We start from the raw sequence: 69565 nt of genomic DNA, 5'->3' as shown, positions 1-69565 counted from the left end.
ACAAAATCTAACGTTTTCATAAACCAATAATTCCAAAGTTTTTCCCTACGTGGCAAAATGTTACACGCAAGCTTCCTGCTCCCAGTGTGTCCAAAGCTTTCCTCTTTACGGCCCCAAATGTCTAGATCTTGTGGTGCTTCCCCACACTCCCTACCCACCTTTTACAATGGCCTTTTTGCTGACTGAGCTGGGCCTGTCTCCACCTGCCTACACTGTCAGTGCCTGGAAGAGACGAACAGACTTCTTGCCACACCCACCCCAGCCCAGCCCAGGCCAGGGCAAGCCTGAGAGGAACAGCTTGGACACATGAGCAGGTGTTGCCACGGGAGGCCCGTGCCCCTCAGAGCTGACCTACCCCTGCCCTTCAAGTGGGGAAGGCTAGACCAGAGACAGAGGTCGTCAGGCATCCCGGGTCACTGCACCCACTCTAGGGGGATGGCCACAAAGGGGAGAATCACTAGGTCCATTCAAGGTGTTCCTAGAGGGAGGAGGACTCCAGGGTCCCATCAATGGGCATGCTCCAGGTCCCCTGCGTGCCTTTTGCTGGCTCTGCTCCCGGTTCCCTGCAGGCTGCTGACAGGCCTGTCTCCCCAGTCTCTAGATGTGGGTGCCAGGGCAGCAGCTGAGGGGATGTGGCCAGGAACTCCTCCTCTTCTGCAAAGGCAGCTGAGGGAAGAGGTGCCAGGAGGCGCCATGAATGCCCACCTGGCAGAGGGTACTGTGGGCCATCCCACCCCGCAGCCTTGACCTGGGGTGAAGTTGCTTCTCTTCCTGGTGTCAGGGCTGGGCTACAATCCTGGCTGCCGATGGGCAGAACAGGTGGGGACCTGAAGGAAGGCGCGGACTATTCCCTGGGAAGCTTCCACATCGACAGCACCCTTGTTTCAGGGAGCTTGGGCGGTGTGAGGACACAGTTATAAGCACAGACCCAGGGCTCAGGCAGCAGGAGCACACTGTCTTCTATGATCTTCCCTTCCGGCCCACATTTCAGTCACAGTGCTGTGGGGGGGATGAGTGAGGGATCCTGAGTCAGAATGTCACAGGTCAGGAGTGACCTTGCTAAGGGACTCTCCTCCAGAGGAGCTTTTGCTTGGAACAGGACTTTTCAAGGAGGTAAATAGAGGATGGGGTTCTTTGGAACTGCAAAACAGACAGCTTCATGAGACAGAGGCTGCACAGAGAAAGCCCCCACTGGGGGACACCTCACAGTCAGGCATGCTAAGGCGAGGCTCTCTCTGCCTTTATTTCTGTGCCGACTCCTCAAAGCACCCCAAGGCGAGTGCAAGTGCCCTAGATGGTAGAGAGAAGCCCATAGCTCAGTGTCTGAAGAGCCTGTCCCAGTCAGAGAGGGACTGCTAGGCTCAGGATCTGGGGTCTGTGTCTGGCTTTCACAGGGGCAATTCAGGGCACAGGCAAGACTTACTGAGGAGGTTTACATTTCTGTTTTAGATGACACAGCACAGTGGTGGGTCACTTGTAAGGAACTGCCTCCCTCTGTGGCTGGAGGACTCCCGCCCGTGGGACAGGAAAGCCAGGAGCTCAGGCGTCAGGTGGGAGTGGCTTTGAGTCCTCCGTTGTTCCCCGGCTGGCAGCAGGCCCAGCAGCAGCCTGGCTTATTGATGGCTAAAGTGTTTCATCCCTTACAGAGGAACCTATGCGGGGAGCAGTGCCCCCAGGAGGGCCTGCCCACTGCTGTCAGAGCAGGGAGGGGGAAAAGAACTGGCTGGCATTTCAGTAGGAAAAGGATGAAAAAGAAAAGCCTTTTGTCAGTGATGGGCACCCATCCAGATCCCGGCTAGGTGGCCTTGGAAGTGAGTGAGGCTGGTCCAAGAGGGGCGGGGTTAACTCTGAGGGGTTAAGGGCAGTGTAGAGAGCTGCTCAGAAGCCAGTCAGAGGACAGACAGTTACAAACTGAAGTGCCAAGGAGGGCCTGGCTGGAAGCCAGGGGGCCAGAGATACTGACGAGCAGGGCCCCCCACCAGTGTAGGAAGTGATGGGCCTTTGTGGTTCAGCACCACCCACCGATGCAGACCCTTCTGAAAATGTAGGGCCCCAGCTTCGGGGAGAGCAGGGCAGCAGGAGGCCTGTGGAGGGTGGGGCAGCTCCTGAGGGCTTAGCTAAAGGGGATTTTCAGTTACTCAGTGTGCTGAGGCCTTATTAAACATTGACCCTTCTAAACCTCACAGCACCTCAGTGAATTGATCCACCCTTCCAACAAACACCTGACGCCTGCTAACTGCTGGAGATAACTCAGCCAACAAATGCCCATCTGCACTAAATTTGCAGCCTGGGCAAAAGCTATTATCCCATTTTAGAGGTGGGGGAACTGAGGCTTCCTAAGGCTAACTCACTTACTCAGGCCGTGACAGAGCATAACTGAGAAACGATCCTTTTTCCCCCGCCTTTTTCTACTTCCTAGCACTCTTCATGCAGCAGACATTGTTGATTGCCCTTCTAAACCAGTGTCATCCCCCTTCCTTGTGGATGAAGCCCATTTTTCTGTATGTACACCTTCTACCCATGTGCCCAGGGAGGAGTCCCTTCCCACCCTGGGGATGAACGTGGCTTAGACCAAACGTCTTAGTAACTTTTTTCTTCCCTTAGGCACGGATTGGCGTAGGCCCCAAATATGTGACATTCTGGCCAAGAGATACTTGGGGAGACTGGCTGGGAGGGTTTCTGCAAGGTTTTTTGTTTTGTTCTTTTTCTTTTTCCAGCTTCAAGTTGCCCAAACTGTGGTCGCCAACCGCTCTCACAAGGGGACCAGCCTGAGGCAAAAGCCAACATTTGATCACTTGTCTGCTGAGCCCCAGGCTTCGTTAAGTGAGGTAGCCATGCCCTTCTGGTTTTGTTGCTGTTGTGTGTCCCCCACCCCCTCCCCGCAACCCCCAGTTCCAGACTACTTAACTCAAGGCAGCTCCAACTGCTGCCCAGCTGTGGTGGCTCCTGGCTGCCCCCCCGCCCCCACCCCAGTGGTTTTCACTTTCTGGGTGTACTAACATAGGCTATGGGTTCTACATCCTTGGCTCCTGCTTCCTTGAGATGTCTCTCTATAAAGTCTCCCCACCTCCACCCCGCAGCTGAAGAGACGGCCCAGCAGTCAAGGGCTTTGCTGCTCTTGCAGAAGACTTGAGTTCGGTTCCCAGCACGCACACGGAGACTCACAATCACTCGTGACTCTAATTCCAGGGGATCCAACACCCTCTTTTGACCTCTGCTGGCTCCTGCATGCCCGTGGTGAACATACACTTATTGTGGCACATACACATAAGAATGCCCTTTACAGTTTTTCTTTATTATTACTGTGTGTGTGCATGATGTGCGGAGTGAGGAGCATGTATGCCATGGCTATCTGGAGATATCTGGAGGTCAGAGGACATCTCTGTGGGCCAGTTCTCTCCTACCACACGTAGGTTTAAGGACTGAACTAGGTTGCCAGGCTTGTGTGGCAAGCACCTTTACCCATGAGCCATCTTGCTGCCTACGATGACTCTGATTGCTCTCGTACTTTCTGTTGTTATATCCCATTAACTCTAAATTATAAACTCCTTCCAGGGAATAAGCAGGCCTTCTGTTTCTTTAAATTCTATCATAGATGAGGGGCCATGGTGGAGCCTAATAAATATTTATTGGCTTTTTTTTTTTTAAAAAAAAACCACATTCCAAGATCTCATTTGCTGCCCTGGAGGAAGTCTGTGAACTGGTTTCAACAAGCAGTGAAGCAGGAGTCAATGCCTGCAGCTGGAGGCCTCGGTGTGTGAGGAGGTATCTCGCTTGCTCATGGCCTGGATTCAGCGATGGGGCAGCTCTAGCCATGCTCTCTCAGAGCTGGACGCCGGGCAGGCAGATGAATCTGTGGCTTGTTGTGAGCCCAAGAAAGGTCCTGCTCCTCTCCCTCAGCCCTGAGGTAGGAAGCACGGGCCTGTGTAGAGGGAGAGCAATGGCAGACTGGCCTGCTCTGATCCGCAGCTGGTTACTGGCAGGGCTACTTTCCCAGTTCCTGAGTCAAGCTCAGGGAACATCCTATTTTCCCCTGATTTTTTTCTGTTAAGCCACTGACTGCCTTGCATTCAGAAAGGGACACAGCAGAGCACAAAATAGAAAAGGGTCAAAAGCCTGAGTGCAAACAGGAAGAGGCCAAGGGTTTTGCTTTGTATCGTGATGTCAGTGGGCCAGACCCCTAAGCTAGTCAGAGATTTCCCCTGGAGGGAAAGGAGGGGAGAGGAGGGAGGCATCATGTCTGTGGGAGGCTGCTGGGCAGTACTAGCCTGGTGTATCAGGGTAAATAGGGCCCGAGAAGATTCCTGCACTCTGCACAGAGCGCAGGAACCCCGCAGCGGCAAGCCAGTGACTTGGGGTCCAAAGAGCCTTATGAACCAAAACAGAGGAGCAGATATACCCTCCTGATTATATGGTTTTTGTTTCTTTTGATATTAGATTTAGATTTCTTTATCTAAAAATCCAACTTTTAGATTTCAGAACAATTTTATTATTTTTGTTTTCTCTAGACAGGGTTTCTTTGTATAGCCCTGGCTGTCCTGGAACTTGCTTTGTAGACCAGGCTGGCCTTGAACTCATAGAAATTTACCTGCTTCTGCCTCCTGAGTGCTGGGATTAAAGGTGTGTGCCACCACTGCCCGGCCCGAACAGTTTCTTGACCTGTCTTTATTATAGTCCAAGTTTAGGTACACGGAGTACTATGAATTAAGGAGTGGCCTAACTAAGGATGTGTCTAGGACACAGAAGGCCCTGGGTTCCATCCCCAGCACCTCAAAATGTACAGACTGACTGACCAGCATAAAGAGGACACTGACAACCCAGGTCACTTGGCCACAGGCTGCCTCTGGTGCTGAGAAGGAATATGACCCCCCAACAGAGACCGCCCATTCTGCCCGTCTACCCACAGAGACTTCTATCCCCTGGGGCTGACTCTACAAGCTGAAGGTAACGGGTATTGAGGTTACTGGCCCAGTGTTCCTACAGGGCAATAGAGCTTCTGCCAGTGCCAGGGAAACTGGCACAGTGGGCTAGGGAGCTTGGCATGTCTGGGAGAGACACTGCAGGGCTGTACCATGTGCTTCAATTGGTCACAGACCTCTTAGGCCCTCTATTATGGTTGGTTTTAATGTCAACTTGCCACAAATTAGAATCACTTGAGTAAGGAGCCTCACCTGAAGATTGTCCTTATTGCCTTGACTGATGTGGGGAGGTGCACCCTGATTGTGGGTGGGACCTTCCGGTAGCAGCCCATATGAAAAAGGGTTTTCATAAGGCATTTCAAAATGCCTTTCAGAAGGATGTCTCACTTTTTACACACACACACACACACACACACACACACACACACACACACACACACACACACAAAACGCCGACTTGATTCTCCCTGTTGCTGAATCCTTCACCAATGGCAGAAGTTTCCAAGCTTCCCTCATGGACTAGGAAGCAGGGGCTCTCTAGGATTCTTCTAGGCTCCAAGTAGACTACCGAGGCACCCTGTAACTGTTGATTGTTGCCTCCCCACCCCAGCAGTGAGAGACAGCCATCGTGGGACTTTCCAACTGTGGAGGCACCCACCTTCAAGGACTGAGTAACTGCCAGGTTCTCAGAACCTCAGGCATGATTTCAGTTGCTGTCACTATTTTACAGGTCACTTAACACATGTATTCATCTTGGTTCTGTCCCTGTAGAGCGCTGACTAAACCATCTTCCTTCAGGTGTGCTTCAAGGACATTGTCCACACCCGCACACTAAAACTGCCAATACCTGGACCCATCTGCAGGGTCTGTGGTGTTCCTCATTCTAGGGACCTTGACCATGCTCAGGCCACATCCTGCACAGCTCCTCTGCAAAAGGCAGTTTGGGGGATGTTTGGGGTGCAGTGCTCTGCCTCAGTTTCTCCTGGCTCTTTCATACCATCTATTCCCATTCAGTCTCTTGGGCTTTCTCTGGACTATATATGGGTGTTCTACTACCCACAGGGCACTTGTCCCCTGGCTCTTGCTGCCCCTGCTCCCCACAGCTCAGGCTGATCTATCCCTCATCTGTGTATGGGCATCTCTGCTTTCTCATGGCCCCTCTTTGCCATGCTGAAGGACTGGCTGACCAGGGCAGGTGCATTCCTGAGACCTGACTCTCACAGAGGGTTTTGTCCTCACAGCTGGGAGCTAAGGCTGGTGCTGGCCTTTGAGTACTTAAATTCCAGAGCACTTAGTTCTGGAAGATGTGCCACACAGTTCCAAGCCTCCCCTGGTTCTCCATATCTTGCTATCGGGCAACAGCCTTTGTTCTAACCCTGAGGAATCCCAGTGACCTGGAAGACGGCCGCCTTGATGACCCTCCTGCCACCACAGGGCTGGAGGAACAATTCCCCAAGCTGTTGTATTTTGCTTTTGTGCTGCCGGGTTTGAAATCAAAGCCTGACTCATGTGTGTAAAGCAAAGTGCTGTACTGCTGCGCCACGCCCTGGTCCCAACGTGCTTTTCATTAAAAATTAATCATTTATTTTCATGATGCTGGAGATGGATCCTAGGGCCTCGCAAGCTAGACTAACACTCCGCCACTGAGCTACACCTCCAGCTCCCAAATGCTTTTCAACATACTTCACTGAGGCGAAAGGAAGGGCTGGGGTCGTAGAATTTGTGCCAATCAAGCTCCAGCTCTCAAAGCACTGGGGACTGAACCTGTAACCTCCACTGCCCTGGAGTGGAGCCCCGAGCAGGCCTGAGAAAGGCCAGTGGGAGAGCTTACCGCCCTGCAACAAGTACTATCCATCACCTCTGTCCTTCCTTTGTAACCCACCTTACCACAAGCTGCTCACTTTTTACGACATGTTAACATGGTATATAGTATAGCTTCTTTAAATTGTGTTATTCTGCCAAGGAAAGAACCCAAGTTATTTGAAGCCTGGGTACAGCTAGGATACATAAAAGCTAGCGGTTTTCTTTTTCTTTTTCTTTTCTTTTCTTTCTTTTTTTTTGGTTTTTCGAGACAGGGTTTCTCTGTGTAGCTTTGCGCCTTTCCTGGAACTCACTTGGTAGCCCAGGCTGGCCTCGAACTCACAGAGATCCGCCTGCCTCTGCCTCCCGAGTGCTGGGATTAAAGGCGTGCGCCACCACCGCCCGGCTTGGTTTTCTTTTTCTATCTGTAATAGATTCTGTACCTAGGAACAAGCCCCGAGTTCAATGCTCAGCACCTCATGAAACAGGCTTGTGAAAAGTAAGATGTAAAAGAGGGTGGGCAAGGGTGTGGTGATTAATTGCAGTGTGTGCACACGCGCGCACGTGTGTGTGCGCGCGCGCACACGCACACACACACACACACACACACACACACACACACACAGAAACCTGCTGGCATTGTGGTGGATCTTGATGTAAAGGTTATATAGTAAAGTACAGAAGACCACTTGTATGCACATGTATGATAGCAAGGCTCCCATCAACTAGCCAGGATCTAGGTCTTCCCGGAACCTCAGACCGTTAAACATTAGAACTAAATCAACACAAACATATATGCTGAGATCATCAGTTTTTAACACTGTGAAGCGGGCTCTTGGAGTATCAGCATTTTAGAAAACGACATTGGCTCAGAGAAGATACGGTACACAGCTAAGATTCAAGTCCAATCATTCTGGCTTCAAAGGCAGCATGTCTAGGCCTGGTGTGGTGGAATGCACTTATAATTCCAGCCTTGGGAGGCAGAAGCAGGAGGACCACCATAAGGCCAGTCTGATCTTCACAGTGAGTTCTAGGCCACCAGCGCTATGTAGGGAGGCCATCTTAAAAACAACCAAAAAGACAGCTTTCTGACCACCACACTGTCTTGCCTGGCAGGGAATCACACTGAGGAACTTCTAAGCAGGTCCAGACTTGTACAGTTGACCCCTGTAACGTAAATCCTAACTGGGTAGACAAGAGAACCTACCCCCACTTCCACAAAGGGCTCACCTGAACTAGAAACGCAAATACAAGGCAAATGAACGCTCCAGCATACGAAGGGGCGAAAGCAGAGAGCTCTGGGTGGCCTATAGCTGTGGGCCTAACCATAGGCTCCTGGCCACCGGCCCATGCGCTGGGGGAGGGGACAGGCCTGTCTCGAATCCTGAGCAACGGCTTTCTTGTCCATGTAGTGATGGCATGCCCTTGATATGGAAGAACCACCGGACGGTTACCGTGTTCTCTCTGCCTCGCTCATCTTTCTGAGCCTGTACTTAACACCACTTCTCATTCACTGTACCACATTCACTCACCCTTAGCTTTTATTTCCTCTCAGCCAGCCTTGGTGAAAGTTCATATGTACATCTTTTCCATCTTTATAAGCACTTATTTTAACATTAACAGTTTTCAATTTTAAAATATAAAAGCTAACAAATACATATTCATCTCTTCTTTACAGATTTTAAGTGGTTTTATTTATTTATAGATGGGGTCTCACTATGTAGCCTTGGCTGGCCTGGAACTCACAGAGCTCCTCTTGCCTCTATCACCAGTGCTGGATTAAAGGTGTATGTCACCAAGCATGGCTCTATTTATCTTGTGACATTCATTCCTGGCTACAAACTCACTATGTGGCTGAGGAAAATTAGTGTCTGACTCTCCTGCCTCCACCTCCCAAGTGTTGGGAATCAAAGGAGGATGTGGAGCATGCCAGGGAAGGCACTCCACCAAGTGAGTCGCATCCCTACTCCAGTATTTGTTTTCATGAAGTCCAACCTCACTTTGCAAATCTTAAAACAGCAGCAATTAGACAATAAACATCACATGACCAGGTAAGTTGAAAGGGCTCGCTGGGCGGTGGAACTCGCCTTTAATCCCAGCACTCAGGAGGCAGAGCCATGCGGATCTCTGTGAGTTCGAGGACAGCCTGGGCTACAGAGTGAGATCCAAGAAAGGCTCAAAGCTACACAAAGAAACCCTGTCTCGAAAAAACAAACAAAACAAAACAAAACAAAACAAAAAAAAAAAAGAAAGAAAGGGGCAGCACACCGTGGCATCCCACTGTTTCAGCTGAGCCTGAACCCAAATTTAGTATTCACAGAAATAAAGAGTACACTTCTGAAACGCTTTCGGAGACAGTCTCTATATGTAGCCCAGGCTGACCTCAACCTCGAGGTCCTGCTCAGTCTCTGGATTACAGGCCTGCACACCACACCTGGCCTGACTTTAATCTGAAGGTATAACCTAGACAGTGAAATATATCTCAGTGTGAATTTAATAGTCAGTTAACATGTCAAAGCAGCATAATAAAATGGCACACTACAGTGAGATCAAGAGCTAAGGACAGACACCTCAGAACCAATTATGACCGGTCTCTGAATTTGTAGCCACTCCCCCCCAGTATTTTCACCTTTGAGAATTATAGATGTTGCTAGATACAGGGCAGCAGACACAAAGCCCCTTGCTCACAAGGGGTTTGCAATCTAGCCGTCTGGGCAACCTCAGTGTCGGGGAGAGGCTGACACGGGGCCTCCCAGGAGCAACGGCAGAAGCCGATGTTTCGGTGGGGAAACAGCCCATTTGCCGATGTTCACGCCTATCAACCATCCTTTCATTATTGACAGAATGAGCTTGTGACAACTCAAGATCTTATTCAGAAGCAGTCTTTTTAAATTAGTTTTATTTATTTGTGTATGTGTTGTCCATAGTTTTATTTATTTGTGTATGTGTTGTCCATAGTTTTATTTATTTGTGTATGTGTTGTTCATAGTTTTATTTATTTGTGTATGTGTTGTCCATAGTTTTATTTATTTGTGTATGTGTTGTCCACGAAGACAACTTGCAAGAGGTGGTTCTTCCTTCCACCACGGGGGCCAAGGATCTACCTCAATCATCAGGCTCAGTGGCCAGGCCTTGCACCTGCTGAACCACCTCTACGCACACACTCATGCACATGTGCACATGCCATTTGCACATGTGTGGAGGTCAGAGAACAACCTTCAGGAACTGGTCCTCTTCGTCCACCATGTGGGTCCCAGGGATCAAACTCGACTGTTAAGCTTGGAGTAAGCGCCTTCGCCCCACCTAAATATTTTATTTTTAAAAAGCCGGACTGTGTGTCGTTCAGTCCCTTGTTTACAGACAAAACAAAGCGTAATAGTGACAGAAGTGGTGGTTTTAGAAGCGTGTATCTAACAGATCACAAGGCATTTAGACTCAAATGAATTTTCAGCATACTACAAGTTCAGCTACATTCTCTTTAATGATTTTAAATGAAGAACCGAGGGCTGGCTCAGAGGTTAAGAGCACTTGATGCTCTTGCAGAGAACCTGAGTTTCCAGCACCCACCCATGTAGTGGCTCACACCATCCATAACTCCAGTTCCAGAGGATCCAAGACCCTCTTCTGACTTCCATGGGCACCAGGAATGCATGCAGTGCACAGACATGCAGGCAAAACACCCAAACACAGAAAATAAATAAATCTTAAAAAAAGTAAGTAAAAATGAGGACCTGGGTTTGATTCCTGGCACCCACATGGCAGCGAATGACTAGCGGGCAAAATGCCCATAAACATAAAAGAAACAAATCTTTAAGAATAAACAAACAAAAAAGATAAAACTTCCTAAATTTCTCAGGCCTTTATTTATTTCTGAGGCAGGATCCTGGCTGTCCCAGAACTGGCTCTGTAGACCAGGCTGGCCTTGAACTCAGAGATCCACCTGCCTCTGCCTCCGGAGTGCTGGACTAAAGGCGTGCGCTGCTGCCACCACCTGGCCAAACAAGTTTTTTTAAATCGTGGTTTTTATGTGGACTGGTGTTTTGCCATGGGTGTGAGCTGCCATGTGGGTGCTGGGACTTGAACCTGGGTCCTCTGGAAGAGCAGTCAGTGCTCTTAACCACTGAGCCATCTCTCCAGTCCCACCTTAACTGTTTTTAAAACACAAGCTAGAAGTGACTGCTTGCCTCAGGTCCTGTCATCTCTAAGATGTCTGGGTGTCACTTGGGTCACTCCACTGGGGACGACGAGTCTTGAAGCAAGGAAGGCAGTGTGAGCACACCATAGCAATGTCTGGGTAATATACATTCTTAAGAGAAGCTTCTCAGCTAGAGAACATTTAACTTTAGAAAAGACTGCCAAACTGGCTTCTAAGAATGAACCTGCTAGTGAGTGATTGCTTCCTGATCTCACCAGTGTGTTTTTCTTTAATATATAATCTACATGTTTAAAATATACATATCAGGCTTTATGAGTATTGTGCCTGCATGTATATATGCACACCACACGTGTGCCTGGTGCCCTCAGAGGTCAAAAGAGGGTGCTGGATCCCCTGGAACTGGAGTAACAGATGGTTGTAAGCCATCACGTGGACCCTGGGACCAAACCTAGTACTTCTGGAAGGGCAACAAGTACTCTTAACCTCTGAGTCATGTCTCCAGCCCCTCACCGACACAATTTTCATTCCTGTAAACGATGATATGGTTTCAATGTATTTCATTAGTGGACGTTGAAGTTCTCACTTATATGTCTTAATAAGATGTTCATTTCCGGTCTCTGTTCTGTTTTTCTTCCGTTTTTCAAACTTTGGTAAAAGGTTTTATTTATTTAGATACTATTCTAGGTATTGGAGTTGAGAACTAAAGTCAATTCCTGTCTTAAAGAGTTTAAATTATAGTAGTGGGATATGGAAAAAGGGGTTCGTATATACAAGCACACACGAGGATCACTTCTGTGTGCACAAGCTGGTGAAAGGTGCTATGAAAAATACATAAGGCCCAAGAGCAGGAAGTAACAGTGAACCTATGGGATGCTACGCTGCATAAGGAGGTCAGCGAGGACAGCGTAGTCCAGAGGAGATTTAGAAGGTGTCTGATGGAGGAAGTAAACAATCACCCACAGAGCTGGAAACGAATTACTTGTACTTTTGGAAACAAAGGTTCATCCATATAGCAGCTTGGCTGCCTAGCCTGCTGAAGAATTCCTAGTGGAAGTTTATGTCAAAGGCTCTAAATTTCCTGGGTCAATGTAGGAAACTGAGGACTAAGGAGAGCAGAGGAGAGGGGCTTGATTACAGAAAGACACAGTGTCATCATTTTATATCTTCAGGAACAGAAGCAAATTAACCATGTTTGAAGAGTTGTATTTTGGGTGAGAGAAAATATTTCTAAATTCTCATTCAGATCCAAATCATGTTTCACGGCTTTAACTGTACAGATTGCTTAGTTTTGAACTGAGACATTCACTTAGGATTTTCTGCTTTGTAGCATTCTTAGAGCAATAACAGTGACAACTATGGGGAAATCAGGTGCTAGATGGAGGAACAGTAGGTAACTCTGATGTTTTAATACGAAACAAACAACTAGATGATCTTCATTACCCTTACTAAAAGAACAAGCCCTCAAGGCCAAGGACAGCTTGTGCTCCTCTCTGGGGCCGGCTGGGGTCTCTTCAGACTTCCTCTCTTCCCATCAGTCCGCATTTCAGAGTCCTCTATGTTCTGACTCCTGCTTCCTCAAGTCAAGCCAAACCGTCTTCTAGCCCCTCAGCAGTCCTCACTTCCTTCTGCACGAAATGATAGAAAGGTGAGTAATCCATTCCAAAAGGTTGGTAAAGGCTTTCAGCAACTACAGAAGAAAACTGCAAATACTCAGATGTAAGCCATGTACAAAACACAACTTCGAAACTTAAGAAAAGTTGGTCTTATGCGTATCATTTGACCTGCTTTCCATCTGGACACCTGCTAAAGGTCAGAGACACCTGAAGAAATGGCCAGCCAGCTGGCTTGCTATAACCCAATGGCAGCTGTTCTAAATCTAGGACACATAAGTTTCCATGGTAAAACAATTCCTCTCCAAAATTAAACCATTCATCTTAGTATGCAAATGTAGATGAAATGCCAGAAGCATAAATTTAACAAAAACTATTTTATTATAAAATCTATGGTGAGTGCAAGAGTCCATGTTATAAAATCACAAGAGAGGAGCAGAGGGAAAGTAGAAACAAAGGGTTAAAAAGCACCCATTTGTATGGAATCCATTTTGACTAAAACAGGTGAGGCAGCGAGGCGCAGTGTTCTGCTAAGAACTGTGCCACTCAGAGTAAACCCTGGCAGAAAAGGACTGGTAGTGTGTCTAAGTGTGCCCTAATTAAATGACAGCATCTCCAGGCCAGCTTCCCACAGTACATGCAGCTTAGGCAGAGATCTGAGAGACGTGATTGCCTGTCTTGCTGAGGGAGCAAAGCTCCAGGACTAAATACCTTCCCCACCTTCCACAAGGCTTTGTCCAGGTGGCTGTGGAATGTGGTGTCAAAAACCCCGTTCACTTCTGCTGCAAGTTCCCTCAGAACCAACACTGTGGGCTCATTGCTGGCATTCAGAATCCGCACAAAGAATTTATTCCATAATTCACCATTCTTTAGCCTAATAAAATATAAAAATCATTTTTATCAAGATCAGGCATATGAAGATTAGAATTCTTTCTCAGTTGAACTCGGCAGTGCATTCCTGTGCCAAAGTGATGTAGGAAATACCTAGAAATCTAAGGCTGGAGATCATTCAAACACCCTTTTGAAAGCACAGGGAAGAACTACAAAGATAAGTCTACCATGGTGGTGGGGAACGCACATGACCGGAAAGCCGTTCTCTCACCCGAGTCTGCAGACCTCTTCTGCGTGCTAAGACACAGTAACTTTCCTCACTCCCACCTCAGGGTCTGTCATCCTCCCAGTTCTTAGAATCCTCAACTTGATTAAAGCAACGTCTTACGTACTTTCCTTGTCTTTTATCTGAAAACATCCATTGCTGTAGAGGGTAGGGGTGTGAGGAAAGGCCAACTCACCCCATTCATTTCTGCTTATGTTAGCTACGCCTAGCTGGTCCATAGCTAACTGGAGATGCCTATTAATCCTCCACAGCTCAACGTATGTGTCAAGCTATTTCATTAACTTATTTATTTTTACTGTTGTTTGAGACAAGGTCTCATTGCGTAGTCCTGGCTGGCCTTGAACCTCTTCCTCCTAAGTGCTGGGATTAAAGGCATGAGCCAGCATCTCAGGCTCAAACCCAAGAGACACATGTGATTGGCCAAGTTCTAAATCAAATGAAGAAGAAAATACAACTTAATGTTCTGGAGAGCAAAGTGGGAAAGGGGCATTAAATCTTCAACACTGATTTAAAGTGAAGACCAACTTAAGGTCGGGCACAAGTCATTCCTCGGTGAGCTCCTGCTGGGAAGCCACTGGCGGAGAGAACCTGAAGCAGCGTGTGCTGTCTACCGGGTGCACAAGCAGGCCTGAGGAGTCCTGGCTTCTGACAGATCCTTCATTTCTGCACCAGGAGACTCTCTCTGCTCTATGCCTTGGTTCTACCTACTCCTTAAGTAAATAATAGTCTGAAATCAGTAGATAATTTGGAAACTTAACTCTCTTCAAAAGACAATTAACTTTTGAGAAACACAGCTGTTAAAAAGACTAATACCAATCAGTTAGAAAATTATTCTTCTAAATGTTTCTAATATTTCTAAACCAAGAAACTTCCATACTCCTGTATGATATAGCAAGGTTCAGAATGCCCTAAAGTCGTTAGAGTCTATGTCTTGGTTTCAGTTGGCAATTCCTTCCCCCTGTACTCAGTGCTCAGCAGACAGTCTAGCAAACACAAAGAAAAATCACTTGGTTTAGGGAACTAAGGTTACCTCCACAGCAGAAACTGCTGGAGAGGGGGAACTATGGGAATGGACAGAACCCTGCAGGATCCAGTACTTACTCAGAAGTAGTTTGCCTGAGTCTCCAGAGGAGCCCATCCCAGAAGACATGCAGGTGTTCCTTGAACAACAATAAGTGTGCTAGGTCTGCTATACCCAACAGATCTACCTAAAATCACAAAACGTATCATGAGCTAAAGTTGTCTCTGCTTCTATTATGAACTTATTTATATAAGAGTTGAAAAGCACAACAGAGCTTAACTGTGTATTTTATGACATATTTTAGTAGATGTTCTTATCTTTACAGGAGGGGGGGAAGCCTCTCAAAGACATGATCAGATATAACCTAAGGAATTTATTATTATTATTATTATTATTATTATTATTAGTTTTTGCAAGACAGAGTTTCTCTGTGTAGCCTTGGCTGTCCTGAAACTCACTCTGCAGACCAGAATGGCCTTGAACTCACAGACATCCTCCTGCCTCTGCCTGCCAAGTACTGGGATTAAAGGCGTGTGTCACTACCACCTGCTAAGGGATTATTTTTAAGAGCCGAAGACAACAGATGACCTGGATTACCAAATCACATCAGCACACTTATTCCATTCTACGTGGACTCCAGCTGGGATCCCATGTGGCCCACATGACCACTTCAGGTACATGCTACATATCCAATCAGTGAATACCTTATGTCTAGAGCTAAGTCAGAAGCTATGTTTGCATCTAATACAATCATATAAGACACTTCACATTTGTTCTAGTGTTCTTTTCATATAAATCTGAATCTTCACCAGTCTGATGTATAAAGAACAGAGGTTTATTATCTTTACTGTAGAGTGAAAAGCAAAGAGAATGTCAACTCATAAGAGATGACATGGATGGTGAGCAACAGAAATGGCCCGAGCACTTAAGTTACTAAGTTATGTATTTGCACGTGTATGTTTATATTCTTGAGTGCTGGGACAGAAAGACCGTTCTCTCTGAGTTGCATGGTGACACAGTATTTGGAAATGAGGCCACCTTTCCTAGGCAAGTCAATGGCAGTCAATACCAGCTTTCACAGCTTATCTAGACAAGGAAGAGGCTACGAAATACTCTTCGTGTTTGCTCAGGCTTCTCTTCCACTTACCTGGTAGGGAGAAGAACAGTTCTCCAGGATCTTTTGTCCTTCCAGGGTCTGTACAGTCCGAAAGCCACTGAAGGAAAAAGCATCTAGCTGCACCCTCAGGTCAACACTGTAGGAGAAGTCCACGATCTTCACAGCATGATCCTCCTTATTGCAATCATAGGGGTCGTGGATTCTGAGGCCAGATTCAAGAGGGGATATAAAACAGGCTGTGAAAGCAGCTGAAGAGCTGGTCTGCCTTTTTTTTTTCTTTTAGGACTGCAGGTGTGTCTTAGCCTTGCCAACAGTACCCTCCAGTGGTTAGATATGAAAATGCACACGTTGGCAATGCCACCCCAAAGGGTTAAGTTTGGTTTGGCTTGGCTACACAGAATCTATCTAATGTAAACCACCGTGCATGGCCACCGGAGGACATTCTCAAGTTTTTATGGAATTAGAAGCTGGCTCTGTCCCAAGCAGGTGATATTGCCCTTGTTACTGGAATAGGTGGACTTTCCAAGTAGAAAAGGCTCTTCCTCTAAAGTGTAATGAAAAACAATTTAGAAGGTTCTTTTCTAGTGAGCTGCTGTCTGTACTGTAAAACTTCCTGTTTCAATTACACCAACACCATATTTCCCCTTACTTTTTTTGGTAATCCCATCTCCTACTTCCTAAGAAAGTACTTCAAAATACAAACTTCCTATCAAGTAAGTATATTTCATAGACTAGTGATTTTCTATGAGTATCCAGGAACAATCTGCCTGAGAGAAGACAACAATGATTCTTTTCACTTGTTCCTTTGTGTCCTTTCTCTCCCAGTTAGTTCCTGCAGTTCCTCCCTGGTACAAATGCAAGTCTTAAATCCAGGCTTTCCCCGACCTGAATCACATGCCTCTGCAGTGACAGGAGTTTCGAATTTACAGCAGCTCCCATTTTCCCTTAGCACAGATCCAACTTAATTTTGTTTTCTAAAACTATGATGATCACTTAAAACATTCTTCCTAAGCTTGAGAGGTTGTTTCCAGATTAATGAAGAGCATGACTGCTCTCTAGCTCTTTCTCTACTCAGCCACTCACATGGCCAAGGGCAAAATCTCTCTTCCTCCCCACATCCCTGGGAATCAAACCCAGCTTAGCAATCTCTTTACTGCTCACAATACTCCCACCCTTGGACCTCATCTTTCTCACAAGTTATGTAAGCAATAAACTGACTGATTTCCAAAGTCTCTTTCTCGGGGACTGGATATGGCTTATTGGTTAAAAGCACTTGTTGCTCTTGCAGAGAACCATGGCTCAATTTCTAGAATCTACATGGTGGTACACAACCATTCATAACTCCAGTTCCAGGGATATCCTATGCCCTCTCCTGACCCCCAGCAGCATCAAGCATGCATGTGGTGCACACCCACACAATCAAATACTCACATCTAAAAAAATAAAATAAAATATATAGTGGGGGTGGTGGCATAGGCCTTTAATCCTAGCACTTGGTAGGCAGAGGGAGGCAGATCCCTGTGAGTTCGAGGCCAGCCTGGTCTACAGAGTGAGTTCCAGGACAGCCGGGACTACACAGAGAAACCTTGTCTGGAAAAACAAAAAAACAAACAAAAATATATATACACATATATGTATATATATGTATAAAATAAAAAATAATAAAAAGGCTCTTTCTTGCTTTTAATATATTACGACTCTATAAAATATTTCCTGTTAAATTTGTTAAACAAGAGATAAAGTTGAAGCCCAGGGCCTTATGCATGCAAGGCAAGCACCCTACCACCTACATGTTCACAGACAGAGGGTCCATTCCCAGCACCCACATGGCGGCTTACAAACATCTGTAACTCCATTGGGCACCAGGCATGCAAGTGGTACACAGACAAACCAGCAGAGAAAACACGTACACACATTTTTTTAGGCATTACTATGACAATTATCCATGTTTTCAAAAAAAATGTAGCCAATGTAGGGAAATAAAAAGGACCCACCTGTTTCTTAGGATCAGACTCCTTGGACTCAGGTCTCCATGAACTATTTCAGCTTTGTGGAGCTTCTCCACTATTGTCAAGAGGTTATAAATAATCAAGACTATTACTTCATGAGACACAGATTCACTGTGTTGGAGAAGATCCTGGAAACAGAAGACAGAACTGTTTCTCCAGCTGGTGCATCTGCAGCACCGTCCCCTGCCGACCGCAGCATTTCCTTCCGCTCCCCACTAGAGTGCAGGCCAGACCCTGGTCCCACTTTAACTGGGGTCTCCTGAAGACTGGAAGGGTCAAAGGAGACTGGACGAAGAGCATGAAGAAAAGGGAAAGGTGCTTGCTGCCAGGCCAGAAGACCTTTTGATCCCTGGAATCTCCACCGTGGACAGAGGACCGACTCCTGCACGCGTTCTCTGACCACCACAAGCATGTGCATGCTCACCTACACGTGAACACACTAACACATAAAGTAAAGCATTGAAAACGATTTTTATTTTGGTAGCAAAACCTCAAGAACACAGGAAAGAGTAAAATGACATATTGTGTCTATATTTTAAAAAGGATGCAGGAGAGGCAGAACAGTCAAGACAAAAATTTTATTTTGCTTAAAATGAGTTGATAATTATTCTAGTTAGGTGACTCATTCATCTCCCCCGCCCCCCAGGATAAATGTTAAAAAATACCAAATAGGTACTGCACTGGAAAAGGAGGCTGGGGAGGCAGCTCAGTGGGAGTGATTGACCAGGATGTATGGACCCTGGTCAATGCCCAGCACCAAACACCAACCAGAACCCCTCAAAAGAAAAACAACAAAAAAAGCTAGACGTAGTGGCACACACCTTTAATCTCAGCACTTGGGAGACAGAGGCAGGTGGATCTCTGTGAGTTTGAGGCCAGCCTGGGCTACAGAGTGAGTTCAGAGAAACCTTGTCTTGAAAAACCAAAAACCAAACCAAACCAAATCAAACCCAAAACAACAACGACAAAAAACCCCAACCAGCCAACAAAGTCCCACCTGAGAAAAGAGTCACCAATACTTTTGAAGGCCAGTCAGGTCTAAGCATTTACCACCAAGTCTGCTGACTTATGTCTGATCTGTGGAGCCCATGGAGAGAACTGACTTGTAATTATCCTCAAACTTCCACATGGATATCATGGCATACACACAATAAAAGTTAAAAAAAATAAAAATTAAAAACTGGTCTATTTCTAGATGATTGAAAGGAATTTTGTATTAAATATCTTAACAATTGAACTACATTTACTTATTTGTGTGTGTCTATGCACATGCCATGATATGAGAGTGGAAACCAGAGCATAATTTACAGGATTTAATTCTCTCTCATCACCACAATTTGGGTCCTGGGGATCACACTCAGGTCACTGGACTTGGCAGCAAGTGCCCCGGGTGCTGAGGCACCTCACCAGCCTTGTATGAAATGTCTTTCATCCATTTCATTCTAAGTGCTATGTTTTGGGTATTCTCACAAACCTGAAGGGTGCAACACTTGACATATTGGTAGGAGACGATATGCCCGTCTTGGTACTGATAGTAGCTGCACAGCTGATCAGAGTCCTCGTTTAGACGATCCTTTAACTTGAGGTGGATATAAAAATCCCATGGGATAGGTTGAACAGAGGCCTGTAAGACAGAACACTTAACATGTGAAGGCAATCAGAATATGTGGTGATGGCTGACAGCCTGAACACACAATTGGAGACAGGGTCTCACTATGGCCTAGAACTCTCATATAGACCAGGTGAGCCTTGAACTCAGAGATCCACCTGCCTCTGCCTCCTGCGATAAAAAGTGCCCGGTTAAAAAACACCTTTTAGTCATAAAGAACAAAATCATATTATCTGTAAGAAAGTAGATAGAAATGGAGACTATATTAAGTAAATAAGCCAGACACAGAAAGACAAACACCCTGTGTTTTCTACATAACTATATATGCATGAAAGCAGGAGGGGACTGTGAGGGGACAGCAGTGGGGAGAGGGGGACAGACGGGGAGCAAGGATGAGCAAAGTACAATATTCTCTCTCTCTCTCTCACACACACACACACACACACACCCGTATGTTATAATGAAACCCACTATATGTTACCATATGCTAACTAAAACCAACCAACCAACCAACCCAAAACACAATACTAACAATAAAAACTGCAGAACTTAGGAGGAAGAGGCAGAGGACTAACATAAATTTAGTCTAGTTTGGTTGTGGGAGCCCGTTCTCGGGTTCCTCGTGGCTTTACCCAGCAGGTCCGCATAGAGGATGATTAGGACCACAGGCCTGAGTGCAGGTGTCTGAGATGGTCTGCACTTGGCTGTGCTGGGGGATGAGGTCTTTTGCTCCACCCCTTGGCGTCTCTATAAATACCCTGGGGCAGAGACAGTCGGGGCCCGTTGGAATAGGTTCTAGGCCCTCTCGAGGGTATCCTTTATTTTCTATCTGTTTATCTTCGCAATATAAATCCTTCTATCTAATATTTCCTGCTGCTCGCACTCAAGAAAACTCTGGGGAGCTGTGGGGTTGGTGGGTAAACGCCCCACACCTGGTCTACATACTGAGTTCCAGATCAGCTCGGGCTTCAGAGTGAGACCCTGTCTAAAACAAACAAACAAAAGCAACAAAACCTCTACCTTTCTCCCAGCCTGTCTTAGGGCCTGTTCTATTGCTGTGAAGAGACACCATGACCGAGGCAACTTTGATAAAGAAAACATTTAATTGGGGGCGGCTTACAGTTCCAGAGGTTTAGTCTCTTAAAATCAAGGCAGGCAGACATGCTGCTGGAGAAGTAGCTGAGAGTTCTACATCCTGATGCTTGGGTGGGGAGGATCGAGGAGAGACTGCCTCTGGGTCTGGCATGGGTTTTTGAAAGCTAAAGGCCCACCCCAGTGATATGTTTCCTCCAACAAGGCCACACCCACCAATCCTTCTAACCCAATCAGAGTTTCATTCCCTGGTGACTAAATATTTAAATATATAAATCTATGGGGGCCATCCTTATTCAAATCACTACACAGACCTTCTGATACCCCAACAAATATAAAGTAAAACGCAATTTTAAACAGCATAATCTTGGGGCTAGAGAGATGGCTAAGCAGTTAAGAGCACTGGCTGCTATTCCAGAGGACCTGAGTTCAATTCCTAGCAACCACATGGTGACTCACAACCATCTATAGGGGATCTGATGCCTCTTTTGGCATAAAGGTGTACATGCAGATAGAGCACTCATATTCATAAAATAGATAAATAAATCTTAAAAAAAAAAAAAAAAACCCATAATCTGGCCAGGCATAGTGGTGCACCCTTTAATCCCAGCACTCTACACTGAGAGTTCCAGGACAGCCAGGACCACGTAGGAAGACCTTGTCTAAAACACCAAAAACAAACCAACAAAAACCAAAGCATAACTTATAGGAAAGGACACAGGAGCAGTACAGCTCTGAAAGCTGGACAGAGAACGGAGTTAACTCACTTAGGAGACTGACAGGAAGGCGCAGCAGCCTCGGATACTGCAGAGCAGCCTCGGTACACAGACCCCACTGTAGGAAACCTGCAGCAGCAGCCAGGGGGCTGGATGCAGCCACAGGAGTGCCTGGACCACACTTAAGAGGAACTTAGTCCTACAGCCAGGCTCAGCAACCACGTCCCCCCTCCAGAAGATCATTTCCAGGGGTACAAAGGAAAAGGCCTGGACTAGAAGGAGCCAGGCACCGTGGCTGGGGTGGAAGCTTAGGAGGAAGCTTAGAATCAGAGGTCCACGTCCCTTCTCTTCTACACTACTTGTCACTCAGCAGTCAGGCTCAGGTTCTCTGGGCAGGAAATGAGAAGCCTTCTTCCAGAGAGCTAATCAGCTCAAGAGAAGAGATGTAACAGTTGGTGAGTTTCCAATCAAATGCCCAAACTAAATCATCTACAGTGCTGCCCACGCTCTCAAAGTCTCTATATACACACTAGCTTTTAGTGTCACACACCTACCCCTGAAGAGAGCAGAACACTCCAAGTTGCTAATATGAAAAACAACTTTAAATACATAAAATGAAAACAGATTGGAGGGGAGAAAAAAAAAAACTGTTTTTCCTTCCTCCTTTGACGAGAGAGAGAGAGAGAGAGAGAGAGAGAGAGAGAGAGAGAGAGAGAGAGAGAGAAAGGGAGAGAGAGAGAGAGAGAGAGAGAGAGAGAGAGAGAGAGAGAGAGAGAGAGAGAGAGTGTGTATTGTGGCATGGTTGTAAAAGGGACAGGACAACCTGTGGGAGCTGGTAATGTTCCTCCATGCCAGTTTCAGAGCTAGAACTCAGGCTGCCAGGCTTGGTGGCAAGCACCTTTATCCATGGGGCCATCTTGCTGACCCAAGAAAAACTATTTGAGGCCAGCCTCGTCTACAGAGTAAGTTCCAGGACAGCCAAGGCTATACATAGAAACCCTGTCTCAAAACAAAAACAACAAACAAAAACTATAAAAGTAAAACAATTTAAAACTTCATTGATATCTCAGTGAAATAAAGAATATTCCCTCTGCAGGGCAGTGGTGGCACACACCTTTAATCCCAGCACTCAGGAGGCAGAGGCAGGCGGATCTTTGTGAGTTCGAGGCCAGCCTGGGCTACAGTGTGAGTTCCAGAAAAGGCACAAAGCTACACAGAGAAACCCTGTCTTTAAAAAACAAAAAACAAAACAAAACAAAAAAAAGAATATTTCCCCTTTGAAAGAAATGTAAAACCTATAAAGAGACTGAAACTATGGTTGATAAAATCTTCTGAATCTACAGGTTGTACGTAGCAGGAGTCAACCAACCGCAGATGACAAATACTTGAGGTGTGTGGGCGACAACACACAATAAATAGCACAGTATGTATAATACGTTAGGTAATAGAAAAACCCAGTGATGCTTTAAAGCACATCGGAGTGCATGTGTAGGCTATTTGCAAGTCCTGTGTCAGTCGACGTAAAGGACTTGACTGTCCTCAGGGTGGGCTCTCCAACGGGAGGGAGGTGTCTTAGAACCAATCCCCTGCAGCTGCCGAGAGAGGCCTGCACTGCAGAATGTAAGACAAGGGAGACGCCAGAGGAATGAAGACATTTACTTGTACTTCTGTCTGCCTGTGTGTGGTGGGCACCCAAGCGCAGGCCCCCTCCCAAGAGGACCGCAGACCCCTGGAGCCAGTCATAGGTGCTTGTGAGCTGCCCAGTGCGGGTGCTGGGTTCTCTCTAACAGCAGTAAGGGTTCTGGACCATCTCTCCAGCCCCATAAATGAGAGATGGCATGGGGGTGGGGTGGGGGTGGTGGTGGTGGTGGTGGTGATGGTGGTGGTGGTGGTGGTGGTGGCAGGGAACGTAGAGGAAATAAGGGTTGGTAAGATGACTCAGTGGGTAAAGGTGTTTTTTTCATCAAGCCCAGAACCATATGAGAGAGAACTGAAGCCCACAACTTGTCCTTGGATCTACACACACACACACACACACCATAAATAAATAAATGCTAAACAAAGAAATGATTATTCAGGAAAAACCTATATCCTAATATGAGAAATTAAAAATTGAGAAAGCAGAAAATTTAAAGAAACGATTTTTTTTCAAAGAAAATGTCAAGACTGAAAGAAGAGTCTCCAGATTGAAATGTCCACTGACGCTCTGCCCAGTACACAGGCGATGATACTTATATCAAAGTGCTTGACTGCTACGTGCCCGTGACAGGTGAGATATCTCTCCACATCTGGAGATATGGAGAGAGATTTCACAGTTACTGGAATTAAAAGGACCCAAAGCTACAGATCTCCAGGACACAGACAACAACAGGATACCCAAGAGGAGCCCCAGTGAGGGCCCAGCATCGAGGGTGTAGCAGAGGCTGGCAGTCTCGACCAGACCAATGACTCCTTGCGATGAACACTGACAAGTAAAGACTAGGGACTAAAGAGTATGTATACTTTGTGACTTACTGTGTGACATTACAGCTTCCATGCCAAGACTTTGGTTTTTCTTTTAAATTTTTATTTTGGGGGGAGGTTACAAGGGCAGAGGGTGGATATCAAGGGATAGGGGGGGGATGAAAGGGATTGGGATACATGATGTGAAATCCACAAAGAGTCAATAAAAAGTTTAAAAAAAAAAAAAAGAAAAAGAAAAAGAAAAGAAAGACAGCTGGGCGTGGTGGCACATGCCTGCAATCCAAGCATCTAGGAGGCAGAGATGGGGATTGTTGGTTTGAGGGCTAAATATCCAGACCTTATTTCAAAATCCCAAGACGATTCCCACTGAGTAAAACTTTTGTTCACACAAAAGGTCTACTGCACTTCTGGAACTTGAAAGCCTGGAATGGCTGACCCCTGCCTTCATTCCCTTTGTGCTGATTCTTTTAAAACTAGCCAAAAGCTAAAGACTGTGAGGTTGGAACCCAGCCAAAAGGAAAAAGACAAAATCACCACCACATGAGTTAGAATAAAAATCAAGTGAATGTCTATGCCCAGGTGTGCTTGGTTTGGGTTCCAGTATACCTTTTTGCAAACAAAATTGCTTTGCTGATCTTTAAAAAAATGAAAAAAAAAAAAAAAAAAAGATTAGGATGGCAAAAGACTTCACAAGTAAGGTTAGAGGTATGTGGCTCAGGTGTGGCGTTTGCCTATACACTGTCTGTATTCAGTTTCTAAAGCTGCAGGAAAAAACAAACACCAAAAACCAATCAAACAAACAACAGAAAATAAACAAGCAAAACCAAGCAAGTTTACCAAAGAAGGTTTTAAATACAAAGGGAAAAAAGTAACGAAGAATTCTATATCCAATCAAACTACCAACCTATGTGTGTCAAGACTAGAATACAGCTGTCCAGGAGGAGCAGTCCACACACTCCAGGACAGAATACTTAGAATGCCTGGGCACAACAGAACCTTTACACCATCGTCCCTCACTTCTCGTCTCTGATCTTGACATAGAATGGTGACTTATATTTTTGATGGCTCACAGATTTCCCAGTAAGAAGCCAGGAGAAAGGTGTGACAGTACCATGGGAACACAACTGTCTTCTTTGCTTATTTACAAGGTAATGACATGATAAAGAAGTAGTCTCACCTTTATCATGGTTAACTCTGCTGAGTTTCTAGATTTCGCCCAGAATAACTTGTACTCTTCACATACTAGGTATTCCTGTTTAATGCAGTAGTCTTCGTCACCTGTTGAGAAGGTTTGATTCCATTTTAAAAAGTCACTGTGATCCTGAGTGAGGTAACCCAGACCCAGAAGGACAAACATGCAAAGGACAACCAGACTGCAACCCACAGATCCAGGGAGGCTGCCTAGCAGGGGGGACCCTAGGATGACTGTGGCTTATAATAAGGTTTGGTTTTACTCAATCACTGGGCAAGCTCCAGTTAAACATTTCACTATTAGGATAAGAATTTGTACTGTATCAAGCTAATGAAAGAAAATGCTGGCCGTACTTTCAGGAGGGGAGGCTAAAATCTTTCTAGATTATGGATTAGCCTATAGAAAAATGTCTGCCGTAAATCAAACAGTGAAGGGGAAGACGAATAGGAATCTCACTTACACAACTGAAGTAAAACATAGCTCTCTGAACAGATGAAGATAGGTTTCTTCTGTATCCCAGAATCTAATCAATATTTATATGTATAATTCAGCTATCATTTGGCTTAAAAGGGCTTATTGGGAAATGTTATTTATACTATTTTCTATGGAGAAAATATTTTACTGTTTAAAATAACCCTGTACTTTTAAATTATAACCTGTTTTTATGTTCAGGCTATCTGAGTACATAAAATGTTTTTATATTTAAAAAAAGGGGACAAATACTATAGAATTGTATTACACAAAATATATAGAGTATACAAATTCATAGAGACAGAAAGATTAGACGTTATCTCAAGACAGAGAAGAAAGGAATATAGAGCAATGATATCCTAAGTACAGAATCTCTGTTTTGTGTGATGGAAAAACCCCACAAATGGACAGTAGTATCAGGACATAATATCATGAATGTAATAAATCAACACAATTAATGAATGTCATAAATATATTTATTGAATGAATATTGTGAATGTAATCAATGAATACCACAAATGTCATTAATATCATGAGTGTAATTAATGAATGAGTGTAATTTAAAAAAATTAAAAAAAAGAAAATTTCAAAACAATGTAAAAAAAAGTCACTGTGAACATATGTAGGTCCTTACACTTTACCTCCTGGCTAAGGGTGAGAGGTACTAGTGTATTTGCCAGTAAGGAGCATCTAGAATACTTTTCAAAATCATTTGTTTAAAAATTGAAATGGAGCTGAACAGATAGCTCAGTAGTTAAGAGCATTAGTTCTTACATAGGACCTGGGTTTGTTCCCCAGCACCTACACAGTAGCTCACAATCATATGTAGAACCCCAATTCTAGGGAATCCAAACAAACATACATGCAGGCAAAACACTCATAAAGTGAATAAATGAATCTTAAAAGATATTAAAAACAAAAGGAGGCAAATAAAAGTGCTATTGTTACTATGGCATGAAAATGATCAATGTGTTAATCTCTAAAATGCTAGTTGTTACAATCTAGGAATAGTTACAGTGTTCAAGGGTTCACGGTGTTCAGATCACTTATTTGTATGCTGTCGGATGCAAAAGGACAGGCATTCAACAATACTTACCTAACTCAATCTCCTCCCCTATCTCCAGGGTCGGCATTGGTCTATCTTCCACAGAAAACTCTGCAGAATCATTTGACTCTGGTAGGGACTTCAGTAGTTGTAGCCGATATTGTGAGCACCAGGGTGACTGAATAGCATTTTCTGTGGAGAAAAGTTGAAATAAGCATCACATATAAACTGTTTAGGGACGGATGGGTGGTGGCACATGCCTTTAATCCCAGCACTTGGGAGACAGGGGCAGGTGGATCTCTGTGAGTTTGGGGCCAACTTGGTCTACAGCAGTGGTTCTCCACCAGAAGGAGTCGAATATCAGATATTTACATTATGATTCATAACAGTAGCCAAGTTATAGTTATGAAGTAACAACAAAATAATTTTATGGTTGCGGGTCACCACAATATGAGGATCTGTATTGAAGGGTCTCAGCATCAGGAAGGTTGAGAAGCACTGGACTATACAGAGCAAGTTCCAGCAAAGCCAAGACTACACAGAGAAACTGTCCCAAGCCCCCAAAACAAACAAACAAACAAAAACTGGGCAGTGGTGGTGCCCTTAACCCAGCACTTGGGAGGTAGAGGCAGGGGGATCCGAGTTTGCAGCCAGCCTGGTCTACAGTGAGTTCCAGGGCGACACAGCGAAACCCTGTCTCAGAAAAACAAACCAAAGACTGGGGGTCGGGGGAGATTCCAAGCAGACTACAGAATCAGCACTGCCAATCTGACCACATTCATTTGCCTTGCGTACTTATGAGTCATGTTGAGTCACTGCGGGCTTATTTGGGAACTAACACGATTTGTGGCAACGTCACTAGTTAACAGGTCGGTCGGTCTGCTGAGGGGTATAAATGTTCACCAGGCAGATTCAGAAGCTTGCCCACAGGCTGGACGGATCTACCTGTGGTGTCATTAGTCAGCTCCAGCTTCTCGGGAAGCTGAAGGCCTTTGATGGAGGAGGTACTGGTAACTGAAGCGGAGGATCCAGAGAAGCCGGATGAGTGTGTGGCTTCGCGACTGTCTTCAATAATCGGGCTGCAAGAGACAAAAGTGAGCTGTCCTCAGGGAGAGTACACACCAACTCACGTTAGAATTTTGGAATTTCTTCACCAAGATTCATTTCCTTTTCTGAGTGTTTTGCCTGCATGTGTGGAAGTGTACCAACGGGAGGGCAGAGCCTGCAGAGGCAGGAGAGGATGTCAGACCCCCTGGGACTGGAGTTAGAGGGCTGTGAGGCTGGGAGCTGGGAACTGAACCCGGGACCTCTGCAAGAGCAGCAAGTGCTTGTAACCACTAAGCCATCTTTAATCTATAAATTTTACATTGAACTCATTTGGTAATAAAATTTCTTTTAAAATAATTTGTAGTTGCTATGATTTTTATTAGTTTCATTTTTAAAGCACATCACTTTCCCAAATCAGAAATAGATGAAAAAAAAATGTTTATTTGTTTATTGTATGTAGGTAGATAAGTGTTCTGCTCACATGTTTGTGCACAATGTGTATGCCTGGTACCTACAGAGGCCAGAAGAAGATAATGGATACCTCAAAACTGGAGTCATGAGAGTTGTGAGTGCCCATGTGGGTGCTGGGCATCAAACCCAGGTCCTCTACAAGAACAAGTGCTCTTAACTGCTGAACCATCTCCTTCTGTACCTTGGAGTCTCATCACATCAAAATTTACCTCTTTTAACCCTCAAATCCAAACTGATCAGTCGACTTTGCTGACATTATACCTGAGACAGACAGACAGACAGACTTTCTTTTTAAGCATCTGGAAGACAGTAAGAGCCTGGGGCCTGCTCACTGTAACAGGTAGGCACACAGACCAAGAGAGTAAACCCTCCAATCACCTCAGCTTCTTCACGCTGAGGGTCTGGTTATAGAGAGTGGTCCGTGCAGTGAGACAGCCCTCGGTGGTCTTCCTATCCAGATCCTCTTCCTGCAACAGTCTCTCAGGACCGGAAGGGACCCCCTTCAAGGACAGTATCTCAGGGAAAGGAGTAGACGCAAAACGAGCTGCTCTAGCAAAGTCACAAGTGTCCTCGGGGTTGGGACAGATGGTCGCGTTACTGAAACCTGTGATGATGGCATCTTCACTCAAAGGTTCAATCCCTGTGAGTTCATCCTAAAATTAAAAACAAAATGAAAAACTGTTCAGCAAACACGTGAATGGCATATATAAACATATATATATATACATACACACACACACACACACACACACACACACACACACACACACACACACACACTTAGACATCAGATCATTGACATGAGATTTAGAAAGAACATACCAAGATGTCTAGTTAAAGACAATTTAAAAAGCATAGGACAGCATTGAGGAGAATGATTTTGTACTTCATCAAAAACTATACTGTGAGGGCTCTGCACACATGGAAAACTGCTTAACGGCCTCTCCCAGACAACCTTACCTGCAAACTGATGCACTGACACTGCTCTTCTCACTTAGAAAGTATTCTGGGGGCTAGAGGGATGGCTCAGAGAGTACTGGATGCCTTTCCAGAGGACCCGGGTTCAAATCCTAGCACCTATGCAGGGCCATGCAGCTCCAAGGGGTTTGGTACCCTCTTCTGGCTTCCATAGGTACCCCACACCACACGCATACACACACACACACACACACACACACACACACACACACACACACACACACACACGCCTGCACACGGCATTCACTTACATAACCATACATATACACAAAGATAAAAATACTTTTTTAAAAACTTCTTTAAATGTCGGATGTGATGGCACACACTTTTAACCCCAGCACTCAGGAGGCAGAGGCAAGCAGCTCTCTGAGTTCAAGGCCAGCCTGGTCTACAAAGTGAGTTCCAGAATAGCCAGAGCTACATAGTGAGACCTTGTTTTGAAAAATCAAATTAAAAAAAAAATTCTTTAGAAATCAGGATGGTCAGAATACAGGTTGTAGAAGTCAGAGGACGATCTGTATCATTTTTTTCTCCTTCCACCATATGGGTCCTGGAGGTTGCGGTTTCAGAATTGGCAGCAAAGGCCACCAAGCCATCTTGCTGGCCCCACAATGGCTATTTATTAGAAATTAGCCAAGAGGCTAGGACTTAACTCAGTGAACAGAGTCATTTAAATATTCATGGGTCCTAAACCCAAAAACTAGGAGGAAAATGTAAGAAAACTCAATCAAGCCTTCCAGATTATTCCCTTTTTCTCACTATTCAAAACTATTTTAAAATAGACACAAACTTTTATGAACACTAAAATATTCTGATAAATATTTCTAAAATTATTAAGTAGTTGAAAGGTTAAAAACTAAGGAGGTTTTTTTGGGGGGGAGGGGGTTCGAGACAGGGTTTCTCTGTGTAGTTTTGGTACCTGTCCTGGAACTCACTCTATAGACCAGGCTGGCCTCAAACTCACAGAGATCCTCCTGGCTCTGCCTTTCAAGTGCTAGGATTAAAGGCGTGCACCGCCCAGCTTTTCTTTTTTTTTCTTTCTTTCTTTTTTTTTAATGTATTGATTAACTGTCCTTAAAGAGTAAACCACCTTATATATTTACCTACAATATAGGAAATGCCCACTTGATTCAACCCTTGTAGATACTAGATTTATAATAAAACATTTAAACTGGGTAGCCAGCCTGGTCTACAGAATCAGTTCCAGGACATCCAGGGCTTCACAGAGAAACCCTGTCTGGAAAAACAAAAACCAAACCAAACAAAATTTAAAGTAAAATAAACTACTATTTATGGATCTATCTATTAGTTTAGACATTTTAAATATGACTGGAGGGGCACTAAAATTCAAGTGGGTACTTCTTAACAAAAGCCAAGCAAGAAGTTACAAAGGGAAAGGGGAAGAGAGAGAGGGAGGGAGGGAGGGAGGAAGGGAGGGAGGGAGAGACATGAAGGAGAAGGACAGCCCCTTTAATACCCAGGCTATCACCGAGTAGCTGACCTGATCAAGGCCTAGCCTCCCCTCCCCAGTTCACCAGGTACTGGGCGGTATGCTTCAGAGCAAAGTCTATCTTAGTGACTCTTCAGTCAGCGTGCTTTCATAGCGACCTGGGAACTAACTATCAGAAGTACAGAGGAACTTTCCCAAATCATTTAAAACAAAGGGAAAAATAATGCTTAAGAGTCCTTCTTCAGAAATTTAAATCGCATAAACTTGGAATGGGACCTGAGTATCTTACTTCAGTCATAAAAGTCACGCATGGTACTTCTGGATCATTGGAAATTTCTATATTTTGGATATAAAATTAATTTTATATTAAATATTAATATTTTAGATATAAAATTGGATATAGCATTAATATGCACATGTAAAAATCTAGATATGTAATCTGTGTACTTAACTAGATATAAAATATATCTCAAGAAAGTAAATAAGAAGAAAAGAGTATTTTAAAAAATGTCTCCAAATGACTTTGCTCATTTTCTTGGTTGTGGAGTAAGTTCTGTCACTGGAACCACTCATCACATCCCCAGAAAAAATCTTTGAATTAGACACATCAGTTCTCCTCAAGCTCCCAAGTGCCCAGGTGCTAGTTTGCCGAGAAGCATGCTTTTCCTTCCCTAAAGTTTCAACGAAATGCCAATGTCAAGGCACATGGCTTTTTGGGTTTTTTTTTTTTTTGGTTGAATTGAATGCTTCTATAGTACCCTCCCCCCGTGGGTAGTGTTAGGTGCTGACACTGTATGACAGCGGTTAACACAGAACAGGAGGGGCCAGGAGACGGCTCAGCGGGTAAAGGCACCTACAACCAAGCATGGTGACACTCACGGCGTACAGAGAACATCTGACCGCTACAGACACGTGCAGCACTCCCACACACAAACACACACACAAACACCAAACAGCTAACATAAATAAACAAACTACAACAGGAAGGAGAAACGTTGGTCTACATAATGTTTTCATGCCACAAAAGGCATTTTACACCTGTGCTGGATAAAAAATAATTGGAAGTGTGAAAAGGCTGTCGAATTCGTGACCCTCCCCCACCGTTTACAACTGTGAGATACATCTCATCACTTTACAGTGTGCATCTCAGCGTTCTAGTGTGGTTATACCAGTATGCTATTGAGAACAATTGCATCCCTCAGAAAGAAACCACAATACTAACTAACAGCCCCTTTCCACTACCCTCTCCTATTCCCAACTACTCTGCTTTATTCTGGACACTTCATGTAAATGGAAAATATTTACTGTAAGTTCCTTTATTTATTTTTGTTTATTTATTTATTTATTTACTTATTATTATTTTTGGTTTTCCAGGACAGGGTTTCTCTATGTAGCCATGGCTGTCCTAGGACTCTCTGTAGACCACGCTGGTCTCAAACTCACAGAGATCCACCTGCCTCTGCCACCCAAGTGCTGGATTTAAAGGCGTGTGCCACCACCACCTGGTTAGTAACTATTTTTAACTAAAAAAAAGTTTTTATTTTATGTGTATGGATGTTTTGCCTGTTTGTATGTTAGCATATCATGTATGTGTGGGACCCACGGGAGCCACAGGAGGGTTTTGGATCACTGGCGTTACAGGCAGTTGTTGGAGCACGTGATCTCAACTGTCCCTAGGTTGAACATTCTAATGGCTGTCCCAGCAGTGTATGAAGGTTCTATTTTTCCTACATCCTTGCCCTCAAACACGTTATGACTCCTCTCTTGGTTACAGACACCCCAGGGGGTAACAAGGGAGGACTTCACTGTGGTTCTGTCATTTTTCTGGTGACATGATTCTGAAAATCTGTTCATGTGATGAGTTCACATTAGTGATTTTAATTTTAACCCTAACCTTCTTCTGAACAAGATCTAGCTACGTACTCAAGCTGGACTCACACTCACTACACAGCCTAGGCTGACTTTGAACTCTAGAGTTTCCTCTACTTCCACTGCCCACTGAGATTACAACAAGCTTGCTCAGCACTTAACCCTAAACTTTTGTTTTAAACTTAAATACATTTATTTGTATTTGTGCCTGTGTGTGGGGGCGGTGTCAGAGGGACAACCTGTGGAAGTCAGTTTTTTTCTTTCACCGTGTGGGACCCAGGGATCAATCTCAGGCCGTCAGCCTTGGCAGGAAGTGCCCTTATCTGCTGAGCCATCTAACCAGCCAAATGCTAAACTTCTGAGAGATATGAGTGAAATAATTTGCTAAGCCCATTTCTGTTAACTTACACAAACATCGGGAGATATCTCCTCATTTGAGGCAATGATTTCCGTGGTTTTGAGAACAGCAAGGGGTCTTCGCTGGGCTTTGGGAACCTGTGGAGGATCTGTAGCCAGACTGGGAAAAGACATATTCCAGTTAGCACACTCTATTACTGCATGCAGAAATAACAGCAGCCCTGACTCATGCCTTTTTGGTTGTTTGTTGAGATGAAGCTGTATTAGCTCTGTAGCCCAGTTTGGCCTTGAACTCACGATCTTCCTATCCCAACTCATTCTTCCCAGTCCTTGTGTACACCACAGTGTCCAGCTACCCTCACACAGACTGAAATACTGGGGACAACATGGCTCAGTTAGGTAATGATGCTTTGTAGTCCAAGCCTGCTAAGTTCAGTTCCACCCCAGAGACCCAGCCAGTGGCAGAAAGAGATATCCAAGCGGGCGGCGGTGGCGCACGCCTTTAATCCCAGCACTCGGGACAGAGTCAGGCAGATCTCTGTGAGTTCAAGGACAGCCTGGTCTACAGAGCGAGAGCCAGGACAGGCACCAAAACTACACGGAGAAACACAGTCTTGAAAAACCACCGGGGGAAGAAAAAAAAGAGAGAGAGAGAGAGATTCAATTTATGAAAGTTTTCCTATAAAAACAATTTACAACATTTTTCAAAGAATTTAAGATAAAGGTCCAGAGAAAAAATGACTCAGTGGTTAAGAGTACTGACTGCTCTTGCAGAGGACCTGGGCTTGGTTGCTAGCACCCACATGGCAGCTCACAACTGCTCGATCCAATACCCTTACGGGGCACCTTGGGCACACAGCTTGTGTAGAGATATACATGCAGGCAAAACACCCATACAAATAAAAATATTTTTATTTTAATTTTTAAAAAATCTAAAATTTTAAGTAAAAAAATGTACATATATAGGAAGATCTATTCCTTAAAAACCCCAAAAACCAATAAAAAACAAACCTTTTGTCCTTGTCATCCGAAAGAAACTCATCAAAAATGGAGAAAGGCATGCTGGGACCTATAAAAGAGAAAGGGGTTTCAGGAGCGTTTGACTCTTCAAGAAAACCATAGAAAGTAACTAAGTTTAAAAGAAAAAGCCCAATTGAAAACAGATTTTATTTATAATTATGTGTGTATTGTGTGTCTTGTGTGGGGGACATTTCATGCACGTGAGTGAATGCACGTGTATGAAGAGGACAGAAAGGAGCACCCGATCCCCTGAAGCCACATGACATGGACACTGGGAACCAAACGGGGGTCCTCGGCAAGCAGCATGCACTCCTAACTACTAGGGCATCTTTCCAGCCCCTGATTGGTTTTTCTAATGAGAAAGTTAAGTAGAGCTCATTTCAGAATAACTATCTAAACATGCATGACCCTACTTCATCTATGTCCCCAGCAATGCTACTGCTTCCCAAATCCACCTGACACGGCCCTGAAGCAGATCCAGAACACTTCATTTCATCTGCAAATATTTCAGTATGTTTTTGTAAGTCCTTTAAAAGGTTCTTTTTTATTATTTAAGACATAATACCTATATAACTAATAATTTCTGAATATCTAGACAGTTCTACATCTTAGTAATTGTTTACAATGTGTTTTGCAGGTGTTTGAACTGGAAATACATAATGAGATCTGTGTGTTGTCAATGATCCAAACGCCTCTAAAGCTTTGACTCTGGAGCTGGTGAGAAGGCTCCATGGACAAAAGGCTCTCACCACCGAAGCTGACGGCCTGAGTTTGATCCCAGGAACTGACCTGGTAGAGGGAATCGACTCCTGAATGTCGCCCTGACCTCCGCCTATGTACCAGGACATGCATGCACACACATACACAAATAGATAAATAGGAAAAAAAAAACCCTCTTAAACCTTTTATTCTTTTTTTTTGGTCCCTTCATGCTCGATTTTGCCGGTTATTCCCCTCTGTTCCTCCACATGCATCTCTCTGCTTGGTGCTCCCTACATCTTGGCTGGAATCAGAGGCCCACTAGATTTATGTTTTACAAAACTACTTCTAAGGAGATATTCGTGTTTTTACCACTTCAAACATTTTATTATGTCTTAAGTCTTTTGGTTTAATATTTATTTTTGTGTGTACACGGGTGGGCAAGCATGTGGCAGTCAGAGAAAAACTTGTGGAAGTCAGTTCTCTCCGTCCACCACAGGTCTTGGGATTGAACTCAACTCACCAGGCCTGGTGGCAAGTGCCTTTACTGGCTCTGAGGTCTCTTTTTACTTATATTTTTCATAGCTTACATTTTTTTTCTTTGATAGCTTTTATACAACAATAATCACTGATACAAAAAGAAACTGAGAGGAAAAATGTGTAATCTTTTTCAACTAAGCTTAACAGATGGGAAGCCTAGTATTTTTAACATTCTTAGGAAAGAAACCAATCTGGAGCTGGAGAGATGGCTCAGTGGTTAAGAGCACTGGCTGTTCTTCCAAAAGCGGTTGAGCTGGGTTCAGTTCCTAGCACCCACGTGGTAACTCACAACTCTCTGTAACTCCAGTTCAGATATTCTCATATAAACAGGCAAAAAAAACCCACAAACAATGCACATTAAAAAATTAATAAAATAAAGTGTGTTTTTAAAAAAAGCCAGGTGGTGGCAGCACATGCCTTTAATCTCAACACTTGCGAGGCAGAGGCAGGCTAATCTCTGTGAGTTCGAGGCAAGCCTGGTCTGCAGAGCGAATTCCAGGACAGGCTCCAAAACTACACAGAGAAACCCTGCCTTGAAACAACAACAACAACAAAACAACAAAACAAACCCCCACAAACCAACCAACCAGTCTGAATGTTCACGGCATCCCCTCCTACAAGGGCTACTTTCCCTACAGGGCTGGCTGCGGCTCCTCCTGTTAATGCTGTCAATGCAGAGTAATGAAAGTGGAGGACTGGAAACAATTGTTTACATGTGTGTCAGCATATCTGTGCAGTCACATGTGTGTCCTGATGACTGCGAAGGTGTTGGGATAATCTTTTTGTACACTGTGAAGACACGTCTATTTAACCTCACCTGCCTAAGGCACCTTCTGATTGGTTTAATAAAGAGCTGAACGACCAATAGCTAGACAGGAGAGAATAGGCGGGACTTCCAGACAGAGGTAGGAACTCAGGAAAAGAATCTGAGGTGGGAGATTTGCCAGCCAGATGCAAGAGGAAGCTGGACATACGGTACTGAGGGGATTACGAGCCATATGGCAGAACATAGACTAATATAAACAGGTTAATTTAAGTTGTAAGAGCTAGTTGGGAAAAAGCCTAAGCTAAAGCCAAGCTTTCAAAATTAATAAGAAGCCTCCATGTCACTATTCAGGAGCTGAGAGTCCAAAGACCTGTTACATGAAGGTCAGTAGGTTCTGATGACCAAACTCAGGTTGTTGGGCAGCAAGCATCTGTCATTCTGCTGGCCCTAAACGAAGTATTTCAAAGTAGTGAAAAATCTTATGAAAATAGCCTCTCATATCATCACATATAATGAATTACGTGCTTATAAAGAGTTCCTTTATTTAAAGACAAACAAGACTCTAAGCCCACCGTGTCCTCTTCAGCTAGTTTACTACAGACTGTTACATGGTGCATTTGCTCTCGGGGTTCCTCCCAATGCTGTCAAACACAACTCACCTTTAGAGTCAGGCTGTTCTTGCAAAATGTTTTTAGCTGGTGAAGTTTCCCTGTGAAGAAATTTGTTTAAAAAAAAAATGTGCTCAGTATCCACAGGAAGAGCCTTCTGTTTTAGAGACAGATCCCATACTGTCCAGGGCAGCCTTCTACTAACTACTGTGCAGGGTGGTCGTGATCAGCTACCTCCCAAGAGCTAGGATTACAAGTATCTGCCACATACTCTGTCACATTGCTTTCAAAGTTTGAGGACTTCCCATTAAACATAATTTTGTTCATCCTAAGAGAAACATATTATCCTACTACTATTAATCCAAATTCTCTTGAAGAGGAAACACACTGAAAATGCTCTAAATACATTTGATAACACAAGAGCTGTTAAAGCAGACTATAAAATGGTAAGCCACCAATTTTATAAATCAACACTAACAGTACCAAAGAAGACACATATTAGTGTGAACAGCAGTTAGCTTGTTGGTGATTTTTTGAGTTCTGATTTTAATTAGTATATATTCACTATACACAGTACTGGGCTTCATGGACATTCATACAGTATGTAATATACTTTCAGTATATTCCCCATTTCACATTTTGCTTTTCTGAGATAAGATCTTACCATGTAGGCTGGACTGGCTTTGGTGATTTGATCATTCTGTTTCAGTCGCCTGAATACTAGCATCTGTATTTTTCTGTGGGGGGGACAGGGCCTCATGTATCCCAGGCCAGTCTCAATGGCTACTAGCCTTGAATTCCTGACTCCCCTGTCTTCATCTCCTAAGTGCTAGGGTTACAGGATGTACCACTGTACATACACCAGGCTCTAGAAACATTTATTTTTATTTTCACCAAGGAAAAGATAGTATCATATATTCCCTCATTAGTATGAAACCTTATATTAAAATAATTTGTAAAACTCATGGCTCAGTACTGCCAAGACATTAAGGAGACTTCAAGTCACCAGAGCCAAAAGTTTGTCCTATGACCTGTCAGCACCACACCTTCCACCAAAGTGGTCTTACCTGGGGTGAGAGCTTGGTGGACAGACAGAACGGGACAGAGATGTTGCCAGCCTTTCCTGGGGCTCCGAAGGAATCAGCAGTCTGGAGGTCTCCTCTGTAGGCACCTTCTCTTCTTGCTGCTTATATTAACATAAATAAAACCAGTGTCCTTCCCATACAGAAAATGCTGTTTTTAAACTCTGGTGCTAACATCTGCCAACCACATCAGATGTCAGCACCACAAAAGACCTCTCTGATAATCTAGGTTCCTAGTCAAATTGGTACTGTTGGACTCAACTGAGCAGTGGCAAGTATATATTGAATTTTAAAAATTAACCCCATTTTAGCCAGGTGGCGGTGACGCATGCCTTTAATCCCAGCACTTGGGAGGCAGAGCTTGGCAGATCGCTGTGAGTTCGAGGCCAGCCTGGTCTACAGAGCAAGATCCATGACAGGCACCAAAAACTATGCAAAGAAACCCTGTCTCAGAAAAAAAAAAAATTAACCCCATTTTAATGGACCATGACTAAACTAGAAAGTTAGTTAATATCAGAATTATTAAAATAAGAATATAATCTAGAAGTCAGTGAGTTCCATCACTTATTTCATGTCATAAATCCCATTTGAAATCACTTGTTACATTATTTTTGTGCTAGTAGTAACTGAAAAACTACCCAGAAAGTCTTTTTTCGGTTGGGCATAGAGATTAAAGGTAGGACTCTTGCCAGCCAGGCCCGAGTTTTCTGTATTTACCTGGTCACCAGCTCTTTCTTGTTGAATAGTCTGGATTTCCTTCAGCTTTCTCTCCATCTCCTCAATCTGTTTCTGCATTTCTGCCCTCTTTTCTGCACTGGTCAGCAGTTCAGCTGTAAAACAGCGGGTTAGTTGAGGCATTTCCCTCACAACAATTCCTCCTGGGAAGACCGCCTCAGGCTCCTATTGTCAAGTTAATGCAAAGACTGCCTCAGCTCAGAGCTTCAGGTCAACTGAGGAAAACCAGAATGGGGAATGAGTCCTCAGTTTGAGGTCTGGGCCTCTATTCTTTTATGTATGTAATCAGGGGGGAAAAAAAGCAATACCTATCATGCACAAGTCCAATGGAAAATAGGTTCCACTGATACCAAGTCCTTGGCTGTATGATACTAACATCCAAATATGGCAGAAACACAAAGAAATAAGAAAATCATTCAGAGTTCTAAGCTGGCTTGGGCTACAAAGCAAGACTTTCTCAAAAGCACCAAAAGTATCTATTCCTGACACAGGGCAGGGAATATGGCTTAGTTAGTAGAGTGCTTGCCTATCACGAAATCCTGGGACTGCACGAACCAGGGCATGGTGATATACGCCTGTAACCTCAGTACTTAAGAGGTAGAGGAAGGAAGATCCCAAAATCAATACCATCCTCAAATACACAGTAAGTTCAAGGCCAGTAAGTTACATGAGACTATTGCTCAAATAAGCAAGCAAAAAACAAGAAACCACCAAAATAAGGGGGGGGGGGAGGGATGGGATGGACGGATACACAGGACTGAGGCTATAGGCCACTGATAGAGCACTTGGCTTATAGTGCAAGCTCAATACTCAGCACAGCAAAAAATGTCAAACAACTGCATCCCCAAATAGGGGGTATAAAACTGTGTATAGTGGATGGAGGTGTGAAGGTCGGCTATTAAAGACCGGTGACCAGTAATCATTTTGATAAAGTGCCATGATAAAGCTAACACCTGAATGCAGAGGGACCAGTCATATACAGATCGGGGAAAGTCCGTTAATACAGAAAGACTACTGTGTTGAAGAACCCAGAGCCAAGCCAGCTTGCTCATAGCATAGTAAGAAGGAAAGCAGTAAAAGATGGGGTTGGAGAGGTAGTCAAGTGGTGTCGTGAGAAAACAGGCACTGGTTTCAGCAGAAGGGCTTCTGACGGCCATGACCAGGGAGAACACTGGCAATAAGAAGACTGACCAGACACCCAAGGACGTCGAGGGTTGGGGAGATGGCTCAGCGTTAGGGTGCCAGCCATACAAGGACCGCACCTTACACTCCTAACACCCACGTAAACGCTGGCTGAGTGTGCTGGCCCACTGGTAATTCCAATACTTGGAAGGTGGGGGAGGGGAGTGCCCAGAGCAAACTGGCTGGCCAGACCAGTGTATAGGTGAGCTCCGGCTTTTATCAAGACTCCACTTCAATGAAGAGGTGGAAAGTGATCGTGGAAAACGCCCAGTGTCAACCTTGGGTCTCCACACAAATGTGCAAACATGTGAATACACACACACACATATAAATGTGTGCTGGGAGTGGCACTACTTAAGAAGGATTAGGAAACGTGGCCTTGTTGGAGTAGGTGTGGCCTTGTTGGAGGAACCGTGTCATTGGGGATAGGCTTTGGGGTTTCAAAAGCCTAAGCTAGACCCAGTGTGTCTCCTCTCAGCTACTTCTCCAGCCCCACGTCTGCCTGCATGCAACGATGCTTCCTTCCCACCATGATGACCACAGACTAACTCTGAAACTGTAAACCAGCCCCAATTAAATGGTTTCTTTTTAGAGTTGCCTTGCTCATGGAGTCTCTTCACAGCGACAGACCAGGGACTACGATAGAATGCAAACCCTGGACCTTCCCCATGCACACAGAGGGCCACGAAGATGGCTCAGTGGTTAAAAGCCTTTGTCACCCCAAGATGCAATCCTGACAGCCTGAGTTCAGTCTCCAGAACCCACGTAAAGGTAGAGAAACAACTGAAGAGTGTCATTCTCTGCCCCCCCCCCCCCCACGAGGGCCTGAATAATGAGCAAGGTTTTGTTTTTGTTGTTTTGTTTTTTTTTTAAGAGAAGGAAGTTTGCACTTTGGGGAAGTAGAAAGATGAGCCAATGGCTTGAGAAGAACACAGGGATAATAAAGAACTTTAAAAAGAAATGGGAATCTATGTGCATGATGAAAATAGTAGAAAGAGAAAATGCTGGAGGGAAGAACTACTGTCTGGGCCAAATACCTGGCATGACAAAAGATGAACTCTAAAACTAAGAGAGAAATGTAAACAGCATTTACAGGAAGAACGCCTGGGAGGGTGAGTGGGTAGAGATGGCAAGTAAGACGGCAGATTCGACAGTGCTGAGGAGTGAGACCCTTCAGTTCCCAGTGAACGATGGGAGGAAATCAGAGCTGCAGATTAAGACTGGAAAATGTGAGAGAAGACTAAATTTATCTATACAAATCCCGCTAAACCTCAGCACGGGGACTTCTTCGGCTGAGAATAGAGTGCATTTCATCACACTTCTGTAGAGTAGGAATAAACTAGAAATTTTCCTTAGAAAAGTATTTTTATCTAGGTATGTCCTCTTCATTTATTATTGACAGGCTCTTTGGGGGTTCTGGTGGTATTTTCTGTGCCCGAGTCAGTGACCCCAGGTCTTCACACTTACAAGCACTCAGCACTGATCCTCAGCTCCCAGCTCCGTTCCTATTCTAAAAACTTTGTACTATTATTGTGTGTGCATGGTGTGTGTGACGTGCCTGCCACAGGAGACGACTCTATGGAGCTGGTTCCCTCCTTCCACCTTTATGCAGGTCCTAGGGATCAAACTCAGGTCACCAGGCTTGTGCAGCAAGTTCCTTTACCCATTGGACCGACCCCCAGTTCCTGTTTTTAGTTATTTTCCCTAACACTTTAAGTGTACGGGTGTTTGCCCAACATATGCCTGTGTACCTCTGTGTACCTGGTACCACAGAGGCCAGAAGAGGGCGTCAGAGCCCCAGACACCAGAGCTAAGGTAGCTGTGAGTTCTGCTGTCTGTGCTAGGTAGAGAACCCAGACCCTCTGTAAGAGCAGCTAACACCCTTGACTGTAGAGCCATCTCTCCAGCCCTTCAGTTCTGATTTCAAAAAGGCCATAGTCAGTCTGGTGTAGTGGCACACACCTTTATCTCAGCACCCAGGAGGCTGAGGCCAGCCTGGTCTAGACAGTGAGATGAGACCCTGTCTCAAAAACAACAACAACAACAAAAACAAAAAGCCTCACTCACTCACCTGGCCCCTTGCTTTGCAGCCAGGTCTCCTTCCCACATTGGCACATAGGGCCCATTTTTTAACATATCATTTGAAATTTATTTTATCTTTTTGTTCTTAAGCCCTAAAGTCTCCAATATTCACTTTCTTATTTATCAGTCCATTCTGTCCCTCCTAACACCCCAAACTGCTGTGGGGTAATCCTTCTGTACACTGTGTGAATGAATACATGTCGCTATGATTGGTTTAATAAACAAGCTGACTGGCCAATAGCTGAACAGGATAAAGTTAGGCAGGAAAGCCAAAGTAAGAAAGATGGGATGAGGAAGGGCAGAGTCAGAGGAGTCACCAGCCAGCCACTGAGAAAGCAGAATGCATAGAAAATGAGGTAACAAGCCATGAGCCATGTGGCAAAGCATAGATAAGAAATATGGGTTAATTTAAATGTAAGAGTTAGGTAGTAGCAAGCCTGAGCTATCGGCTCAGCATTTGTAATTACTATTGAGCCTCTGAGTGTTTATTTGAGAGTGACTGTGGGATACGAGAACTCCACCTAAACCAAACAGATAGCTCCACAACAGAAACTGCTTTCTGTTCCCCTCAACTTTCAATCCTCCCTTAATTTCAGAATGAGATAATGACTTGAAGAAATATATAAATAACTACATAAGTGGCTGAGATATGACTGAATATGTTAATATAAACAAACTGCCAGAGAAATTGAGGTTGAGTATTTCAGGCAACATTAAGAAAGGTAAGGTATGGGCTGGAGAGATGGCTCAGTGGTTAAGAGTACTGGCTGTTCATCCAGGGGACCCAGGTTCAATTCCCAGCACCCACATGGCAGCTCACACCTGTCTGTAACTCCAGTTCCAGGGCTTCTGACACCCTTACACAGACAGACATTTAGGCAAATAAAAATAAATAAATTTACACATTAAATAAAAATAAATTATAAAAAAAGATATATTTAAAAAAAAAAGAAAGGTAAGGTATTAAAGGAGGTGTGCACCTATATGCATGCCAGGGTCACAGCCGCCTGCTTCTGCTGTGAAATGGCTGCCCCTGCAGTCTGGCCACCTTCTCTTCTCTTACTCTGTTTTCTCCATCAAAGGTTTCCTGGGAGGCAGCAATGAGAGTCAGCCTATGTATAGTGTATATATATATACACGTACACAGAGAACAACTGTCTAGCCATAGAAACATCACACAAAGGTACAAGTAATGGAGCCAATCTCTCTTGGACTTGAAAGGAGTTATTTCTTAGAACAATGCACACACCTTCCCTTCGTTCCTTCAGTTTCTTCCGGAACACTTCGGCTCTGATCTCTTCAAAGGAGAACTCCCCGACTCCAGCATAAATCTTTTCCTTACAGTACATCATCTTCTCCTTCCTCTCCTCAGACCCTTGCTGATGACTCTGAACCCTTTGCAAGGGGTCTCCTTCTTCCTTCCCAGGCTTTCTGGTGCTGAGAACGTGGTTGATACTAGGTTCAATTTTACATGGTGTCCTAAGGAAGTGAAACAATTATCATTCACTCCAAAGTCAAAATAGTTATTTCTTATGTATTTTGCCCAAACAGATGGACAGTGCCAGCCTTGGGACTATATGTGATCATTTCCAAAACAAAAACAAGTAAGATTTTAAATGGGGCTAAAAATAACCCACAAGAATCGCCAGTAATTATGTTCTAGAGCTCAGTGGCAGAGCACAGAGTCTGGGCCCAACACTAGGGCGGGGAGGTATGAGTTCTGAGGACCACCTATGCTTTGAAGAAAACTTAGTAACTTAGGGCCATCAAGTCCAAGAGACCACACACCGAAACCTCTTACACCAAGAGCAAGATAAGCCTTTGTTTCTATAAGCTGCTTGTCTCAGGTATTTACAACAACGACAGAAAGTTGATTAACATAGTTCGGTGGGAGACATTCCAGCAAAGAATGATTCTCTGAACTTAGGAAGAGCAACTACAAATCATTCAGAAAAACTACCTGACTGGGCCTGAGGGTGCTGGAGTATAATCCCAGCATTTGAGTAGTCCTCTGACCTCCACATGCACACTATGGCATTCTCCCTCCTTCTCTCTGTCTCTGTCTCTCTCTCCCTCTCCCTCTCTCTCTCTCACACACACAAAACCTAACCAAAATAAATTTTAAAAAAGGAGCCAGAGTAGTGACACATGCCTAGAATCCTAGTATTAGGGAGGCAGAGGCAGGAGGATCTCTGTGAGTTCAAGGTCAGCCTGGTCTAAGTAGCAAGTTTCAGGACAGCTTTGGTACATAGTGAGATCTGTCTTAGAAGAAGAAGAGGAGGAGGAGAAGGAGGAGGAGGAGGAGGAGGAGGAGGAGGAGTGGGGCGGTGGTGGCGCACGCCTTTAATCCCAGCACTCAGGAGGCAGAGGCAGGTGGATCTCTGTGAGTTCGAGGCCAGCCTGGGCTACAGAGTGAGTTCCAGGATAGGCATCAAAACTACACAGAGAAACCCTGCTTCGAAAAACCAAAAAAAAAAAAAAAAAAAAAAGAAAAACCAAAAAAAACAAAAAAAAAAAAAGTTCATTCAGTTGTTCGGCTCTAGCACATACAGTGAATACAAAGGAGATACAGAGCTTGGTCGGTCTTCACTCCCACCAGAAGATGCCATCGGGACGTGAGAACAGGTACCTCTGCCAGCCTTAGTAATTCCCACTGCACACGGTCTGAAGTCACTCACATGACTGACTGCTGAGCGCTCTCTTCCACATAGGGCGTAAAGCTGGGAAGCGAAGGGGGTACAGCTAGTACAGCGGCTGCTGAACTGCCATGAGGCTGAAAAGGAAGGAAGAAAGGAAATGACTAGTTCACATTCTGTCATAACTTACGCAGATAACCTCTGAATAGTCAAGAAACTAAGTGATGTTCAAATACAGCCACACAGGATGAGGTGTGACTGTAATGCTAGCACATGGAAAGCTGAGGCCGGAGCATGTAAAGTTGAAGGCCAGCCTGGGCTACACAGCAAGTTCAAGGTTAGCCTAAGCTAAACAGAGAGAGAGCCTGTGTCAGACAGACAGACAGACAGACAGACAACCAAGACAGACCAATCTGAAACCTTCGTTAGACTGGCAAATACTATGAGCCCTTACCCTATAATCCAAGGGTCCGTCCGCGTTCCACGGGCCCGGCTGTAGCTCATTCTCTTTGGCCTTAGAGATAGGGGGTGCCATCCATGGTTGGACGACAGGCTTAGGTAACTCTGTCCTCGAAGTGTTGTCAGCATTTTCATCAAAAACAGTGACCCTGCGATTACTGCGCAGCTGCTGAGGAACTGTATTTTGGAATCCTCTGCTCTGACCCGGAGCTAGGAGAAAAATACGAACATGCCATGGAAAAGCTTTGATTATCAACTTAGACGGATATAAGATATACACGGTCTGCTCCAAATTAAGGGGATACTTCCTCTACCAGAGTCAAAACAAGATTGATAAGATTTTTTCTTTTAAAACCTTAAATCGGGGTGAAGAGATAGCTCAGCAGTTAAGAGCACATGAGCTTGCAGAGGCCCTGAGCTGAGTTCCTAGCACCCAGATGGGATGGATGGCTCATAATAACTGTAAGTCTAGAAACCCTCCTCTGGCCACCACCCGGTGAAAATGATATTCTTAACTACATTAATAGTATTCTTTGAGGCATTAATACACTTAAGCTTTATTTCCACAATACCTAATACATTACTACATATCTTCTTTCAACTACAATGCTTAGAAAATGAGGCATCTCAAATATCAGGTTTCCATGCTGGGCGGTGGTGGCGCACGCCTTTAATCCCAGCACTCGGGAGGCAGAGCCAGGCGGATCTCTGTGAGTTCGAGGCCAGCCTGGTCTACAGAGCGAGATCCAGGAAAGGCACCAAAACTACACAGAGAAACCCTGTCTCAAAAAACCAAAATGTATATCTATATATCTATATATCTCAGGTTTCCTCACAGTCATGACACAGAGCTGCCCCTCTGGCTTTCCTGCACCCTATGATATTAGCTTTTTTTGGCTTTTCTTTTTGCTACCTAGTATTCAGAAAACTGGGACAGCGTCCACATGTGTATTTATGTGTTGTCTACTTATATAATCTGCCCACCGCAGGAGACTACGGGCTCTCCAAAATTGCATTTAACGAGCTCACCCTTCAGAGCGCCTCCCACACGGCTGATGGGCGCCTTGGCCGTCTTCTTCCCTCGGCTCTTCAGCTCAGCAAGCGTGCTTCTCTGTGGTACAGAAGACCCCGGGACCTCCTCCTCCTCCTCCTTCTCAAGTGCCAAGAGAGCTTGTCGAGATACTCGAGCTTGGAATTGTCTAACACATGACAGGGACAATTGGCTTTTATTAAATGACCAGTTCTCACACAACGAACAGACCGGAGAAAACGGCGTACAGCTATCCCCAGGAAAGTGTTCCCCAGGAATAAGGAGAGCAAGCTCAAGACATAAGACATCCAGGCTGGGATGACTCAGGATCCGTTAAAATGTTCAAGTCTGACCCATTGAGAACACTTTAAAAATCATCATCAGGTTGATCTGAGCATCAGCTAAGACTAGAAAATTGATGAAATTCATAGTTTCTCAGCAACTTGTAAAATTAAAAATAAAAACTGCAGAATTGGCCGGGCGGTGGTGGCGCACGACTTTAATCCCAGCACTCACTCTGTGAGTTCAAGGCCAGCCTGGTCTACAGAGTGAGTTCCAGGACAGGCTCCAAAACTACACAGAAAAACCCAGTCTTGAAAAGAAAAAAAAAAAACAAAAAACCCAACCCCCCACAGTTTTTTACTAGTATACTGACACATCCACCCCCACAGTTTTTTCACTAGTATCCTGACACACCCCTTCCCCCAGTTTTTTCACTAGTACCCTGACACACCCCTTCCCCCACACAGTTTTTTCACTAGTACCCTGACACACCCCTTCCCCCCCACACAGTTTTTTCTTACCCATATGAAATGAGTTTACACACAACGTGACATCTTACTTTAGCACAGCTGGCAGAAATTTGAAAGTCTAACTTGTATGCTGTTGCTGCTACAATTTGAAAGTACACTGGAAAAACACCAGTCACTAGACTGTAGGTGCTCCCCAGGGCACGGTACAACTGCTGCAGCCTCTCTCTTTCCCCTGCTCCAGTTTAACTCCGAACCCATGAGAAGGGAAGCCCAGGGCTCTGGAGGCTAACAAAAGCAGGTGACCTGTGGAGGGATGGCGCTTCAACATCCTCCACTGGGCTGTTTTCTGTTTGGCTTCTTCTGTTTTCTCTGGTGATTTGGGAAACCTACAACCCCTTGAGAAATCCTCTTTCTGTCCAAAGGAACGGGAAAGGGATTCTGAGGGCCGGAAACGATTTTACCACTGGGAGGAACACGCTGAAGACTGGGAACTCCTAACTCCTCTGAGCTCACTCCTGAGCCATGTACAAAGAGAAGGCGTTGAGAACCGAACCATGACACAATCCACTGCCCAAGTCTCACACTAGCCCAGCAGTCTGTAGGAGACAGCGAAACACCACAGAGGACTCAGGGCTCAGCTGACGGCAGGACCGCTGCCACAGGTGAGAAAGAATTTGTGACATCTGGGACCACTCACTCTCCAGAGACTGTCAATCAACAGGACCCAGCACACTATCAGAATGAATGCCCTGCACGGAACTCCTAATTCCTTGACACACAAAGAACGAGCAGGAAAAGGTGACTAATTCTCAAGGGAAAAACCAATGACGGATGCTGACCTCGAGATTACCCAAATGTTGATGTTTTCAGCACTTATTTTTTAAAAATTGTATTATTTTCAGATTTTAAAATAACTATTATAACTAGGACCCACGAGATAAAAGTAAAAGCATTTAATTTTTTAAATTCAATTTTTATTTTATGTGTAGGGGTGTTCTGTCTGTGTGTCTGTCTGTGCATCACATATGTGTCTGGCACCCGTGGAGGCCAGAGCAGGACGTCGGGTCCTCTGACCCGAGAACAGATGCCGCCCTTGCCACCAGGAACCACACTAGACAGACACAACACAAAAAGCTTAATTCATCCGGCAGAGCTTTTCAAAATAGAAAATTTTTATTCTATAAGATAGTTAAAAGAATAATTAGTGAGGCCTTGGGTTCCATTTCCCAACGCCATAAATTAAAAAAAAAAAAACAACTACTTAATCTAGGAAAAAATACTTACAAATCATATCTATTACAAAAGCCTTGTATTTAGAACATATAAGGAATTCTTAAAAGCACAATTAATGAAACTAAACTCAAAAGGTTACAAAAATAAATCATTAAAGAAAAAAAAAAAAAAAGGCTGGAATAAAGGCCATTTTAGCCCTTAATCCCAGCACCCAGAGGCAGAGGCAGAGGATCTCAGTGAGTTTGAGGCCAGCCTGGTCTACCAACCAAATTCCAGGACAGCCAGAGCTGTTAGACAGAGAAACCCTCTCTCGAAACAAACAAAATGTTTACAGACTGTGGCTGTTCTGTGACATTCTGGAAAAGTGAAACTACAGGACTGACGGGCATGGGGGTGTTTGTGAGGGTCAGGGAAAGAACAGGTATTAACTACAAAGACCAGCATGAATGTATTCTCACACAGGGTATGGAATCATTCCACACGAGAACAGTGAAAACATGTAAGCACACCCAATGGATTTTACCATAGAACAAAAACGTCTTTAAAATCCGCATGGTAATTAAGTAAATGTAACTCAACAAAACAGCTTAGGATATTTAAATAAGGGTTAAGGCAGGCTCCAGGGAAGCTACCTGTGCTGAGACTGCAGTCTTTCCAGGGGCTCAGCCTTGCGTTCAATCCCTTCCTGGAACACGGCGTCTGCTCTCTTGAAGTTTTCTCTAGCTTCGTACTCTTCTGCCCATGAAATGTAGAACTGGGCAAGAGAGACGCCAATCCCCTGGCTGTGTAAATAGCTGTACAAATCCAAGGGCTCGTTGCACAGATGTCCCTGTAACACAGTAAAAGGGGCAACAATCACCAGTCTCCTCCCACTTGTCAACAGCCTGCTGTGTGCCAAACAACCACTGGGGAAGCACCTGCAGTTCCTGCACTGAGGAGTATGGATCTTATACTGTAATCTACTTGTACTACATCTGTATTGTACTCAGCCCAGTATTAAATATAGTGGAACAGGGACCCAAGAAAGGGACAAGAGTGTGAGATCAATCTGTAAGAAAAGGGAAGGGAGGAAGGCTTCACACAGGTGGCACTGACGGACTTGAGCAGGAACTGGACTGTCAGCAGATACACAGGGAAGAGCAGGGTGCTCCCCTATGTCCGGCAGACGTGAAGACAGGACAACCTCTACCAGGCAGGGCACGATGGGGAGTCTGGAGCAAAAGGCTCTGACAGGTCTTACATGTCAAACCAATGGATTTTGCTTCTATCTGATGGTAAATACATTCTGTGCCGAGAGTTAAAAGCAAAGGCAAGATTTGGTCAAGTCTGTACTTAAGGAACTGTGTCATCAGGTATAGTGGAGAAAATTTTAACAGCAAAAGAGGAAAAAAGTTCCGCACTATAAATGTTCTCACATATTTCTATATTTCCTGGCCATAAGAAAATTTTATTTCACTGTACTCTTTATATCTACATATAAATATACTATCTATTTATTTATTTTTGGAGGTGCGGTCTCACTCATAGCCCAGGCTGGCCCTGAACTCACTATTTAGACTAGGATGGCCTTGGATGTATGGTAATCCTCTTGCCTCTGCTGCCTCTCAAGTCTAGCATTACAGAGCAAGGCACCATACCTGGCCTCAGATTTTTATTGAGCAATAATTCAATGTCATTTAACACATAAAATCAATAGTTAGAACTAATAGTTAATTCACATACAGAATAAATAGCAAGCCTCCATAGTTTGTATTATTATGACTGATATCACAGTACAATCAGTCAGTCAGGCCACTAGACTACTAGACAAGATTCCAATCGGAGTTTAAGACTGCACTACAGAGCGTTACAGCACACTGCTGTGAGTCCGTCCTGCTGAAACACACACTGCAGGAAGATGAGGAGGGGAGTGTGGGGACCAACACCTAGGGAGGACAGGGGGACAGGAAGTACTAGGCTTTAATGCAGCTGCAACGACCCCACAGGGAGAGCTCATGGCTAGGATGACCTAAAGGGTTTTGCGAGTGAGATGGGGAGGCTCGGCCTTTCTATCTACACACCAAGCAGCCCAAGGTTACAGGCCCCAGGAAGGGGACATGACCTGGGGCAGTCAGGACCCTTCAAGGGGGAAAACTCCCAAAGAGCACTGACAGCTGGGAACTAGGCAGCTGGAAGCAGGCTCTGTGTGCTGAGAGGTTAGGTGAGCAGCCGGGCCCAGCACCCAGGATTCTCACAGCTAAAGTGTGTCTGAGTGGAGAGGAACAGCCAAGGACTGTCACACAAGCCTGACGGCCCGAGGAGCCACAAAACATGCATCACTTTCCATGCTTCTGTGACTGCCCTGTGAACGCTAGCAAGAGGATTACCATTCGTCCAGGCCATCCTAGTCTAAACAGTGAGTTCCGGGCCAGCCTGGGCTACGAGTGAGACCACGCCTCCACATGTGTCTGTGTCTGTCTGTCTGTCTCCCCTCTTTCTGTGTGTTGTATGAGTGCTGGTGAACCAGTGTGTGTTAGGAATTGTACCCGGCAGGGCCCCAGAGGCAGTGGAAATGGTCTATTATAACAGAGAGATGAAGAGGCAAAAGGCAGACAGAGGGAGAGGAGGGGGTAGGAGGGAGAGAGGGAAGAAGGGAGGGAGGGAGAGGCGGAGGGAGGGAGGGAGGGAGGGAGGGAGGGAGGGAGAGGCAGAGAGAGGAAGAGGGAGGGAGAGGTTGGAGAGGTGCACACCTCCTGGGAGGAAAGCGGAAGAGGAGACAGGAAGGGGCGGAGCTTTCCCTTAAGAACAGGCTTCTACTTCAGGGCATAGGGTCCTGCCAAGGGGCGGGATCAGAATATTAACACTTGCATAAAACAGGCTCCACAACGGTAGAAAGCATTGCTACCTACAAAGACCCTTGTCTCTAGCCAGGGTTTTATGTGACTAGTCTGGAATAAATGAAATATCCCATTTAAAATTTTTTGTTTGTAAGTGTGGACTAAATCAAACATTACATATAAATTTTTAATCTTATTTTATTTTGGGTTTTGGAGACAGGGTTGTGCCATGTATCCCTGGCTGGCTTGGAACTCCCTATTAGACCAGTCTAGCCTCTAACTTTTGAGGGTCCTATTGCTTCTAACTTTTGAGTAAGTACAGACTTGCACTATTCTGTCCAGCTTCCATTTACATTTTTAACAAAAACAGCTGTTGCATAGTTTAAGTTTGCATAATTTCATTCAGTAAATAATGTTTTCTTTAAATTAGTAATCTTTTCTCATGATGGTGCTTTAGGAAAACTCACTGAGTGTGGTGTATAAAGCAAGTTCCAAAACAGCAAAAAACAAAACAAACAAACAAAAAAGACAATATGGCTAGATAATTATATTCAAAAGTTAAATATTTCATGGCAACTTCTAAATGTTCAAACTAATTTACCTCTCTAACTAAAAATATTGATTTCCTAGTAACAATTTTTTTTCCTTAGCTAGACTACAGGAATCATTTATAAAATAACTGACTAGAAAAATCTTTTCATAAAGTGAAAGAAAGTTGTAGTATGAGGGATCCTTTTTTTTTTTGCTGTTTTGTTTTTTTGTTTTTTCGAGACAGGGTTTCCCTGTGTAGTTTTGTGTCTTTCCTGGAACTCACTTGGTAGACCAGGCTGGCCTCAAACTCACAGAGATCCGCCTGCCTCTGCCTCCCGAGTGCTGGGATTAAAGGCGTGCACCACCACCGCCCGGCTTACTAACCGTATTTTGAGAGAGGGTCTTACTAACATCCCTGGGCTGGCCTCGAGTGTATTTATTATATTGTCCAGGCAGGCCTTTGCTCTGTGATCCTCCTGCCTCAGCCTCCCAAGTAGTTGGATTACTGTCCTATACTAACAGGTCTGGGTTTAGGGTATTCACTGAACACAGAGTTAGGGCTGGAGAGCGGGCTCAGTGGTTAAGAGGATTTGCTCTTGCAGAGGACCCAGGTTCAGTTCCCAGTACCAACAGGGAGGTTCACAAACATCTGTAACTCTAGTTCCAAGGGGACTCAATGCCCTCCAAGAACACACTTACATACAGGAAAACACTCATACACATAGAATAAAAATAAATACAATCTTGTAAAAAAATAAACATAGAAGCTACTAAAAAATGATGGTGCATTTAGATGTTCTCCCAATCTTAATGTCTGGTTTGTTTTTTCAAGGCTTTTAATTTTATAAAACAGGATCTAACTGTGTAGCCCAGAATGGCATCAAACTGTGATCCTCCAGCCTCAGCCTCTCAAGCAGAGAATCACCATGCCCAGCGCAAATGGTTACTGAAGCTTCCAGATGTTTACTCTTAATACCTCTACGGGAAAAAGCCAATTTAATATTTGGAATTCAGATGACACTTACCAATTTGAGCCAGAGACTGAGAAAGCGGGGGTCGCTGTAGTAACGCTTCTCTCCTTGTAGTGCTTCTACGGCTCTTTCCAGTAACGTTGACATGTTACTCTCCTTCCCGCCTTGAGGATAGCTCTGCTCTGTCCAGGTAATATATCTGAATAGGAGGAGAAGGAACAGAATATATTTTGAACTGATGTATACTTTTGCTCTAGTTCTAAGCCTCATTCTGAATGGGTGTTTTGCTTTTGTTTTGAGACTTATTTATTTTGAGTCTGTACTCAACTATGTGGATCAGGCTACACTCAGCTCAAAGAGATCTGCCTGGCTCTGCCTCCTGAATGCTGGGATTAAAGGCGTGCACCACCACACCCGACCCATTATGGATTTGCTTATTTTATTATTTGTGTATATGGGTTTTTGTGTACATGTGTTTGTGTACCACAGGTGTGCAGTACCAGCAGAGGCCAGAAGAGGGCGTTAGATCCTTTGGGACTAGAGTTACCTAGGGCTGTGGGCTGCCCTGTCAGAGCTGGGAATCCAATGCTCTGGAAGGGCAGCCAGTGCTCTCAACAGAGGAGCCATCCTTCTAGCACTCTATTCTGATTTTTCAACAAAAAATATTTAATATATTCAAAGTATGTTTCTTTAGAAGTCCTCAGTGACATATCCTTAAGCCTCTGTCTCTCAAACTTCCTTGAGGCACTTGCAACAAATACTCTGGGAAAAGGATAGAAAGACACACAACCAAGTTGTGTCATATTCCAATCTTCAACACCTCAGGGAAACCGGAGTGTAACTCAGTAGCACAGCCCTTCCTTGGCATGTGTAAAGTCCTGGGCTCTATGCACAGTCCTGCAAAACAAACACCTCAGAAAACCACTGCGGCTGTTCTGGAAGTCTGTTTCACCAAGACAACACTTTCTGCTCTGTTCACACTCCATATCCCTCACTTTGAGAACAAAGGCCCAAGAGATTCATCTGGGAATGCGTCTGTTGTTCTTTCCGTAGACAAATACTCACCTGTCCCAAACATCCAGAGGGTCATTTCCAGAGTAAAAGCGAATTTCAGATTCAAATGCCCTGGAATCGAAACAGACGGTGTTAGTACACGCAGCTCTGACGGCAGCCAGGAAGCAGGGCTCACTCATTTCTATTTCCTCCTCAAGTCCATCATACTGATCCAAACAACTATACTAGAGTTTGAGTATTTGTTAAATAGAAAAAGAATAGATTAGGGGTTTAGATCACTGGTACAGTGCTCAAGACCCTTAAAAAAAAAGCTTAAAAAAAAAAAAAGGACAGCATCATCACACCAAATCAATTATGGAACACTGTTGAGGCTAGAGGGAGAGCTCAGCAGCTAAGAGTGCTGTCTCAGTACTCTTCTGTTGCTGTGATAAAACACCAAGCCCAAAAACCAATGTATAGAAGAAGGAGTTTATTGGGAGCAAACAGTTTCAGATGAGTAGAGTCCATAGCCATCATGGCAGCAGGCAGGCATAACCCAGAGCTTAACCCAGAGCTTAACACAGAGCATAACTGAGAGCTTATGATGTTGACCCACAAGCACCAGGTAGAGAGAACTAGCTGGGCCTGGTGTGGGCTTTTGAAACCTCAAAGCACGCTCCCCCTGCCCAGTGATGCTGCTCCTCCAAGGACACAGCTCCTGATCCTTCCCAAATAGTTTTCCCAACTGAAAACCAAGTGTGTACTGCTTGCTCTTGCAGACCACACAAGTTTCCAAGCACCCACACAGCTTTATTTTATGTAGTGAGTGTGTATGTGCCTGGATGTATATATGTGTGCTACATGTGTGCAGTGCCCAAGGAGGCAGGCAGAGAATAGGAGAGAAGTACAGACGGCTGTGAGCCACCGTGAGTGCTGGGAACCCAATCTACAAGAACAGTCAGTGCTCTTAACCACTGAACCATCTCTCCAGTCCCACCCTTCCAAAAACAGAATCTTTCAAAAAAAAAAAGAAAAAAAAAAAAAAAAACAAAAAAACACAAAAAACCAGGGCTCTTGCAGAGCACCCAAATAGGATGTACCACAATCATCTTGAACTCCAGGTTAGAGGCATCTGATGCCTCTGGCCTTTGCAGGCACCTGTACCCACATGCACATACGCCTCAGTTAAAACAAAACAACAACAAACTTAAATAAACACATAAAGAGAACAGAAATAATATTCTAAGCCAGCTGTGGTGCTGCAGGCCTCCTCCAATTTCAGCACTCAAGGCAAAAGCAGGGAGATCTCTTTGAGTTTGAGGCTAGCTTGATATACATAGTGAGTTCCAGGCCATCCAGGGCTGCTACATGAGAGCTTATTAAATAAAACAAAACCTAGTTCTATCAGTCCTCAGACAATGGATAGTTCTGTTTTCAGTTTCTTCACCTATAAAATGGGGATCATAATGCTACCCATTAGGTTTGTTTAATATATATATTTGGTTTCTTGAGACAGGGTTTCTCTATGTAGCTTTGGAACCTTTCCTGGAACTCACTCTGTGGACCAGGCTGGCCTTGAACTCACAGAGATCCACCTGCCTCTGCCTCCCGAGTGCTGGAATTAAAGGCGTGCGCCACCGCCCGGCTAATGTTTATATTTTTATTACTTGACCTTTTCATATGTGTATATATTTTGATCATTTCCACACTTCCCCTTTACACTCTCTTAACCCCCTTACTTGCTGAACTCCCTTTTCTTCCCAATAAGACTGTTCCTGTTTTTGTGTCTCTGCTTGTTTTGTTGTGGTGTGTGTGTGTGTGTATGTGTGTGTGTGTGTGTGTGTGTGTGTGTGTGTGTGTGTGTGACCCACTGAGTTGAACTAGGGCTGCTTACACGAATCGTGGGGTACTGGATCACGGGTAACCTAACGGTGACTCTACCCCTGAGGAAATGACTGACTCTCCAGCCAGTGTCCCCTCAGGGAGGAGTGGGCACTCATGAGCCTTTCCCCATCCAGGGTTGAATGTCATTGCGCCTCATCTTGGTTTTGTTTTGTTTTTTAGGATTTATGTGTTTTAGGATTATGTGTGGAGGTCGGAGGTCAGAGGACAACCTGCAGGAATCTGTTCCTTTCTTCTACCATGTGGGTTCTAAAGACCCGACTCACTCAGGTCCTCGGGCTCAGCAGGGAGTGCACTTACCCACTGAGCATCTTGCAGACATCCTCTGCAGGCTGAGCACTCAGCAGTTACTGTTCCTGAGAACAGTGACTTTGATCAGTTAGGAGTCTCCCACCTTCAGTCTCCCACCAGAAAAACAAGCTTCTCTAACCAAGGCTGATCCGTACATATTCCCTCTTGAATACCTATACTACTATATGCATATACCCACACAGATACAAATGTGAAGTGGTGCATTGCCTTTAATCCCAGTATTCAGGAGGCAGAGGCTGGCAGATCCCTGAGTTTGAGGCCAGCTTGGTCTAGAGAGCAAGTTCCAAGACAGTCAGAACTACACAAGAGAAGCCATCTTGAAAAACAAAAACAAAAAGATACTAATAATGAAATAGCCAAAGTGGCATATGTCTATAATTGTAGCACAATAGAGGCTGAGGCTAAAATCCTGCAAGTTCAGGGACAGTCTGAGCTACCATAGTGAGTTCAAGAACAGCCTAGGATATTTGGGGAAGTCCTGCTTAAAAACAATAGATAAACAAAACAAAACAGTTTCTGACACAAAATAACTATACTCCTAATAAAAATGCCAAAGTATACAAGTGAAAAAAACAATCAACAATACAAAAGAGGCCCGGTACCTGCTAAGAACAGCTAGTAAAGGTGTTTTGTTGTGCAGGACATTTGTTTCTGTCCCCCAACACTATCAATAAACTGAACCTTGATTCAGAGGACGGAGTCCAAGCTAAGCTGACCAGAATAAACCAGAGTTTTTAGTGGACTCAGATGGGGAGAGAGAGACACAGGGAGGAAGAAGGTGGGGCTTTGGAATTTCATGGGCCTTTCTGGATCTTGGAAAGCCGAGAGAAGGGTCAGCTGGGCTACTCCCGATTTTTTATTAATATTAGAATAATTTGGATAATTGTTAGATTTTGTTGTTTAAAGATGACCAGGCTGGGCTCCAGTATAGGTTTTAAAAAGTGAAAACAGGGTTAGGAACTAAAAAGCAACCATAATATATCAAAGAAAAGAGGAGTTTTTCCAAGAGGTCACCTGTCTTTATGGTCCTGTGTTTAAGATACTCTGTGATCCAACAATTCCATCCCAAGGGGTTGGGGTGAAGATTATGTCCACAAAATATCAAATATCCACACTAGCTTGATTTACACATCACAAAAGAATGAAATGTAATGTCCAACTGGTAAATATTAAACAGAGCACTTACTCAGCTGTCAAAAGGGACAGCCTACTGATATATGCAACACGAAAAGTACTCAAAATTACACTAAATGAAAGATCTATGAGTCTATGTTTTGGAATACTAGTTGAAGATGTGTTACATGTGTTTATGCTGTGGAACATTTGTTTAATGATGCAAAGATGTGTTGCATTCTTTTATGTTGCATTTGTTTAACTCTTTGAAGCTGTGTTACTGTGCCTGTCTAAAACACTTGATGGTCTAACAAAGAGCAAAACAGCCAATACTGAGGCAGGAGAGAGGATAGGCAGGGCTGGCAGGCAGAGAGAATATGTAGGAGGGGAAATCTGGGAAGAGAAGATAGAGGAGTAGAGAAAATGAAGAGAGGGGGACATTAGGGGCCAGCCACCCAGCTACCCAGCAAGTCATGGAGTAAGAAGTAAAGAAAGGTATATAGAATAGAGAAAGATAAAAGCCCAGAGGCAAAAGATAGACAGGATAATTTAAAGTTAACAAAAGCTGGCTAAAAACAAACCAAGCTAAGCCGGGCGGTGGTGGTTCACGCCTTTAATCCCAGCACTCGGGAGGCAGAGGCAGGTGGATCTCTGTGAGTTCGAGGCCAGCCCGGTCTCCAAAGCGAGTTCCAGGAAAGGCGCAAAACTACACAGAGAAACCCTGTCTCGAAAAACCAAAAAACAAAAAAAAAACAAAAACAAAAAAAAAACAGGCTAAGGCCAAGCATTCACTCATAAGAAAGAATAAATCTCCATGTGTGATTATTGGGAAGCTGGGTGGCAAGTACCCAATGAGTAAAGAGCCAAAAGAGTGGGGAAAAACAAAACAAATCAAAAAACCTACCATTCTTTTTATATAAGACTCTACAATAAGCTGGGCACACTGACGCACACCTGCAAGTCCATCACCAGGGAGACTGCAGGAGGTGACCACAAGTTAAAGCCAGCCTGTACTACAGAGCAAGGCTCTACCACAAATAAACAACAAACTCCAGAACAGGCAATGTGGCTTATTTCGACAGAAATCTAATCAGCAGGTGCTTCACGGAGAGGAGAGAAAGAGAGAGAGAGGAGAAGGAGAGAACTCCCTAAAGTCGGGGGTTATGATGAAATGCACTGCTTTACGAGCATATTAAAAATCTGAGCATTCACTCTTTCTAAATTGTACTCAAAAGGGATTTCCAGTGCTGTGGGAATGGCTCAGTGGTAAACTGTATGCCTGGTACTCAGGAGGCCCTGGAGCCAATCCCAGAAAGGAGGAGAGGGCTGAAGAGATGGCGCAGGGGTTAAGACAGCACACTGTTCTTGCAGAGTGCACCCATGCTGGGCAGCTCAAATCAGCCCACAACTCCTGCTCCCAGGGATCAAAGCCCTTTCTGACCTCCTTGGGAACTTGTACACAAACACACACGCACACACGCATGCACGCAAGCACGCACACTCATACTCACACAAATACACATAATTGAAAATAATTTTTTTTTTTTTTACAAAAAGGGAATCAGAGAGCAATGAATAAGAGTCCTTCAGAAGAGTTTCTGTAGCATTAACCAAAATTGGGGAAGTAGAAAAAGGAGGGTCATTTGGGAGTGAAGATTTGTTATCCAGACAACAGAATTACATCCAGATAAACCTGTCATAGTTGAAAATACCTAGGTAGTCTGGTGGTGGTGGTACACACCTTTAATCCCAGAACTCAGGAGGCAGAGGCAGGAGGATCTCTGTGAGTCTGAGGCCAGCCTGGTCTACAGAGTGAGTTCCCCGGACAGCCAGGGCTACACAAAGAAATCCTATTTCAAAATAAATAAACTAGACAGACAGATAGATAGATAGATAGATAGATAGTTGTAGAATAATCTTTTTGTACACTATGAAGATGTGTCTTTGCCAAGGTGCCTTCTTATTGGTTTAATAAAAAATTGGTTTAACAGTCATTAGCTAGGCAGGAAGTATAGGTGAGAGAGCCAGACAGGACACTGGGAAGAAGAAAGGCGGAGTCACCAGGAGATGCAGAGGGAACAAGACATGCTAGAGGACAGATAAAGGCCACAAGCCATGTGGCAATACGTAGATTAATAGAAATGGATTAAAGTTGTAAGACCTAGTTAGTAACAAGCCTAAGCTATGGCTGATCTTTTATAATTAATAAGTCTTGGTATCACTATTGAGGAGCCGGCAGTCCCCGATGAAAATAAATAAAACCCAAGAGGAAAAGAAAAAGAAAATACCCTAGGTAAAAATGTATTAAATACATCTATCCTGCCAGACACCACAGCTTAGCAACATAGCATATTGCACCTCTCAGAGATGCAGGACCACTGGGTACTGCCCTTCTCTACAACTGCCAGGCATCTCAAAGCAGTCCTACTATGCATCCCTCTTCCTTGAAAAGATCAAAATTCAAAGTATGGTTTCTACCAAGTTGTGTATCATTTCCACATGCACCTAAAATCATAAACTGAATCTTCTCAAGCTGTACACTGGTAACAGACACGAGGAAGCAAGAGTTGTCAATGGTAGCTGTAAAAGCACAGCCGAGGGCAGAGCCTGGGGTGAAGCATATCAGGGAGCCAACACAACTCAGACAAGGAGAGAAATAAGTACAGGACCAAGATGCAGGTTCCAGAATAAGCATTAAGAATAAAATACCATCTGGGCAGTGGTGGTGCACACCTTTAATCCCAGCACTTGGGAGGCAGAGGCAGGCAGATTTCCGTGAGTTTGAGGCCAGCCTGGTCTACATAGTGAGTTCTAGGCCAGCTACAGTGTAACCAACCCTGTCTCAAAAAACCAAAACCAAAACAAAAAAAACCCCACAAGAACAAAATACTATGCCTCTACAGCAAAATCATAAAAACACCGTTTTCAAAGATCTAATGCAATGAGTATGGTTACACATCACATTTTAACCTGAAATAAACACTACCTCATACAATTAAAAAGCTTGCAATTGCCAGCGGTGACGGCACACGCCTTTAATCCCAGTACTTGGGAGGCGGAGGCGGAGGCAGGCATCTCTGTGAGTTCAAGGCCAGCCGGCCTACAGAGTGAGTTCCAGGACAGCCAGGGCTTGAAAACCTAAATAAATCTTAAAAAAAAAAAAAAAGCTTGCAATCAGAGTATTCCTTAGGGCCTTCTGCTGCTTCACACTCATGCTCCCTACCGCAGCTGGGGCCAACAAGTTGGATCAAACCACTCTACTACTTACCGTTTCTGTTGCTGAAGGGTAGTATTACAGGCTGATTCCTGCTGTGCCAAAGCTCCCTGAAGCGTGGACATGATCCGGCCATGCCGTAAGGGTTGCACATTCTCTTTACTCAGCTCCCACTCATCTCCCTCCAGGGACATGGCTTCACTGTGAACAAGGAACAGAGGTGACCCTGACACAACACGGTTACAGTACTAGACTGTGTCACTGTCTTTGGACAGGTGAGCTTTTGCGACCTTCGGGTTGGATACAGAGAGTTGGGACACTGGTAGCATTATTACTCTAAGCCTCTGAGCCCTACCGCTTGGTTTCCAAGTTTACGCCAACAGAAGAGAGAACTTGGCAAGGGTGTTATTGACAATATTATACAAACAAAGTTAAAGCCAGGAAAAGTAATTTTTAAAAGCATCATAAATTTAGCAAAGTAGATTTTTTTTTTTTTAAAGATAGCAGTTTTATATCTAACATGGGACATGGAACAATCTGGTTTAATTCAAAATTAGTTTTAGTCAGACTAATATTTTTTTTTAATTTCAATTTCAAACAGACATAAGGCAGGCAGTGGTGGTCACGTCTTTAATCTCAGCACTTGGGAGGCAGAGGCAGGCGAATCTCTGTGAGTTGACGTCAGAACTTAAGCTTAACAAGGGTTGGAATTTTGTGTCTTTTATGGTCCACCTTCAGTGTTCATGTGGTGGTCAATAAATTCTGTCGCATGAATGGAAGCTTACAACATGTCAATGACCCAGCTATCATGGATTCCATAATTCAAATGCATATTAAATTCTAACCTAGAAAAAGTGCTCTGTATTTTTATATATGAGGAAAAGCAGCAAATGTTCTGCTTTTTAGATTCCCTAGGCTACTGGCATAATGAAACACCTATTAGTTGAAAGCAGTTACTTTACAAATAACCTGAATTCTTCGAGAACTCCATAATGCAGCATTAGTATCTGCCTGACCCCCATGTAAGGCATGTTCAAGGTCAAAAAAAAAAAAGAAAGAAAGAAAAAGAAAGAAAGGAAGGAAGGAAGGAAGGAAGGAAGGAAGAAAGAAAGAAAGAAAGAAAGAAAGAAAGAAAGAAAGAAAGAAAGAAAGAGAAAAAGAAAAAGAAAAAGAAAAACGGACTGAAGTGAGTTGCAGGCTCAGATCTCAAGGCAAATTCCAAGCTCTCCCAGTTTAGCCCCGCGGCTGGATGCAGGGCTCCATGCCATCAGGAAGGGGGCTCCGGAGAGTTTGCTCTTTCCCGACCTCGGCGATGCTGTCCTCGCCCACCCAGCACCCAGCTGCAGCAGCTTGGCTCCGGCCTCACCTCGCTGCAAGCCCTTCCTTCCTCGCCGCCGCCATCCTGCATTCCCGATTCTTGCTCTCGCCCGTCCGCAGACCTTTTTCCTCCGGGTGCCGACTGTCTGAGCTTCCTTCCTCAACCTGCAGCTGGCCCTGGAGTCGCGGAGACCGTCTCCCCGTGCTCCTAGACAAAAGCATGCACCCAACGTCTTCCTAAAGCAGCCGCCTCACGCCCCATCACGCCTAAGCCGCCAAGTTTCAAATTTAACGGTCCCTCACCGCAGACGTAGCCACGCCCCCGCTCCTCTCTCCCAAAGCATCCTGGGGATTGTAGTTTATCCCGGGTTTAAGCCTGCGCTGCGCTGTGCATAATGGGAGTTGTAGTTCCGGGGTTAAGGTATTGGAACCAATGGCTTTCCAGGCGCAGCGGCGGGCTCAGGCACTAAGAATTCTCTGCAGGTTCGCTCTGAGTTTCCGTTCTAAGGCCAGTATTCGAATCCAACGAGAGACACCTTAAGTACAAGGGTTTCTTTGATGTTTTGAGTGTTATGACATGTCTTTGAGTACATGTGCCTGGCCTGGCTCTTCTAGGTTGCTCAGACCAAGTAATTATGCTCCCCAAGGTCTTGCTGTCTGCCCTGGGATCCTTAGGCCACTCTCACCCAGCTGTTTCCCGTCGAACTCTTGTCTTTTAAAAAGTTAGATTCTAGCTGTCATTTTTTTCTCTTCCACCAGTACTGGGTTAGCGCTGCACTTTCTGTCCCGGAGCAAGCCCTTTTACCTCTACAACTTCTCAGCTTCGACCACTTCCTTTAAACTATCTTGGAAGTGTACCATTTGTTCTTTCATACAGCCTAGCCAGATGTCCTGTAAACTACAATGTAAGAATACAACAAGGATAAGTCCCTTACTTATTTCCCTGGGCCTAAAGGTCAGGCTCGGTGGGACAAGCCTGTATCTCAGCTACTCAGGAGAACTGAGATACAAGGATCAGGAGTTCAAGACCATTCAAAGAAGACCTTATTTCAAAATAAAAAGTTGGGGGGTTTTGTTCGTTTGTTTTTAAGGATGGTGAGAAAGAGTGGCTTAGTGGAGATCACTTGTCTAGCTTGTATCAAGTCCCTGAGGTACCAGGACCACACACACACACACACACACACACACACACACAACACACACACACACACACACAAAGAAGAAGAAGAAGAAGAAGAAGAAGAAGAAGAAGAAGAAGAAGAAGAAGAAGAAGAAAAGAGAGAGAGAGAGAGAGAGAATGAAAACGAGAGTAAGAATTACTTGGAACATGAAATCTGGTTAGGCTGGACTATAGTAGGATAGGACCCGTGGTGGTTTGAATGAGAACGCTCCCCATAGGCTCATGTGTTTGAACACTGGTCCCCAGTTTCTGGAACTGTTTGGGAAGGGTTAGGAGGTGTGACCCTGTTGGAGAAGGTGTGTCACTGGAGGGTGGGCTTTGAGGTTTGAAAAGCCCATACCATTTTATACATTTTTTTAGTGGAAAAAGGCTAAGACAAAGGCTCAGCTGGAGAGCCTCAATGTTCTGAGCAATGGTTGGGACAGAGAAGATGAGATCAGTGGACTAGACAGAGTTTTTGCCATCTGAGAACCTTAGTGGGGACAAACAAACAAGCAATGTGAGTGCATTGATACCAAGTGAGGAGCAGATAAACCAGGGGCTCACAGGAGCGTATAGGAGCTTCCAACGAGGCTCTGGAGTGGAAAGGGAAGCTGTGGGGATTTCTCTGCAGAAGCCAGTGAACCTGAAGGGAAGGATGAGTTGACACAGCCTGCTGATCAGAACAAACCAAGTTCTGTAGCAACTGAAGTGCGTCTGTGGTGGATTCCCACCTCCTCTCCTAGTCACCGCTGTCCAGGTAGTTTCCCACTTGGGACTCACCTTTTGGACCTCCATGCTGCCTCACCAAAATGTGCCTGACTTTTGTTCCATTTCCTTACCTAACCATCATCTAGAATACAGGAGTTAAATGGTGATGAGATGTTCCTGATAGTTAGTGAGGTTCTCCCCACCCCCACCCTCCCACCCACCCACCCCAGACAGGGTTTTTCTGTGTAGTTTTGGTGCCTGTCCTGGATCTCACTCACTAGACCAGGCTGGCCTCGAACTCACAACACCGCCGCCCGGCGATAGTGTTTTAAGATACTAATAAATGTTATAAGGAACTGGAGATTCAGTGTCTGGTTGTTTCTGAGATACTGGGTTATGTGAACTGCACTCTTGAGGCCTTGATCTGTCAAATTGCACCAGGAATCTCTAAGGTGTCGGTATTCCTGTTGCTCCTGAACTGAACACCACAACTCAACAGCATGAAATGACACAGATTGTTATCTTACATCTGGTGGATGAGAAGGTTCTCGGGGCTGACAGCCGCATTCGAAGTTGTCTGTTTTCCAGAGTTGCTGTGGGAGAATGTGCTTCTTCTGTGCCAGTTTTCTAGAAGCTTCCCTGGCATCCCCTGGCTTATGCTTCCCTTTTTCCATCCTCAAAGCCAGGGACCTAGCCTCTCCCTGGCCAGGTTTCATCATTATATGCCTTTTTCAGATCATAGTCAAGGAAGTCTCTGTTTTTAAAGGCTCATGACTGGATGGGGCTCACCTAGACAATTCAGGAGATCCTTTGGATCTCCGATCCTGAGCCCTCAGCACATCTGACAGGTCCCTTTGGCAATAGAAGGTGACATCATCTCAGGAACCATTTTGAAGGGCCATTATGCTACCTACCTTGGGTTGAAAAAATACATTGTATCTCTAAAATTATTTAACCATAAAGAAACTTTTCCATGCTCTTCTTTCAGGGCAAATTTGGGAATATGTTACTTAATATATTGCCCTCTCTAGGGCTTTTTATATTTTAACAGGGAGGTTTTGTTGTTGTTGTTGTTTTGTTTTTTGTTTGTTTATTTGTTTTGAGACAGGGTTTCTCTGTGTAGCCTTGGCTGTCCTAGAACTTGCTCTATAGACCAGGCTGCCTCTAACTCACAGAGATCTGCCTGCCTCACCTCCTGAGTGTTGAGTTTAAAGGTGTGCACCACTACCACCTGGCTAACTAATAGAGTTTTGAGAGAAGAAAATTTATAAAGGAATACATTTCACTGATGGGGCCATGCATAATGGTGTTTGTCTTTAGTCCTGGCATCTGGAGAGCAGAGGCAGGTAGAGTTTGTGAGTTTGAGACCAGCCTGGTCTACACAGAGTTCCAAGGTGCATAGTGAAACCCTGTCTCAAATAAATTTTAACTGGTGAGTTTCAGGCAGAATGGCAACTTTTAGCAATCTGGGACTATTCTAGCAAGCTCCTCCATGTCTTTCCTTTACTCTCATCAAAGTCCTACCTTCCTGCATGAGTGGCTTTTAGATGGACTTAGTGGTTATATATGGTCTCTTGTGCAGTGTGGTGAGGGTGCAGTGGCAGATTGCCCCAGTTTTGCCTTGCCTTCATGGTTGTACCAAATCCAGCTTTGGCATGGCAAATAGTCCAAAGATGGGTGTTCTGGAATAGTATAAGATGTGTTACATTTGTTTATGCTGTGGAACATTTGTTTAATGATGCAAAAATGTGTTGCATTCTTTTATGTTGCATTTGTTTAGCTCTGTGAAGCTGTGTTACTTTGCCTGTCTAAAAAAAGCAACTGATTGGTCTAATAAAGAGCTGAACAGCCAATAGTGAGGCAGAGAAAGGATAGGTGGGGCTGGGAGGCAGAGAGGATAAATAGGAGAAAAAGGAGGATCAAGGAGGAAGGAGCGAGAAAAGGAAGAGAGGAGGACACTAGGGGTCAGCTACCCAGCCACCCAGCCACCCAGCCACCCAGACACAGAATAAAAAGATTTAGAGAAAGGTAAAAGGCCAGAGGCAAAAGATGGGATAATTTAAGTTAAGAAAAGCTGGCTAGAAACAAGCTAAGCTAAGACTGGGCAATCATAAGAAAGAATAAGCCTCAATGTATGATTTATTTGGGAGCTGGGTGGTGGGCCCCCCAAAAAATCAAAAGATTAAAAAACAACAACAACTACATTTTGGCATACCAATGTAAGGCTCAAATTACCATAGGGCCTGAGAAAGCTTGAAAAGAAAAGAAAAAAAGAGGATACAGCTCTTTAAGAGTTTCTGCCTGCTTGTGAGCCCTTGAGCAGCTAGTATGTTAAGTAGGAAGAAAAAAACTAAATAAAAATGCTGGCCACAGTGCAAGCATCAGCATTCTAGAGCTCTAGGAGGGTTGAATTCAGTTCTTTGTCACCTGCTTTCTATTGGGTCATGAGCTTTAGGCTTGGCTTTGAGGACCTGAGAAGTGGGCGGAGCCACCCAAGAGCCCCATGGAGAATTCACGTGTAGCTTAGCAGTTTACAGTTTGCCCACACGGTCAAAAAAAAACCTAGAGATACGCAATAAAAGAATTCCAGATGGAAAAAACTCTAAACAGGTTCCAGTGTATTTTACAATGTGTGTAGGCTTAAGAAAGAAAAGAAAATGGGTATAGACAGTCACAGAAAGAAATAGTTTTTTTTTTTTTAAAAAAGTCTTTAAAGAGACAGTAAAAGTATTGTAAAAGAAAAAAAGCCATGTAAAGATGGGAAATGCACAGGGAGTCTGAATCCTGTATAGTATTATATTAATTTTGAATTTTTTGATGGTTGATGGGCAAGAGACAGCTGCTGGGAGACATTGGATTATGAGCAGGACTGCAAAATTGAACCAACCTACTTTAGGGCTACCTTAACTTTAAAATATAAGTCAAAAAGTGCTTTGGGGAAGAGGTTTTGCTTTTGTTTCCACAGAAAACAAGAGGCTGTGGATTCGTTTCAAGTTAATATGGATCGGGTTTGATCAAGGAAGACCTCCTGAATCTTGACAGGTGATATAAATCAGCAAAGGTTACTGCTGGTCTTCCCAGGACTTGGCCTTTATCTCAGATTTCCTCAGGGACCCCTAAAAATGCCTTCACCCACAGACAACAGGAAGAAGTCTAGAGAAAATGACACCCACATTCCCAAGAGTTGGGGGGTGTGGATGGTCTTTGGTTATTTGGTGGGTTATGGACGTTTGTTATCATTTAGGAGAATATAGTATATTGATACAAATTTAAAGTTATTTTTGTTACATTGCGTATATGTTTCTACTCTTGTTTAAGGTAGTGTTCCTGTGCAGTTCATTTAAAAATATAAGGTAAAATTCTAGTTTTTTTTTTAAAATTTATTATGTGTACAGTCTTCTGTCTGCATGTATCCCTGCAGGCCAGAAGAGAGCACCAGATCTCATTACAGATGGTTGTGAGCCAGCCACCATGTGGTTGCTGGGAATTGAACTCAGGACCTTTGGAAGAGCAAGCAGTGCTCTCAACCTCTGAGCCATCTCTCCAGCCCCAAATTCTAGTTTTTGAAAGCTATTATTATAAACTGTTTAGGATAATCAAGAAACCTAGGTTAGTAGTTAGTCATATATAACAATCAAATTTATAGATAAATATGTTAGGCATGTTTTCAAGATCATACAGAGATATATTTTAGATAGATAAATGGTTTTCAAACACTTCAAAGACCTATAGAGTATGGCATTTAAAATGTTTTGTTAACTTAGGGCTTTTTATGAAAATGAGACACATCTGTTCCTGGCTGCACCAATTTACTTCAGATGATGGGCATCAAAGAAACACCTTGTGGAGTTTGCTTTCACTGTGGCAAGTTTAGCCACGGGCAAAGAAACTGCTTTTGCCTTGACTGCTTGACAGTGTGCTGTATACATGGATATGCAGGACCCACAGGAAAGTGACTGCTGACCTTTGCCAAAACAAGGTGGGATGGTCCTTCAGGATTTCTGCTTCACAGAAGAGTCTGCCAGATATTCTGCAGGACACAGAGGAAAGGGACTGACAAACTTTGCCAATACATGGCAGGACAGTTCTTAAAATTTCCTGCTTCACTGATAAGTCTGCCAGATACTCTAGGCCTGTAGGCTGAAGATGGATGCCCCAATACTGCAAAGGGACTTTGAGTGACTGTCCAGGCAGCCAAATGTCTCCATTGTTAGGTAATATTATATCCTTCTGGGGTCTTGGATAGAGCTAAGACTAGATAGTTAGAGTTACAGTTTTCCTTAATTATGAAAGAAAGTAAATTAGATGTAAACTTTGGACTCACTAAGATAAGATAGATAATGTAGTATTTTCTCTGAATTTGCTAAATGCAAATGGACTGAATACTGTAAATTAATTTTTACTATATAAATGATTTTGTTGTATATAGTTTTACTATGTTAAAGTTAAAACTTTTCATTTTTATTTGGACAAAAAGGAGGAAATATTGTGGAATGTTATAAAATGTGTTACATTTGTTTATGCTGTAGAACATTTGTTTAATGATGCAAAGATGTGTTGCATTCTTTCATGTTGTATTTGTTTAACTCTGTGAAGCTGTGTTACTTTGCCTGTCTAAAACACCTGATTGGTCTAATAAAGAGCTGAACGTCCAATAGCTGGGCAGAGAAAGGATAAGCAGGGCTGGCAGGCAGAGAGAATAAATAGAAGGAGAAAAAGGAGGAGATGAGGACACTAGGGGTCAGCCACCCAGCCACATAGCCAGACACAGAATAAGAAGGAAAGAAAAGATATACAGAAATAGAGAAAGGCAAAAGCCCAGAGGCAAAAGATAGATGGGATAATTTAAGAAAAGCTGTCTAGAAACAAGCCAAGCTAAGGCCCAGCATTCATAAGAAAGAATAAGCCTCCATGTGTGATTTATTTGGGAACTGAGTGGTGAGCCCCCCACAAAAGCAAAATAGTAAAATAAATAAATAAGTACAGATGGGAATCTTGGGGTCTTCAGGGCACCCCTGGATTGACTTGTTTATTGTGCAATTGCAAGAGGGGAGTCTCTCTGGGGGTAGGAGTAAAGTCAAGGGGAACAGAATTAAGAGTAAAGAGAAAGTGTTCAAGATCAGAGGATACTAAATCTGGGAAAGCACTATCACTCTGAGGCCTTTTCCCAGGCAACAGATCAGCCAATCAGAGCAGCAGGAACTTGTTGAATTTAGGTGTCTTGAAGTGGGAGAACCAATGAGACACAGGTACAATGAGCCAAACAAGAAGAAGGGAGGTGGAGGGTGGAAAGGCACATTGGCCTCGGACTGAGGCCTGCTGGCTGCTGCACCCTTGCATCTCCATAGTAGCCGTTGCTGACGGGGTACTAGGGAACTCTCCAAAAAAGCTGGGGTTTTCTCTTCAGTTCAGTGGAAACTCCTTCCTGGGCTATACTTCTGCTTTTCTGCAGAAGTACCCTACTTTCACCACCATCTCAAAAACATTGGAAATCGCTTGACCCCAAATTTCCACTGATACATGCAATAAATATCCGTGCAGAATGGGGAGGTACCAGTTTTCAACTCTCAGACATCTGGCAGAAAAGGATCAAAAGGTCAGAACAGACCGCAGGCTGAGAACATACGAAGCCAGAGGGCAGGGCTGTAAAGAGACAGCAGCCTTTAATCTGAGCACTTGGGGAGTGGAGGCAGGAAGACCAGATGTCCAAGGTCATCCTCAGATACAGTGAGTTCCAGGCTAGCCTGGGCAACAAATGACCCTTCATGGAACAAACAAAGCAGCCCCCCCCCCATAACTGAAAAAGAAACAAACAAGATGCAGGGTTAAGTAAGTTAGGGGACTGTCCGGGAATTACAGAATCCAGGTTGATTCACCGTCACATCCCAGCCACTTCTGTGCTCTTGGCAGATCTTGGAGAATCTCAGCAGTCTGCCAGGACCCCAGCTCTTCTGTACGTGTCATGTCTTTAGGGTCTGTTCTTTCCCTCATTCCCTCAACACCCCGAGTCAGGGTTCCAGGAGCAAGGCAAGAGGGATGCAGCTGTAAGCTTCAGGCCAACCTGGGGTACATAATGAGATCATGTCTCAAAATACCAGCGGCTCTGGAGGTAACAGGGGTGGAATGCTTGCCCAGCATAGGAAAAGTCCTGGGTTCCATCCCCAACGCTGCAAATCCATCAACAGAAAGAAGCCTTGTTTCCCTAATTTACCTGAAGCACTGTGTGTCAGACCTGGCTCTGGACCCAGAGGTCCCTTGGATGAGCCAATGGAGCAGCGTTCCTGTGACTCCATACCTGAGGACTCCTACCATATTGCTCAGTCTGTATTCTGAGAGCTGAGAATGGGGAACTGCCTGGCCTGGATGGTTCCTGGAAGAGTGGACAAAAGTGAGGGGCTGACAGAATGGAGGAGTACCTAATAGAATGAGTCTGTCCAAGCTCTCTGCTTTTCTGCTAGCAGGCTTCCTTGGTTCAGCTCTCTCAGATGTTGCCTCCTGAAGCAGCTTGGTGCACACTGTACAAAGCTTACTTCTGACATTCTGAGGGGCCATGGGGGATGCATTCCTGGCAATCTGGACTCCTCATTGCTTTTCTAGGGGAGAGGTCAGAGGTCCCATACCATTATAACCTATAACAACATAGGCTGAATGTAGAAGTTAAACTGATTCAGAGGGTTGAGGAGATAAACTAATTTGACTCTTGTTCCAAAGGTGCCCTGTCTGTCTGTTCCTCTCTCCCCCCCCCCCCCCGCCACTTTGATTGGAGAGTAGGCCCCACCTAGAATTGTCCAACATTGAACTTTTATTGAAATAACCTAGAGAGATTGAGGCCCATTGGAGACGCTGAATCAAGAGCACTTGAGGGGGCAGGTCAGGAGCTCCCTAGCCCACTGTGTCTCTGATCCTCCACAGATGATGACCTGGTCTCAAGAGCCAGTGCAGAACCACAGCAGTTCAGGGGTCTTTGGAATACATTGCTTTTGGATCATTTCATTGCCTTCCTTCCAGCACATTCTCCAAGCCAAAGCAGGGAGAAAATAATCCAGAGGCAGGTGCATTACAAAACTGTTTTCTCCTAACAGCTAAAGACACGGGGAGGGACGAGACCTCCCTGAACTACGCTGGGCCTGGGTCTGGCTTTCTATCCAGGCTTTGCCTTTGACCTCTGTATCAGCTACTTTTCTGCAGCTATG

At 44.4% G+C, this 69565-nt stretch overlaps 1 protein-coding gene across 3 annotated transcripts; it reads right to left on the bottom strand.

The window, feature by feature from the left end:
• Positions 1-12057: 12057 nt before the first annotated feature.
• Positions 12058-60856, bottom strand: Bub1b (BUB1 mitotic checkpoint serine/threonine kinase B). Of its 3 annotated transcripts, none has more exons than XM_059261135.1 (24): positions 60552-60856; positions 59240-59386; positions 52717-52776; positions 51706-51850; positions 47966-48162; positions 45348-45517; positions 44314-44528; positions 43902-43996; positions 42473-42702; positions 37942-38054; positions 37210-37328; positions 36194-36243; positions 33521-33578; positions 32561-32669; positions 28234-28508; positions 27283-27416; positions 26389-26529; positions 24807-24907; positions 19224-19373; positions 17735-17877; positions 15771-15942; positions 14704-14810; positions 13197-13359; positions 12058-12500 (listed from the first exon to the last, which is right to left on the bottom strand). In XM_059261135.1, exons 1-24 carry the CDS (start codon positions 60722-60724, stop codon positions 12456-12458), a joined length of 3312 nt encoding a protein of 1103 aa, XP_059117118.1. In that variant the 5' UTR covers positions 60725-60856; the 3' UTR covers positions 12058-12455. The 3 variants fall into 3 exon arrangements, with proteins under 3 accessions (XP_059117118.1, XP_059117119.1, XP_059117120.1); XM_059261136.1 differs by having other exon boundaries at positions 37210-37325; positions 60552-60855; XM_059261137.1 differs by having other exon boundaries at positions 13206-13359; positions 60552-60854.
• Between the last annotated feature and the right edge of the window lie 8709 nt (positions 60857-69565).

Source organism: Peromyscus eremicus, chromosome 4, assembly GCF_949786415.1.
Source record: "Peromyscus eremicus chromosome 4, PerEre_H2_v1, whole genome shotgun sequence".
NCBI classification, from domain to species: Eukaryota; Metazoa; Chordata; class Mammalia; order Rodentia; family Cricetidae; genus Peromyscus; species Peromyscus eremicus.
Note: the sequence above shows the minus strand (reverse complement) of the source record. Positions and strands in the feature narration are given on the sequence as shown.

Coding starts and splice junctions, on each gene's coding strand:
- Bub1b (XM_059261135.1), bottom strand. CDS start 60,724: ATGCTTTTGTCTAGGAGCACGGGGAGACGGTCTCCGCGACTCCAGGGC. Junction 48,163..51,705: donor TCAGTCTCTGGCTCAAATTG/GTAAGTGTCATC, acceptor ACTGTGTTACAG/GGACATCTGTGCAACGAGCC. Junction 36,244..37,209: donor CCACCAAGCTCTCACCCCAG/GTAAGACCACTT, acceptor ATTTCTTCACAG/GGAAACTTCACCAGCTAAAA.